Source organism: Chenopodium album, chromosome 7, assembly GCF_948465745.1.
Source record: "Chenopodium album chromosome 7, dcCheAlbu1.1, whole genome shotgun sequence".
Classification (NCBI taxonomy): domain Eukaryota; kingdom Viridiplantae; phylum Streptophyta; class Magnoliopsida; order Caryophyllales; family Amaranthaceae; genus Chenopodium; species Chenopodium album.
In genome coordinates this window covers 57588999-57661087 of record NC_137840.1, presented here as the reverse complement: position 1 = coordinate 57661087, position 72089 = coordinate 57588999, and the positions used below count along the sequence as shown (strand labels likewise).

General features: G+C 36.6%; 1 protein-coding gene and 1 pseudogene across 1 annotated transcript; one reads left to right on the top strand and one right to left on the bottom strand.

Annotated features, from left to right (window-relative positions):
- Positions 1-10418: 10418 nt before the first annotated feature.
- LOC145640357 (protein FAR1-RELATED SEQUENCE 5-like) lies at positions 10419-12558 on the bottom strand. The gene is made up of 3 exons (XM_081691650.1): positions 12270-12558; positions 11745-12192; positions 10419-11463 (listed from the first exon to the last, which is right to left on the bottom strand). The coding sequence occupies exons 1-3, from the start codon at positions 12556-12558 to the stop codon at positions 10419-10421; spliced, it is 1782 nt and encodes a 593-aa protein (XP_081547776.1).
- Positions 12559-33503: 20945 nt separating this feature from the next.
- Positions 33504-34007, top strand: LOC145639091 (putative oxidoreductase At4g09670 pseudogene; annotated as a pseudogene).
- Positions 34008-72089: the final 38082 nt, after the last annotated feature.

The following is a 72089-nucleotide window of genomic DNA, read 5'->3' as shown; positions in this document are numbered from 1 at the left end:
CGCATAGACACATGGATAAGGAGAACCTATGCTAGACTTTTTAGGGGGAACGGTTTGAAACAAAAGAAGAAAACATGAAATCTTGGTGAGAATCTTGAATCGTGCTTTGTCTTCATGGTTGTTTATGAGTTACTTCTTGCCGCCTGCTGAGGAAAAAAGTTTCTTGTTGTTGATGCTTTGATTGGAAGGAAAGAAGGAAGGAGTGACGTTCCCCCTTCCCCTTATTCTTCCAACTATTGCCTAGTGATTTTAGACTCAAATATTGTGTAAAGAAGAACTCACTTAATGCATTCACTCAATACTCGGATTGAAAAGGAAGAGTGTATGAAACGATTTTGAAAACTGATGAGAAATACTCAACTCATTCCTATTACGACGGAAAACGATGCATGCATGGTCCTAGTATACGATCATAAACAATATAGTGCATTACTCGAAGACAAAGTGTGTGCAATGACTCAACATGTGTGATTAGGTGAGTATATTAAGACTCGTGGTATGATCGCATGGCTAGACATGAGGACGTTGTGAAAAACAAAGGACCTAATGACCAAATAGCACGGAAGACTAAAAGACAAACTAACTTGATTAATTTTGTCCATTTTTAATGTTTATGCTATTTAATAGGTGAAAACGGTCCATTGGCAATCGTTAGTCATAAATAAGATCAACCACAATCAAAGACAAAGAACACATGTTAAGGTTAGCACAAAAATCGATCACAAGAAACTAGGAAGAGGACTAGAATTCTAGAAGAGTTAAGACTCATGGGTATAAAAAAATCTATAATCCTATGTTATACGAGTTGAAACGGATTAAAGGACTTGGCTAAGACTAGCTTGACACGATTTTTTTTAATATAAAATAAAAAAGGTAACGTTAAAAAGACACCTAAACTGGACAGGCTGTAGTATATCGGTTATAACTTTTGATCTGTGACTCTGATTAGGACGAAACCAACTCCAAGTGAAAGATAAAACTCGGGGCTACAGATCCATAGGTTGCACGACACGTAAATCTTTCTAGAACTCCGGATATGACCAAAACAAGTTGACTCTTATGCAGTATACGGGAATAAAAAACCGAGTTGACTCAAATTTAAAAAAAAAATCTATGACTCGACTCTAAAAAAAATAAAAAGGGTTTGATAAGAGAAAAAATAATTAAAAAAAAAAGTCAATAAAAAAATTGCACATATAAGCATATTGTCACGCATGATGCAATGAAGTTCGCAACCTAAAGTCAAGTTCTATGTTCGACTATGGTCAAGCTTTTGGGTGTCAAAGGGTACCATGGTTAAGAGTTTGGACGCGTTAGCAAGGCAGCCTCCCTTGAGGGTGTATGCCAACGGGCGGCTCCGCGAGTTCGTGATGAAATCGAACTCGACTCCATGGTTTTGGTGGATTTAAAAACTCGGATGAACCCTTATTGCCATGAGCGTTTTCGGGTTGATAGAACATAAATCCCCCGGGCTAGCCACATACGTAGAACACGTACTATTGTGGCAAAATAGGTAAGCTAAAATGCATATGCATATGTGACAATGCCAATTAAATCACAGGAATATTTTTCAAGAATCTTTCAAGTCTCATCCACTCATCTTAATTAAATACTGATCACTCAAATCGATAAATAATCAAGAATCCTCCCCAGCAGAGTCGCCAAATTGTAGGCGTCGTTCGAAGTGCGCCTAGGTTAGAGCATGTTGTGAATATGCTTGGCACTCTCAGGAAGTGGGAATTGACATAATACGATTAGGGACAAACAAAGTAGGGAGCCGCCAACAAGTTTGTAAGGAACTTGTAAACCGTTCACGGATCATAAAAAGGCAACCACGAATAAGGGACAACAAAGGCAACAATGATTGACCCGTGAAGGTTACACCCCATTCATAATCCATGAGATTACTAACTCCATATGGTTCGGAACCACGAAAGGAGGATCGGGGATGATGGTACGAAGTGAGTCATGGAGTCACATTCACCCGTATTGGCCTCTACTCGATTCATATAGTGAAAAATGATTCCTGCGATCTCAAAGGCATACAAACAAAATATTCAATTTGCTCCAAACTATTATTAGGCTAAATTGGTTGAATATTAATGCAACATATAATTCTAAAATATTTGCGATCACTTGAATTAAGCAACAAGATTAAAAGGAACCTAAATCGGTTGTCCAAATTATCTTATTAGTCGTGATTTTCAATTACATATTCCCTTTAAACATGCAATATGGTGATCATAAAAATAATAGAATAAACATTAATATTGGAAACAATTTAACAATAATATCATTAGTCAAATCGAATAATAAATAAACCTAATAATGATACTAGCAATATAAAAATAATAAGTAATTAAATTAATTAATTACTCACATTCCGCGCGTTCCTTTTAATTGCTACATCATGAATAAATTGTTAGTAATTTCAATAAAAATATAAATCAAATGGAAATTAAATTGAATAAATATTGATTTGATTTGGTCCAAACCCTCAGTCAATTATACCTTTCACGCCTTGGTTTAAGTATAGAACTTTGGGTATTGTATGGACTCCTTGGAGTGCTTAAGGAAGAAATGATAGAATAGGGAGGCTAGTGTTTAGGATAAAGAGGGAGAAAAGAATTATTTGATGATCAAACTTGTTGATCCTTGAAAAAGGGAAGATATGAGCTTTATTTATAGAGTTAAAAGAGGGGTCGAAGAATCAAGAAAAGATCGAGTTCGAATCGGATTAAAACTCTTGCGATAGACAACAGTTTTTGCGGTTTTTGTTTTTATCATATCTTTTGATCCAGAAATCGGAATAAGATGAATAAGATATCGTTGGAAAGATATTGAAGTGTAATTTCTAACCCAGTTAGAATCAGATTAAAATATTTTGTAGAAAAAAAGATATGGCTGAAATAGTGAGACGGTGTCAGTTTTGGATAGAGTTTGACATTTTATTCATATCTTTTCCGTTATAGCTCGGAATTGATATTATAATATATCATTGGAAAGATAATTTCAACGAAAAGGGTACACAAAGACATAGTCTATGTGTACCCCACATAGACAAATGTTTTTATTGGCTGATGAGCTTGGCCAACTTGGTCCCACCCCAATAGTTTTGAAAATTTCATTCTGAAAAATTTTGAAAAGAAAACTTTGAAATTCAAATTCCAAATTTGAAAATAATTTTACTTTTGGGATGAATATTTGCGAGTAGAGACTTAGGATGGCCGACGACGGTGGCTTAAGGGTGAGGATGGAAGACGGTGGGTTTAAGGCGAGGGTCAACGACGGTGGCTTGCTTTAAGGCGATGGTCAACGACGGTGGGTTTAAGCTGAATAAGGTGGCTTCAAGGAGAACGACGATGTGTTTAAGGCGAGGGTGGACGATGGTGACTTAAAGACGACGGTGGACGACGGTGGCTATAAGGTCAGTAAGGTGGTTGAGAGTAAAAGAAAGGACGATGGGTCGATGTAATGAAAAATTGATGTGGTTTAAAGTATGAATTGATATTCGGAGAAATCATACACTGATGTGGTGCATAAGATGGTGTAGAACAACGGAGGGTGAAATAAAAGGTGTCGGTGAGCAAGCGAAAGAGACAACGACGACCAACTGTATTGTTGTAGTATTGAAATTGTTTAGAAAAATTATGTAATGCATCATTTGTGTTATTTTAGTATAAAAATATATTGTTTTAGGAGTATATGTAATATATTTGTATAAAAAAGAAGAATGTTTTATTTTAAAAATTCATATCAAATTCTTAGTTGTAGTTATGGATATAAATGACAAAAAATGTTATGATGTATGTTGGTCAATTTTGTTAATTTAATTGTTAGACTAGTTGTATAATATGTGATTTTGAACTTGAGAATGAAAAGAGTTTGTGAATGTAGATTACAATTAGTGAATTTAGAAAAGTTAATTATTGTAGATTTGTTAGATGATGAATTGTGTTTTAGTATAGAATTGAAAACATTTGAGAAGAAATGGTGGGTATGTGATCGTTGTTGAATTGGTGATATGAGTTGATGGTAGACATATTAATGGAGGAAGTGTTACCATTATGGTTGTTTCAAAATAGGTGTAATTATTGTTGGGTAACTAAATTATTATGAAAAATTGAATAGTGTAATGTAAATTAGAATTTGGACGTGTATATTTGGTGAAAAGTTATATAGTACCTACAAGAGTACAAGGTGTGGAATGAATTGAATTGATTTGTGGGTTATTAGGCCTAATTAAAAGGTTAGTTATTATATTTGTGGGTTAGTGTCTGTTCTCATCAGATTAATTAGAGTTTAGTTCATAAGAGTTCAGTTTATGTCTAATGATATTGCTAATGATATAAAGCCACATTTCATACTTTTAAGCTTTTATGACAATAATGATAATAATAATAATAATAATAATAATAATAATAATAATAATAATAATAATAATAATAATAATAATAATAATAATAATAATAATAATGACTATTAAACTTTTATTCCATATTTCACTTAATGACAATTATACCATATTTCATTATTTGACGAGGTAGGAGTTAAAAACTTGAAATATGATCGAGTTAGTTTTTAACTTAGACCAGGCCAATTGTTTGGTTTTTTTTTATTTGTTACTAATTTATTTTTTTATTTCGAGAATTTTTTAAAAAGAGTTTTGTGTTCATGTGTCATTTTAATATTTGATTTTTTTTAATTATGTAGTATATGTTTTTAAATGTTTTGGGGTTCCAACTCTTTCAAATGGATGTTCCAATACAATTTTTTTTTTTTTTGTATATATATATTTTTTTTGTTGGTAGTTTATATATAAAAGGGAAAAGTCATTGGATAGTTGGAAAAAGAAAATCGGGCTTAAAGTAATGGGTCGAAATTCGGTTTGTAATTTGTCTTTTTGTTTTTATAACCCCAAACCGAATCCAATATGTAATCCATATATTTAATTTATTCCAATTCAATCCAATCTAAATTTTTTTTTAAAAAAAATCAAAACCAAAATACTAATAGGGTTTGGTTTTAGATTTAGTTCGATTTATATCCGAATTAGTTTCACCCCTAAGTGAAAGTAAGTTATAAATTCTGAAAATTAATGAGAAATATGTTGGTAGGCCCATTAATGAACTTTATATAAAAAGGTTGAATGGTAAGTGGCTAGTGTATTAAAAGGATAGAAATTGTTGGATAAATGTTAATGGGCTACTAATTAGGCCCATTTTTGTTTTATATTAATGGTTGTTTATTTGATTTAAGTCGTTCCTTAAATTTTTCTTAAGTGGGAGTAATTTTAGTATTATAAACTTTATATTTGTAGGAAAAAAGCAGAGTATAGTTTGTGTCCCATATTATTAATGTCCAAAATAGGTTAATAGTGTATTTTTGAATTTAGAAATGAGATTTGTAGGAAGCAAAGAGTGATAAATTTAATTATAAGCATAAAAATACTACATAATGATAGGAAATGTCATTACAAAAGATTTAGTTAGATAATTCATAATCTACCTATAAACTATAACATATAAAAGAGTACCATATAATAACACACAAAAGGATGTTGGTAGATCAATACATAGACTTATCAAAAGTATTTACCTTACCATTTTTTATTGTGAGAAAAAGGGAAAAGGGTAAGATAAATGCTAAGAAGATATAACTATTTTAAAACTTAGAACAAGATTATTGTTGTAGATGAGGTTTCCTAATGGTCAGCAGTGAGATCAATAAACACAATTTTCCTCTGCCTTTTGAGTGAGAGTAGGTTCTCATCTTCATCAGGTTGTTCAATTTTGACAATCCTGTCATCCACCTCAGGAAGTGAGATTAGCCTTTGACCATTTCCAATGTCTTTTAAGTCTGAAAAAAGCCAATTTCGTAAGTTGTAATGGTCTAGTTCCTCGTTGAACATCTTCTCTAGGCTTGGTGCAAAACCAGCCTTGGTGACCAATTTCCCAGTTTGAAAAGGGCCAAGATGAGTCATTACTTGACGCATGAACAACCTAAATGTAAGTTTCTCCCTGTACAATTGGGCCTCTTTGAACTCTTCGTCCGTAACTTTTCGTCTTGCCACTGAAGCTCGCGTCACCGGAGCTTTTGCCTGAAGTGACTTCTTGTTAAGCACCTTGTACTTTGCACACGATAATGACTGTAGCATTCTAACCAAGTCTTTAACTGCAAAATTTAACCGAACAAAGATTTCTGAATAACTCATGTGTTTAATAGTACCACATCACCTACCTAAATTAGTATACATTAGGTATAACCTATTAAATTCATAGGATACATGGAGAGAGAGGGGAAAAAAACAATTAAACACAACATTCACTCTTACTTTACAGGTTCCAACAATGTATCGATTGTTTTCTGACCAAACTTCCCATGACTTTTGCAACTTTCCAGTCAATAAACCCACGAGAGCTTTGTGTGTTTACTTTTCGTTTCATAGAATTGCTTAAAATCTTCCACACACCTTATTTACAAATAGAAGCAAATATAAGTTTATTATTAGCTACTCAGAAAATTAACAAGCTAGCCTCAATTACTCGTATCATATTGTGATGCACCAATTACCATCTCATCAGGTAATACACAAGTGTAAATATGTAGTAATGTTTGTCCTATTTTGTAACATATCCCTCTTACTTCTACGTTGAAAATTTTTTGGTCAGCTAATATTAAATAATATTAATATACATATATCAGTGACAAGGACAAAGTGGTCTTCCAGGCAAGGGAAATCAGTTTAACATGTGGCACTATGTGTTCTTCATTTTCCCACAATGGCTTCATTCCGCTCCAGGTCCTTCATTATTTTCCCAACCTAAATTTATTTATAAAATGAATTACAATCACCACCAACTCTCTATAATACAAATTACTCACTAAATAACATGTTTTGATCCACAGGTAATGTCTGCTCTAGCATATGTTCTGAATAACGAGAACATGGACGGAACTGAAACAGAGACATATATCATATCCCCAACTTTCTTGGTAAGTGTGGATTCTACTAATAGCAAACCTAATATTTTTGCCAATTTCTTTGTAAGAGAAACTAATATAAATTAACCGGATTGTCTATTATGTACATCGACGATAGACGGAGGCTTTGAGCAAAGCAATTGCCAATCAAGATGATGACTGTGTTTTCTCAATGGCATATCTCCAAATGCAACACGATGTCTTGAAAGGAATCAACCTAAAGACTGTCAAAAAGGTTGTATCGTGGATTTTCAATTCTTTTTTTCACCTCTAACAACCTTCTAAAATAACTACTCATTTAGAAATTTTGTTCAGTTATATTTGCCAGTTTTATATGAAGATAGATGGGTAGTGTACATGCTTATTCGGGAGACCAAAGTGATGTATATCCTTGACAGTAGAGAATCTAAGTGCGACAAATGGCACCGTCACATAGTCCCTTACTTGGTATAACATTATCCACATGTACTATAATATCATTGTAAACAAAGGTACCACTAACATTCCATTTTCAGCTTTCATGCAATGAAAGAATTCTCACCGAATCAGAAGTGGAGGATGCTTGGAGGGCTCAAAAGTGGGAAAGGAAATACATAAAGGGCGTTCCACCAGCGAAGTTACGGGTGGACAGTGGCATGATTTGTATGTTGTATTTACTTGGTGCTATAAGTTTCGATAACTATGAAAACTACATTGTGGTGAACACTTCAAATCCAATTTCATACTATGTATATATATTTATAACAATGTTTGAAGTATTATTTGCATGGCCTTTCAACAATTATCAGTGGTAATTATGGTTAATTAACCTTAGAAATGTTGGTAATTGAATATATATATATTGACTTAGGGAATCACTTTTTGCTTTATTATTCTTTGCAGTCTTACAGGATCAACAATGCGGAATCTTGGTATCGCAAATTCATGCTAGGGACCATACTCAACAATCGCTACAATGAAGTGCAACACTCTTTACTTGAACTTTTGTGGCAAAGATCTTAGAGTACATCAATCTTGATCGGACGTTGTATATATAATGATAAGGAATTCTGTCTCCTAGGTTGGACTATCTATAATTAGTAACGTTGTAGTTTGTATTTGGTGTTACATTACGAAAATTACTACCCTTTCGGATTTTGGAACTTCCCTAACTTAACTTTTGATTTTGCAAAATGCAAACTAAGCTATGCTTTTCTTACTGCCTTGTGGTATGAAATATTTTGATTGTTGGTGTAATTTTTATTTCTCCATTACAGTAATAGACTAATAGTACAGTTTAGAATTCAAGTTTTTTTTTAAAAAAATACCTTAATAGTAAATTTCATACTAAAATTATTAAGTTTATACTTTTTTATTTTTTATTTTTGAAGATGATACTTTTTTACCCTATGAAAAATTAGGGCCCTTATTATCCATTAAAGTAAAAAAATTGAATTTGGAATAAACGGATTGAAATAAAAATAAAAGTCAACTTATAGTAAAGAAAAAAACAATATTTTTTAAGGAAAAATTGTAAAAAATAATACAAACTTTAAGCGATCCACCAAATACAAATCAATCTTTTAATTATTTCAGAATAATACAAACTTTAAAGGGTATCAACTTTAAACAAGATACTTTACCTACAACTTATATGGTCGGTTCACTTTTTTATTTTTTATTTTTTTTTCTTTTAAAAAAACGTTTAACAATATAACATACTTTCAATCAAAACTTTAAGCACAGTTAATTTCTCATATAAATCTTAATTAAATATAAAAAAAAACTAACTACATAATTAATTAATATTATTATTATTATTATTATTATTATTATTATTAAATATTATTTTAATATAATTATTTCAAAAAAAAAAACACCATCACCTATCCCAACACCACCAACAGCCACCCCTTCCCCACCACAGCTGCCGCCACCAAACCATCTTCATCTTCCTCGCGCCGACTAGCCGACTAACCCCGCCCCTTCCTTTTCCCTTCCCCGATTCCCCACACAACCCCTTTCCCCCTTCCCCTCACCCAAAATACCCAACCTAAATAAATAACCTAAACCCTAACGAATTTGAGTGGTATATCGGGTTTAGCTCGGGGGTTTCGATTTTGGGTCATGTCGGCTTACAGTGGGGAATTAGAGAAAAAGGACATTGCATTGCTAAACCAGGTTCAAAAATTCTATACGACGCAAGACATTGGGGCACGAGCTGCTGCTCATATATTTACTAGGATTGGATTTGCTATAGCTAGAGGAGTGGGGGCCCAGATTGTATCTCGGCTACCCACTAACTTTTATAGGTTGTATGACTTTGTTTTTTTTTTTGAGATATAATAATAATAGTAATAATAATAATAATAATAATAATAATAATAATAATAATAATAATAATAATAAGAATAATAATAATAATAATAAAATAACCAAAATTATACACTTGCACTACTTTTACACATTAACAAAATAGGTCAATATACTTTTTTCCTACACTGGGATAAATTCATCCAAAACTAATGCATACTCCTATTTTCTTGCAATTTTTTAAACCAAATAATAGCACATACTTGATAGAAAGCAAACAACAAAAGTATGTCGTACTCCAACCTTCTACATCTTACACTAACAACTAAAATGACACTTTTTAAACTACAATACTAATATTCATACTAATAATATTATAATCAACTACTATTATGTTCATCATACATATTATACTCTTCTATTGTCTTGAAAATAGTCTTCTAATCCATCCTATTCATCCATTCATGAGCCATTTATTCACCCATGTCTAATTGTTGATGACGCCAAGACTCCAAAGATAAGTTGAGACCAATTAAGTAGGACACCTCTGTTGTTGATCTTTTGTAATTCGATGTTCCTGGTACATTATCACCTTTCGCCAATTTTCACATTGTGCTCTCTCGTACCCTCATGGAAGCCATTGACCCAAATGTGTCACTTATAATTTTCTGCACCATTTAAAATTACATACCATATTACACTCCTTTTATGACAAGAAAATGCAAAATACATGACTGAAATTCACTGACCTCATTTTTGTCGATTTCCTCAGGGGTAAGTTTTTGCTTCTTCTTTTGTTGCGCACCCTTTTCAGATGGATTGGATTTCCTTCCTTTGTTTGCCCTCCCCGTATAACGCTTGTCTATAGGATCTTTTGTACAATCCTCACCCGGTAGTTCCGTAGTCCTAATAAGGTGCCTTTGGTTTTTATCCTTAGGCCTCAATCTACGTCTCCCAAAAACCTTTCTTTCGTTCAAATCCCAACTACCATTATTATCGATGTTCGTCCTTTCAATACCTATAGCATCCTCTAACATATTTTGGATATTGAGTGTTGCTTCCTTATACATGTTGAAAGTGTCTTCATTGTGCATTGCAAGACTAGCTAGATAATTATTCCTTCGAGATAATTCACGGAATTTCTAAACACGAACTGACTCATCTGGATCATGGTATGACACTCGAACATCCTCATACTCTCGTACAACATCCTTCCTCCATCGACTCATGATGTACTTCTCTGGAATGAATTCAATATCCTCAACCTCAAGAACATGGATTATGTGCCTGCATAGAATTCCCCTAAACTCAAATAACTTACACGAGCAACAAAAGTCTCCCTTCACTACATCTATACTTAAGTTGAATGACTTATATCTTTTCCTCCAGATTGGGGTAGGAAATTTCTGATCGGCTTTGTAAAACGACACTGATCCTAAGAAACCTGTCTTGTTAACATTCACATGTTTTAGACCATTACACTCCTCTTTAAACTCACTAAATTTTGCATAACTATAGGCTTTGTGAAAGACGTACTCAACTATGATACTTTTGTCCACATCAAGGGGCTTATTCACACACTCGAAGTTCAAAATCTTTTCCTCTTCAACTTTCTCTTTCATTTTTGCCTCGTACTGTTTCACAAATTGAGTCAACCCTACATTCAAACTCACGGATGTTTTAAAAACTCTATTCATTCCTTCAATTCGTTGTGTGGACGACATTCCAGCCCAAATTGTGCCCCTCCAATGTCCAGGAGCCCAACGATCTCTTATTTCATACGCTTCATTCATCCAAGCATTTTGTTGCAACCCAAACTTTAGAATGATAAGTTGCCAGGCCTCATCAAACTCGTCGGGATCAAGAAAGTCATGCACAGCTGCTCGTATGGCCACATCAATCTCCTTCCATTTAGCATGACTTCCAAGGCTTTTTGCAGCATTCTGTAGTAAATGCCATAAACAAAGCCTATGGGGAACCTTAGGAAATACTTTTTCCACCGCCTTTCCAATTGCTCTACATTGATCTGTCAGTATTCCAGTAGGTGGCTTGCCCATGCATTCTAGCCATTGCCTAAAAACCCACACAAATGTTTTGGAATCTTCGTGTGAAATAAGGGCAGAAGAAAAAACTATTGATTTTCCATGGTGATTAACCCCAACAAACGGAGCAAATGGCATACGATACCTACAATAAATAATTACATATAAACAAGGTTACCATATTCTTTCAATAAGATGCAACAACATTAAACAATCAAATCATTATAATTTACACCACTTAACAGTCCTTATTTGAATCCATATTTATGTTATATAACCTTTACATATTATAATTTCAACTAAAACAATTCAAACAAATACCAAAAAAATTTTCAAAGTAACAAAAGTAATTTTTTAGTAACAAAAGTTATTTTTCAGTAACAAAAGTAATTTTTCAGTATCAAACTTTATATTTTAAAATCATACCAATTTGTTGAAAATGTAGTATAAAAGGTAATTATATCACCAAAATATTTCCAAGAAGCTCTACTCCTAGCATCTGACCAGAATGCATTCATTAATCTCCCCTCTCCATCTCTTTGTATGGCACTATAGAATGTACTATCGAATTTCTTTTGCACACGAAAATATTCCTCCAATGCAACTGCATCCCCTTGAAACCTAGATCGACGTCTTTCAAGGTTGACAATGTTCCTAATGTCCCTCATGTTGTAAGATATATTCTCATGTCCACCGCTTTCAACTAGCAAGGCATTAAAAGATTTGTTAATACTTATCCCTGCCTTGTCTAAATTCATGACTCGTTCACAAGTAGGTTCATCTACACTTCTATAATTCACCATTAAACGGCTACATGATGGATCAATTGGATGATTGTGATCCAATTTACAACCACGTACTTGCATCTTCCCATCTATTAAACGAGCATCAACAAACACTTTGCACCCTATGACGTTTGACCCTTTGCTTTGTTTATACCCCCCATTTTACATTTAAATCTTAATCGTTGCATCATATGGTACATTGTCTCATACTTCCCTACCCCTGTTCGAGTAACACCTTTGTCCTTGTACTCATCCATTAGTTTGCTAGTTTCAGTGAAGAACATGAAACCCTTTTTGAAAGCATACTCGTGGCAAAACTGAGCATACTCTTCTCCAGATACAAAGGTCATTCCAACTTCTGGGTCATTTGCTATTCCCCGATCCTCTTCTTCACAGTCCTCAAACACCTCGTTTAGATCAATGTTTCTTTCTGAATTGCCCTCCACATTTTCCATTACACTACAACCCAACCCTGCACAGCACAATTAAACTCATAAATAATTCCCCACCACAATTAAATAATATACATGTAATAATACATAATCATACCACTATAATTATATTCATACTAACAAATATATTTCACACAAAGATTGTTTAAAATCAATTTTATAAACTCACAATAAAGGTACATTATACATTATTAACTACAAATCAATAACTTCCATATTTTTTCATAATTTAAACCATGGATTGGAATTAAATAGCAAAACTATAATCATATCTATCTTCTTCAACTCAATTGTATTTCCTTATAAACAACTTTTTCATCAAATATAACATATTACCTTATTACTCACTATAACTATGTCAAATCAAGAGAAAAACTTTCAATTAAAAATACTTACTGTCAATGCCCCCAATAAAGTTTTGAGCTTCTTACTTCAGCTTCGATTCAACAAATGACTTGAACTTCATTCGCCAATACTGTAGAAATTGTTTCTAAAACTATATTAACATACCTTGGTGGACTAAGTAATCGTACGCTGAGAAAGGAGAATACCCACTTCAGGTCGAATAATTGAAATTTTTGAGTAATACTTTTTAGCAAAATGGCGCCATCTAAAACTATATTAACATACCTTGCTCGACTAAGTAATCGTACGCTGAGAAAGGAGAATACCCTCTTCTGGTCGAATAATCAAAATTTTTGAGTATTATTTTTTAGCAAAATGGCGCCATAATTTCATCCTTACCGCTGCTCTCTTCTTAGGCGGGAATCTCACTCATTTTTACCGCTCAACTATCCCGCTCAACTCTCTTTCTTTCTTTTTTTACAAAATTGACGTGTCATCATTTCATTGGCTGTCTATGTGGGTCTACACATAGACTTTTTCTATGTGTATCACCTCCCTAATTTCAAGGGCTATCCAACCATATAAAATTTGGATAAAAACTATGAGGCAAGAAAATAATATATGTCTATCTTTGAACGTCTTTCAATTCGGATAGAAATAGGATATTCAAAAAGAAAAGTTTTATTCAATTTCAAACTCTTTAATCTTATCTTTTCAAAACGGATAATTAAGATCTTTTAGAAACTTATAGAAGTTTCTAATTAATCCTAATTGGTTTCAGAAATTTGGACCCTCCACATGATCATTGGGTCGTAGGTAAGGTGGGCTTAGGTTAGGTTTGGGCTCAGTTTAATATTTTGGCCATAACTTATTCGTTATAACTCGGATTTGGGCTTATAATATATCGTTGGAAATCTCTTTTAAAGACCCATCCAAATATTAAATCATTGGACCCAGATTATGGACTTAAATAAAATGGATTAAACGTTTTATAAAAAGGACACGAAATGAATGATTTTAAAGGACATGAAATGAATTATTTTGGGTTTAAAGGCACGAAAAGAGAAAAATAAGTTATGGTTTGGGAAAATGGGCTAGGAGTTGGGTTGGTTTATGAAATGTATTGGGATTGAATATGGATTTAAGCACTTCAAGATTAAATACTCAACCCGACCAATAATAATGACGGTGAAAGGTTGTTCATCATCGGATTTGGATTTGGGGAGACATTTTTAGGTGTCTACAATGCTGCTAAGGAATTAATGTAATATATGGGTATGTTGATTAAAGTCATTTAAAAGTACAAATTACATCGGTGTAAGCCTATGAGTGGGGTATTAAAGTATTGGTAATGGGTGTTGTGATTGAAGGATTGGCAAACTTGGTGATGCGATAAAGGATATTAGAGGATTAGCAAACTGGGTGGTGCGATTAGGGCGATTGGAAGATTGGCAAATTGGGTGGTGCAATCAAGGTGATTGGAGAATGGGAAAACTGGTAGGAGCGATTAAGGTGATTGGAGGATTGGCAAAATGGGTGGTGTGATTAAGGCAATTGGAGGTTTGAGTGGAGGATTGGCAAATTGGGTGATGTGATCAAAGCGATGGAAGGATTGACAAACTGGGTGAGGTGCGATCAAGGTGATTTTGGAGGATTAGTAAAAGGAAAGTTGCTTACATCAGTTTAATGTGTTAATATCAACCCTTACTCAAATTAAAACAAACATAGACAAGTGTGGTTAGACTCCTAATTTAAGGATAAGTATTTTTTTTATAATTTAAATACTTATTGAGATTAGTATATAAAATAAAATTTGAAAGTTACAAGCAAGAGAGGGAGGTCAAAAGAAATATGGAGATAGAGAGAAGCTGGGAGAGATAAAGGGATCAATTTCTTCTTTCTTTTCTCCTAGACCCTCTCCCCCTCCCCTTAATTAAGCACAATGTATTTGTTAAAAGTGCTTATATATAATTCATGTTGACTACGAGATAATCAATAAGTTTATTTCAAATAAATCCATCTCCTCCCAATCTCTCCTTTTAGTTCTTATTTCAAATAAATCAATTAGTTCAGCTCAGCTCAGTTCATCTAAATTCAGTAAATGTGAACAAACCCTTATTCTCCTCCCAATATCTCCTTTTAGCACTTATTTCAAATAAATCCATCTCCTTCTCCCTCTTGCCTTGAATCTTTTTTTTTTTTTTAAAAAAAAAACCCTTGAATCATAGATTGACATAGTTTTGAAATTCATATTTTATACAAAACTATACTATTTCATACTGCAAGATATCGTCAAAAACTGCTTTTGATACTTATTGCAAGCTAATAAATCAGTTGATGACTGTAGGGAATATTTCAAGCATTACCCCAAACTTGAACCCCACTGTGATCATATGTACATTTAAGCATGGTGACGTCCAAAGGGAAGGAAGCTAGAGCAAAAGAGTCGTCAACAAGTTTAAGGAACTTGTAAACCGTTCACAGGGTGAAGGTTACACCCCTTAACGATCCACGGGATCATTAACTCCAATAGGTCTGGAACCAAGACTGGAAGTTCGGGGATGAAGGTACAAATCCAATCTAAAAGAGAAAGAACCTGCCCTAATATATAATAGGCCTCTACTTTATTCTACTCTTACTCATGTGCGCTTTCTGACTAACATGCAATCCTTAGGTTAACTCTAAACTTGTTTAATCTATGTTGGTTGAATATTAATGCACAAATAATTCTATTATTGGTGATCACTTGAATTATAATCATATTAGCCTTAAACCAAATTATTAATTATCTTATTTAGCGTGATTACAAGTATAAATTCTCTTTAAACATGCATAAAAGGTGCGATCAAGCAATAACAATAATAATCATCAAGCAACATAATAATAATAATCATAATAACAAAAGTCCAAATAATTATAATCAAAATCATAATAAAAATAATCATGTTAAAGCATAATAATAGCAAGATTCTAGGCATGATACTAACAAGATTAATAACAAACCCTACCATGTCACTAAACATTTAAAATCAAAGCTTTTAGCCCTAACATGATACTAACATGCTATTAGAAAAGAAAATAGGAAGCATCATAGAAATCATAATTGATATTAGAAATTTTAGTCATTACCCTAAACATGATACAGGAAGCAATAAAACATCCTAACATGATACTAGAAATCAAAATAATAATCTAAACATGATTTCTGTGTCAAAAATATCAATAAAACAATTAAAGCACTTACTTGGATGTCTCGTACCTCTTTCTAATAACAAAATACACATGTTAGTAACTTCAAGGAAAATAATAAATCAAAACAATTAAGTTAAATAATTGAAATAGAGATTTGGGACCAAACCCTCAGAAATATCAAACCTTTCACGTCTAGGGCGAAGGCAACTTCGAACTTGGCTAGGTGTGACTAGTGCTAATGTATGAGGAATTGTGTTTGTAAAAGGCTAGGCTAGAAAGAGGGAGAGAGAGAATAAGCTTTAGCTTAGAGAGAGAGAAGAATTAGAGAATTCTGGTTATTGAAAAACAGAGGTTCAGGGACCCTATTGTAGGCGTCGTTCGAAGTGCGCCTACATAAAAGCATATGGTGAATATGCTTGGCACTCATAGGAAGTGAGAATTGACATAATAAGATTAGGGACAAGGAAAGTAGGGAGTCGCCAACAAGTTTTTAAGGAACTTGTAAACTGTTCACGGATCATAAAAGGCAACCACGAATAAAGGGAAAACGAAGGCAAAAACGATTGACCCGTGAAGGTTACACCCCATTCATAATCCATGAGATTACTAACTCTATATGGTTCAGAACCATGAAAGGAGGATCGGAGATGATGGTACGAAGTGAGTCATGGAGTCACATTCGCCCGTATTGGCCTCTACTCGATTCTTATAGAGAAAAGTGATTCCTGTGATCTCAAAGGCATACAAACAAAATATTCAATTTTCTCCAAACTATTATTAGGCTAAATTGGTTAAATATTAATGCAACACATAATTCTAAAATATTTATGATCACTTGAATTAAATAACAAGATTAAAAAGGAACCTAAACCGGTTGTCCAAATTATTTTATTAGGCGTGATTTTCCATTACATATTCCCTTTAAACATGCAATATGGTGATCAATAAAAATAATAAAATAAACATTAATATTGGAAGCAATTTAACAATAATGTTAGTCAAATCAAATATAAAATAACCCTAATCATGATGCTAGCAATATTAAAATAAAATAAGAGTAATTAAATGATTAATTACTCACTTTCCACGTTTCCTTGAATTGCTACATCATGAATAAACTGTTAGTAACTTCAATTAAACTATAAATCAAATGGAAACTAAATTAATTAAATAAATGTAGATTTGATTTGGTCCAAATCCTCAGTTAATTATACCTTTCACGCCTTGGTTTAAGTATAGAACTTCAAGTATTGTATGGACTCCTTGGAGTGCTTAGGGGAAGTATTATGAGAGAATAGGGTGGCTAGAATTTAGGCTAAATAGGGAGAAGAGAATTATTTGTGATCAAGATTATTATTGATTAGAAAAGGGGTGATATGACCTCTATTTATAGAGAAAAAAAGAAGAGTCGAAGAATTAAGATAAGATCCGAATTAAATCGGAATAAAACTCGATAGACTGCAGTTTTTGCGGTTTTTGTTTTTATCATATATTTTGATCCAAAAATTATAATTAGAAAAATAAGATATCGTTAGAAAGATCTTGATGTCTACTTTCTAACCCAATTAGAATCAGATTAAAATATTTTGTAGAATAAAAGATATGGCCGAAATAGTGAGACGGTGTCAGTTTTGGATAGAGTTTGATATTTTATTCATATCTTTTCCGTTATAGCTCGGAATTGATATTATAATATATCATTGGAAAGATAATTTCAAGGGCTATCCAACCATATAAGATTCAGATAAAAAATATGAGGCACTAAAATAATATATTTCTATCTTTGAACGTCTTTCAATTCGAATAGAATTAGGACTTTCAAAAAGAAAAGTTTTATTCAATTTCAAACTCTTTAATTTTATCTTTTTAAAAAGGATAATTAGGATCTTTTAGAAACTTATAGAAGTTTCTAAATAATCCTAATTGGTATAAGAATTGGATTAAATCATTTGGGCTCTCCACATGATCATTGGGTCGTAGGTAAGGTGGGCTTAGGTTCAGTTTGAGCTCAGTTTAATATTTTGGCCATAATGTATTCGTTATAACTCGGATTTGGGCTTATAATATATCGTTGGAAAGCGCTTTTAAATCCCCATCCAACTATTTAATTATTGGACCCATATTATGGAGAAAAATAAACTGGATTAAACGTTTTTATAAAAATGACACGAAATGAATGATTTTAAAGGACACGAAAGGAATTATTTTGGGTTTAAAGGCACGAAAAGAGGAAAATAAGTTATGGTTTGGGGAAATGGGCTAGAATTTAGGTTGGTTTATGAAATGGAAATATGGATTTAAGCACTCCAAGATTAAATACTCAACCCGACCAATAATGGCGATGAAAGGTTGTTCATCATCGGGTTTGGTTTTGGGGAGACATTTTTAGGTGTCTACACCTATTTATAAGAAAATAGTCCGGAATTGATAAAAGTGAATCAGATTTCGAAAATGAATAAAACACGCTTCTGTCGCCAACGACAGGGCTTGTCGCCAGGCGATAGGCTTTGTCTCTAGGCGACAAACCTATCGTTTGGCGATACAGAAGGTTTTCCACGCGGAATCTACCTTTTGATAAAATCAAGTCGTAAAGTTCGTACGAAAGGTAAAAACGTAATTTCATTTAAAACACTTCTTTTATTCCAAATAAAACTCATAAAACATAATTATCAATCCTAATAGGACCTATTAGGATTCAAAAGAACCTTCTAGAAGATTTTAGAAGACTATAATCAATCCTAATTGCATTAGGAATGATAATTCATAATAGGCCCTCCTCTAGATCATTGGGCCGCATATAAGAACCAAACCAGGCCCAATTAAGTATTTTGGCCTTAACTTCCTCATTATTCATCAGAATTGTGCTTATAATATATCGTTGGAAAGCTCTTTTCGAGCCCAATCCAACTACACCATTATTGGACCCTTTTCATGGACCAAACTAAACTGAATTGGCTATTTTCATAAAATAGAGTTGGTTTTCAAAAACAGAAAGAAAGATTTTTTAATAAAAACTAACCACAACACTAGACTTTCCACACTTTCACTTCATTCGATTGTGATTCGACGCGAAAGGTATTCATCACTGGGTTTGGTTTTGGGGAGACACAAATGGGTGTCTACAATGACGATGCTAAGTAAATAATTATCTTTAAGGCTATTCGTTAATTATAACATGAGTAGTTAGTTGAACTTTAAAACTGATTGATGGCCTATTTATGTATTTTTTTTTCTTCAAAATTTCTATATTTTTTTAAAAAAATATCTTCTAATCCTAAAAATCTTATCTAAAAGTTTAACGAATGAGAAAGAGGATTAATTTTTAATAACTTACATAATAATTTTTAAAAAAATAAAAATTAATTGAAAAATTAAAGAACAATTGAAAATTTATTTAAGTTATTTAGTTTACTAATGGCTCATGTTATTTACAAAATTTCCTCAATTTTTCAAATTGTAATCTACAAAATTTCCTCAATTTTTCAAATTGTAATCTACCATTGAAACCTCGTTGTTGCTCAATTAAGTCGGTAGAAGAATACAACTGTGTAGAAAAACCTGAAATATTACAAAGACGCAATTAATCTTTAAGTAGCCACAATATAAATTAGGAAACTCTAATCATTCACCTTAAAGATGGCTTAAGACATATTTCAACAACCACTAAGTTGTTACTGAACAATTAAGATATGATGTTAGCTTTTACTACAACTGGATATACAAAATTAATTGTCCTTATTCATTTCCATAAAGAAGTAAGACATTGCTTTTTCCAAATTCTAAAATGAAAGCAAGTTTCGGAAAGAAGCATCTACACACATTAACAATATTCAAAATTATAAATAATAAAAAAAATTAAAAAAACTATCGACTAAAGTAAGAAAAAGCTCTAGATTCTAGAACTTGTGAACCAGTTAATAATTATAAGAGCACTAAAGTTAGTAAGGTATCACCCCTTTTTCTCTCTTTTTTTCAAAAAAAAAAAATTTATTTTATACCCCAAAGCCTGGTTATATCATCACCACAAACAAAAGTTAGCCTTTTGACTCTTACATAGAAGACTTGAATCCACCTATACACATTTTCAAGCAGACAAGCACTTGATCTCAAGACAACCCTGTACATTTGTCTATCTTACGACATTGCGTGTGCTGTTAGAGCAACAATTGGATTGTGAACCCTTGTTCCTGATTCAAATATTCGAATCTCTTTTGTTGATTCAAACATCTTCATGCAGACTGAATATTCTTATTAACTATTTTGAATACTTTGGATAATCAGTATAATTCAATGAACTGTATTACTTGATAGTCCATTATATTTAAGTCAAATGGAGGGAAGTTCCGGCTTAGAGTTGAAACTATAGTTGTTGCTCCTTTGGTAAGCTAGAGTGATGTTGTGCAACATCCTTCATCATTTAGAGAGGATTTGAGAGTATTTACTGCCTGTAATTCAAATCCGACACCCATCAACCTAGCTTCCACGTACTTTTCCCAGCATTATGGTAGCCACTCTGAGATCTATCTTCTGCAAGGAGGATCTTAATTCCTTCTAAGGATTTATTCTGTTCACTCAAATTCTTTACAAAATGCACATCCTTCCTTTCTTCAGAAATCAAAACTACTACTAATCTTTTGTTGTCGTCAAAATCTCTCGGACTAAGAATGACCCATACAACCTTAGAATTATCATCCCTCTCTCTCTCTCCCTCTCTCTCAGATTAAGTATGACCCTCTTGCTTCTTCTCTCCATCCCCCTCCTCTGCCTCTCTCTTTACCTCTATCTTTTTAAGTTTTAGATTAATATTGTTCTCAAATTAGGGTTCAATAAGAGGGAAAAATGCGGGAAAACTGAAAATCGAGGAAAAAGAGGGAAAGAGAAAAATAGAAGAAAAAAAAAGGGCCATTAAAGTTATGCACCTGATTTTTTTTGGCCGGGAAATTTTGGTCAACGCCGGAGTTTGGTCAACGTATTCTCTTCACAACCCAATCTCCATATAAGGACTTTTAGCGCCATCTTTTTCATAAAAGGGTCTTCCTCACAAGGTCGACCACTTAAAAGGACATTCCCCGCAAATTTTTCTAGCTAATTTCAATCATTAATGGTCTAGTATGATTTGGTGACACATCAATTGCCAAACGACAAAATTGGTGACACATGGCAAAATAACATGTCTTGCCATGAGTTATAATAATATATATTGATTTATGTTTTATAAGTCAAATAATATTTCTTGATATTAAAAGTAAAACCCGGTGCATCGCCCGGGATACACACGGGTTAGTTTATTATTATACAGAGTATCAATTAACAAAGTGCATACGTGTCTATCAGTATGTAACGTGGCTATTAACAAGACATCACTCTAAAAGTTGATACACCTTCATACGACAGTCAATTGTTATAGATTGAAGAGTACCAAATAAGAACATTTTGTGCCAAATATAAATATTAAAATACTAATTAGAAATTAGGAAGGCTTTTTTTTTTTTTTTTTTTTGGTACTAAAATATTTGATTTTGGTATAAATATGCACTCAAGGCTTGTTCTCTTCAACTTTTTTCATATACTTATTACATATCAAAACTATTAATTATCATTTATTTATGGAAAATTCTCAATGGGAACCCCCAACTTATGTAGTACTGAAATGGTAATTAACCTCTTTCTTTTTATTATACTAAATGACCTCAATTAAAAATTTATTCTCACTTATAACCTTATTTCACTCAATGGTTAATTTAAACTAACTATGGTTAGGTTTTTTTTGTATTTTTTTTAAAAAAAAAACAAAATCACCAACCAACCACCCACACCAGGCCACCACCTCCATATATCTGCCAGCCATTGTCACCACTCCCCTCTTCACTACTGACACCAGCCCATCTTCCCTCCGATGGTGACGATATCCCAGTCCCACGACGCTCCCTTTCTCTCCTCCCACCGCGACTCCCCTCCCTTTCTTCTCCGCCTAGATCGAAACCAGACCACACTGGTTAGGGTTTTGACTGAGGTGCGGCAGCTCGGGTTAGGGTTTCAAACCACCGCCACCTTTGTCTAAAACCTAAACAGATGGTTTGGGTTGTGGATATGGGTTCTGTCTAGGCGGAGGTGAAAGAGAGGGTGGTGCTACAAGTGATCCTAGTGTGGGTCGTGGGTCGAAGGAGAGAGAGAGAAAAGGTGGGAAAGAGGGTCGCGGTCGGGTGATGGGCTGGTGGCGGCGAATAGGTGAGGCTAAGGTGAAGGCGTAGGTAGTGGCGGTGGCTGGGAGAGGGTGATGGTGATGGTGGCTGGTGAAGGTTGTCGGAGATGGTTGGTGTAGGGAACATTTCAAGCATTAATCCCTAGCTTGAACCCCACTGTGATCATACACTAAAGTACGATGGCGTCCAAAAGGGAAGAAAATAGAGCAAAAGAGTCGCCAACAAGTTTTTTAGGAACTTGTAAACCGTTCACGAGGTGAAGGTTACACCCCTTAACGATCCAAGAGATCGTCAACTCCATAAGGTCTTGAACCAAATAGGGTTTGGGGATGAAGGTACAAATCCAACCTACAAGAGATTGAACCTGCCCTAATAATAGGCCTCTACTTTATTTTGATCGTATTCATGTGCGCTTTCTGACTAACATGCAATCAATAGGATTAACCCTAAACCTGTTTATTTATGTTGGTTGGATATTAATGCACAAATAAATCTATTATTGGCGATCACTTGAATTATACTCATATTAACCCTAAACAAGATTATTAATTATCTTATTAAGCGTGATTACAAGTACCAATTCCCTTTAAACATGCATAAAAGGCGTGATCAAGCAATAAAAATAAATATATATCAAGCAACATAATAATAATCAATCATAACAATAATAATCGTAATAATAATAATCATCATAATAATAACCATAATCATAATTAATAATCATAAATCATGTTAAAGCATAATAATAATAATAGCAAGATCCTAGGCATGATACTAACAAGATTAATAACAAACCCTAGCATGTCACTAAGCATTAAAATCAAAGCTTTAACCCTAACATGATACTAACAATCGTAAATATTAGGAAGAACATAAAAGGCATCGTAACAATCATATTTAATATTAAAGTTACCCTAGACATGATACTAAGAATATCATAATAACAACCTTAACATGATTTCTACATCATAACATCAATAAAAACCATTAAAATACTTACTTTGATGCCTCGTACCTCTTTCTAATAACAAAATACACACGTTAGTAACTTCAAGGAAAATAATAAACAACAATTAAATCAAATAATTGAAATAGAGATTTGGGACCAAACCCTCAGAAATTAAACCTTTCACGTCTAGGGCGAAGGCAACATTGAATATGGCTAGGTGTATCTAGATCTAATGAATGCGGAATTTTTTATATTTGAGAGAAGCTAGTTTAGAAAAAGATAGAGAGAGAGAGTAAGAATTGATAGATTCTAGATGAGAACTGGTTATCGAAAACGGAGTTTTTACGATGTTATTTATAAAGAAAATCAGCCAAAAAGATAAAATATAAAAACAGAGTTCTGGCGCACAAAAAACCGAGTTAGCGCCAACGCTGGCTATTGGCGCCAGGCGCCAACAGTAGCGCTACGCGCTACAGCTGGCGTTTGGCGCTGATCTGGAAATTTACGCGTTTTCTTAAAATCAGATAAAAATTGTCGTACAGGAGGATAAAATCGTATCTTCCTCAAAAATGTTCTTTGATTTTAATTAAAACTCTGAAAAGTCAACAAAAGTCAATTTATCAATGCTAATTGAATTAGGAATGAAAATAACCTTTTAGAAGAATCTAGAAGACTAAAACCATTCCTAATTGCATTAGGAATGATAAGTCTATATTAGGCCCTCCCCTAGATCATTGGGCCGTATATAAGTCTCAAACCGGGCCCAGTTCAGTAAATTGGCCATAACTTCCTTAGTATTCATTGGAATTGGGCTTATAATATATCGTTGGAAAGTTCTTTTCAAGACCCATCCAACTACACTATTATTGGACCCATATCATGGATTGGCTGTTTTCTTAAAATAAGTTTTTAAAAACAGAGAGAAGAGAAAAGAAATTAAAACTATCCGCAACACTAGACTTTCCACACTTTCACTTCATTCGATTATGATTCGACGTGAAAGGTACTCATCACCGGGTTTGGTTTTGGGGAGACACAAATGGGTGTCTACAAAAGCCCCCACTTTGACTGAGTTTGCAGAAACGCAAGTTTCGAAAACAAAAGTCAAAGTATCGATAGGGACGGAGAATGATTCAGAACGTTCTGCGATCCTAAACCACTCTTGTAACGCCGATACCTGCAAACTAGCATTAGTTAAACAGATAAAAGAGTTAAGAAACGCGTATCTTGCACCGTCGAGCACACGTCTCTGAAAGTAACTGATTTGCTGCTGCTTTGTCGTTGTTTTGATGGCCTCCTGCCAAGAGAATGCCATCCCGCTTGAAAATTGCTACGCTTGTAACTTCTTCCAATATTGAAGATTGCTTCACTTGAAACGACCTCCTCCGCTTTGACAATATTCCACGTCCAAGGGAACACTATCGAAGATTGCTTCGCTTGGAACAATCCTCTTCTGCTATGATAATACTCCACGTCCAAGGGAATACTATCGAAGACGACTTCGCCTGAAATCACCTTCAGTTCCTTTTTGACAACTTTCCACAATCTATGGAACGCCATCTTGCTGTTTCGATGTTCACTCGTCTCTGAACAAAGAGCTTCTTTTTTATATTCTTTTGATATGTTCACGCGCCTCTGAACAAAGAGCTTCTTCCTTTTTTTTGGATATGTCCACGCGCCTCTGAACAAAGAGCTTCTTCTTTTTAATATGTCCACGCGCCTCTGGAGCAAAAGAGCTTTGATGACATGCCCGTGCGTCTCTAGAGAAAGAGCTTGATGGAAATGTTCACGCGTCTCTGAACAATAGAGCTTGAAAATAGGATGCCCACGCGTCTCTAGAGAAAAAGAGCTTTTGAATATATGTCCACGCGTCTCTGAACAAAGAGCTTGAATAATATGCCCACACGTCTCTAGAGCAAAAGAGCTTGATGGGAAATGTTCATGCGTCTCTGAACAATAGAGCTTTGATGATATGTCCACGCGTCTCTGAACAATAGAGCTTGAATGATATGTCCACGCGTCTCTGAACAATAGAGCTTGAATGATATGTCCATGCGTCTCTGAACAAAAGAGCTTCGAAGGAAATGTCCACGCGTCTCTGAACAAAAGAGCTTCGATACTTGAACGTTTGTTGCGATAATATTCCGAAGAAGACCAACGCTTGCCGATCTCTAAAGCTTGCCTGAACTTTGCTTCCGCTAAAACCAGTACGTCGGTGTCTCCGTGATGAGCCAATTCTTAGGCGCTTTAAACAAAGAACCCGAAATTGCTGTATGAAGTCGAAATCACCTTTCTGAGAGGTTTCGAGCTCTGTCGCTGCTGAAATATCTCTGGCGCCAAGAATTGACTCTGCCGCCAGACGCTGAGATCTAGTGCCAAGCGCAGAAATATGTTTCCATACGCTAGATGTTGTCTTCTGGCGCTGGAGTAGGGTCTTCCCTATTCTGCTGCGCCTGTATTTATTTTTTACTATAGAAGTTTGCCAATTTCTTTAATTATCTTAGGGTTGAACTAAGGTTTAATGTCGCTTGACTCATTGATTTGACACGACTCAAGGTATAAACTTGACTCTCTGGGACTGACTCGAGGTTGACTCGACTCGAAGTGAAATGACATGTGTGACTCATGACGTGTGTGTGCATAGTGTTATGATTGTGCGACTCGAAAATGCAAAAAAGCAAAAATTTCCGTCATTTTTGTGGAGGGTACCGACTTTCTCCTGAAAAAGAAAGACGCGAAATAGAATTGAAGTTTTGAGGGTGCATGTTGAATGAGCTTAGTCAAATGTTGTTTGATACTATCTCTCAAGGTGTAAGGATTAATCCACCCTAGGCTATCTCAATGGTTGACTCAATGATGAAAGCATTTGGGTAACTTAGGCACGGAGGCTAAGCACTTCATACTTCGTGATGCAATGACAATTATGATTGATGAATGATGTTGATATGACAAGGCATGCTTCAGCGTTGTGCTAAAATTCCATGACAAAGGGTTCCTAAGGAAAGTATATTTGGTCATGTATGTGTGCGGTGTGTAATAGTGACACTAAAGTTAGGCCGCAAGAGCTAAGTGTGTGGGAAGATATATTGTTTTTTTAAAAAGAGTCAAATGGTGGTGACTCTTAGGCTAGGTAAGCTAATGATGTAGGGATCAAGCCCCCAAGTCTAGCTCTAAATGAAAAGGGATGAGCACAGAGATCCCTTGATATGATCAATTGTGAATGTAAATATGAATGCATTTTTATTACGGTCGCGCCTCGATGTGAGGTTGCCTACGTATCCGTTAGGAATCAGGCCGAACGTAGCTCTAGCCGAACCTCGCACAAGTATGTATACCTCAAAAAGGTCTTTTTAAGGGTTGTAACGTGGTTAGTCTAAAGGTTTGAAGAAGGAGGGGATAAAGGCTCAAGACCCTAGATAAGCCCCCAAGGTGTGCAACTTTGCTTTTGAATATTTGTATTTTCATTCTTGAGGTTTATTTCATTATTATAAGTGTGGACAATACCGATCATGCGGTCTATCACTCACTTGGCATTCATGTTTCTCAGGCACGGTACCGAGCACTCGACAGAAATGCAATCTGAGACGTGTTCTTATCAAAGATATTTTCATATCAAAGACATTGGAACACTTGCCCTTTTGTACACTTTTATTTTTATTTTTTATTGCTATTTCAATCTTTTGAAATCACTCAAGCCTTTTTGAAATTTCATAAGTTACACACCATCCCATCCCAAGGTTAGGTAGATGTAGGTTGAAAAAAGAAAGGTCTATCGTTAGACGAGGCTCAAAGTGGTTTATGAAGAAAGGATGTATAATTGAAGGGTGAAAGGTAATATGATGTGGCTACAAGAGGTGCCTCAAATAATTAGTATACCTTGTGCTTAGCTCGACATGGATTTTGTTTTCCTTTTTTTTTAAATGCAATGTAATGAAATGATCATATGTAAGGAAAAAAATGCTCATTTTATTAAAAGGGAAAAGAAAGAATCTACAAAATTAATCTAAGGGAAAAGAAAGGGTGCCTATGCTAGACTTATTGGGGAAAGGATAAATAAAGAAAAAGAAAAACTGATGTCATGAAATTTCGTCGTTGAAGCTCGCCTCTTGTCTTGTGTCATTCGCTTCATCATCACCCAGTCTCCTCGCTAGCTAGAGGCAATGGGATCTTGTTTGCTTCTATGAGATCTTGAATGAGATTTTGAAACCTGTAGCATTCATTAGTGGTATGACCGTTTCCTCGATGGTACTTGCAATAGGAGTTTGGATTCCATCTCGAAGATCGATTTTCTGGTGTTGGATCCTCGGTAAGGCCAATAGGTTTGATTAACCCTCGGTCATAGAGACAATCAAAAGCAGTATCATTGGTCATTCCAATGGGTGTGAACTCTCTCCTGGGTTTCTTTTTAGATCCTTGATTGTCCATGGCTAATACACCATTATGGTCAAAGGTACTAACATTATTACTAGAGTGGGCGTTTTCGGAAGAATAAGGATTGCCGTTCTTCTTTCCTTTCCAGCCACTGTGGTTACTATTGTTAGTAGTTTTTTGTTTTGCGAGGTCATCTTCGATTTCAATTCCAATGTCATAAACGGCCTTGAAAGTATTCAGATTTTGTTGATATTTTAAATGCTTCGAATACTTCTCTTGGATATTCTTGATAAACATCCTCACAGATTCTTTTTCAGCGGGCGCCTCAATCATCTTAGCGGAAATTTCCCTCCATTTATTGAAGAAAGAAGTGAACCCTTCGTTTTCTTTTTGTTTTAACATCTCGAGTTGTCTATGGTCCGTCTCGTCTTGGATGTTGCACTTATATCTATCTATGAAAGCGTTTGCTATGGATTCCCAAGAAGAGGTTTTCTCTTTGTCAAGGGAAAAGAACCATTGCTGGCAAACGGTCTCGAGAGATAGTGGGAACAGAGAGGGGAAAACCTTCTTATCGATACCTTTAATGCTCATTATAGTTTCAAAAGCTCTTAGATGAAAGTAAGGGTTATCTGTTGCCTTAAATTTAGGGATGTCAGTGGCGTTGAACTTATGCGGAAGAAGTTCCTTGTCCAGCGAGACTCCTTGTGAACTAATGTCCTGTAATTTATAGTCACTAGATAGCTTGCTCAAACTTTCTTGCATGAGGGTCATTTGTTGTTGCTTCACAGGGTCGTCAATTTTGAGGGTTAAAGCCTTTAACACCTCAGTCACGTCATTCAATTGATTCCTAAGTTCATTGACCTCTTCTTCACTTGCCATTATCTTTTTAGCTTTCCTCTTTTGACGGATTGGTTTATCAAAAAGTGAGACTTGAATAAAGAGGTTGTCCTTGATTAATCGCCCTTCTCTCCTCGACCAAGTACTGTGGAAAAGGAATTTGGGGATATTCATTGTTAATTATTTGACTCAAACTTTATTCAACATGCAATGGATGGAGGAAGTGAAGAAAGATTGGAATAGAATGTGAAGAAAAATGATGTAGATGGAGGGATATGAAGAATTAGGAATAGGATGTACCCCCAACTTAAATGACGGAAAGACCGACTCATGCATGGACCTAAGACATGGTCATGGTGATATATATACTCAAGTGCGTGCTAAGACTAGTGAGTGTAGGTGATATGTTAAGACTCGTGTCATGACCATATGGCTAGACTATGTGACTAGACTCAATTAATGACTTAACAAGGTGTTATTGACAGCGAAATTTAACCGAATTAATTAGAAAACTGGTTAATTAGACACTAGATGATGACTCGAGCAATAATCCGAACTGTCGGCAAAACGACAGGACCGGCGTTGCACTGTGTGGTGTAGCGCCAGACGATAGAGTTGTCGCCAGGCGCCACACTCCACAGAGTGGCGCTACAGTTCAAACTTTGGTGCTAATGCTGGAGCTTCAATCTGGGACTGTTTTCGGTGTTATTAATCAACAGGGGTATGCCTAAAGTCGTAATAGGTCAATTCTGATTAAAATATTAGACTTTATTGATTCAAATTAATTGATTAATTAATTAGGCAAAGTTCTTTAAGCCATTAATTTATTAAATCTCAACACAAGTCAAACAAACGGTTAAGAGAAACATAAAATATATGCACAATAATTAATGCACAATTAGTCAAGTAGGCACGACATGATGCAATGAGTTTGCAACCTAACCATGGCTTTATTTCTCTAAAGTTTGGGATATGGTTTAGTCAATAGAGGGTCCATGGTTAATTGTCCGGATGCACTGCGCGGAAGCCTAACCGTGAAGGGTTGGCGCAAGTGGATGACCGCGAGTTTTAGAAAAAACTCGCTTCCATGGTTTGGTGAATTCAACATTCTCGGATGTACCCTTTGTTTCTCAGAGCGTTCAATCAGGTAGATGGAGCATGAATTCCTAGAGGGTTATGTCCATATGTAGTACACATGTGGGTTTTAGAAAAGTGAGAAAAAATTCAATCAGGAAGTAAGATCGAGCAAACAATACGAAAAATTGGTCGAAATTAGAACGCATATTTCTGGCTCGGTATTGGAGGAATTTGGCGCCAGCAAACAGAGCTTGGCGCCAGGTTCTAACTGTAGCGCCTGGCGACAAGCCTGTCGTCTTGCGCTACAGTTAGATGTCTGGGGCCAATGCTCTGGTCGCCGACGCTAATTCCTACATGCCTCAGCAGCTTTCTGTGCTCGATAAAATTTTCCAGTTTCGCGCAGTGTTATTTCGGTCCTAGTTGTGAAAGATATTTCTCAAATTTCCTACGTGTAAAATCCTATGTTTTTAACTCATTACGGATGGTCTTTCCAATGAGATCTTTTTTATGCATATGACAATAATGTTAATCAAAATTACGCACATGAAATACTTAGAACTTTTCGAGTCTCATCCACTCATTCTAAATCATTGCCGAAACAAATTAAGGAATTAAAATAGAAATCCTCCCCAGTGGAGTCGCAAAAAACTGTAGGGAATATTCAAGCATTAATCCCTAGCTTGAACCCCACTTTGATCATACACTAAAGTACGGTGGCGTCCAAAAGGGAAGAAAATAGAGCAAAAGAGTCGCCAACAAGTTTTTTAGGAACTTGTAAACCGTTCACGAGGTGAAGGTTACACCCCTTAACGATCCAAGAGATCGTCAACTCCATAAGGTCTTGAACCAAATAGGGTTTGGGGATGAAGGTACAAATCCAACCTACAAGAGATTGAACCTGCCCTAATAATAGGCCTCTACTTTATTCTGATCGTATTCATGTGCGCTTTCTGACTAACATGCAATCAATAGGATTAACCCTAAACCTGTTTATCTATGTTGGTTGAATATTAATGCACAAATAAATCTATTACTGGCGATCACTTGAATTATACTCATATTAACCCTAAACAAGATTATTAATTATCTTATTAAGCGTGATTACAAGTACCAATTCCCTTTAAACATGCATAAAAGGCGTGATCAAGCAATAAAAATAAATATATATCAAGCAACATAATAATAATCAATCATAACAATAATAATCGTAATAATAATAATCATCATAATAATAACCATAATCATAATTAATAATCATAAATCATGTTAAAGCATAATAATAATAATAGCAAGATCCTAGGCATGATACTAACAAGATTAATAACAAACCCTAGCATGTCACTAAGCATTAAAAATCAAAGCTTTAACCCTAGCATGATACTAACAATCGTAAATATTAGGAAGAACATAAAAGGCATCGTAACAATCATATTTAATATTAAAGTTACCCTAGACATGATACTAGGAATATCATAATAACAACTTAAAGATGATTTCTACATCATAACATCAATAAAAACTAAAGATGGGCATGGGCCGTGCCGGCACGCGGGCGGCACGGGCCCAGCACGATTCCGGCACGGCACGGCACGGCGGCCCACCTGTGGGCCGTGGGCCGTGCCGTGAACAAAAATCTGGGAATCGGCACGAGCACGGCACGAGGCACGGTGGCCGGCCCGTGGGTCGGCACGCCGGCACGACACGTGGCACGATCTGGCACGGTAGTGGTAATTTAATTTTTATTATATGTATTGTTGTTTTTTGCTAAATTAATAAAATTATTTATATAAACTTAAACATAATTAGATAAATAATTTTTATAACCTTAATTAAAATAAAGTTTGTTCAAAACAAAATATATTAACATTAACATAAACATAAATTAAGAACATTATTTATATAAAATTAAGTTGTACTAAAAAAATATTTATATATCGTTTTTTTTTACGTTCATTTAAAAAAAAAAAAGTGGCACAGTTTGGCCCGCGGCCCGGCACGGCCCGCCAGGCACGTGGGCCGTGCCGTGCCGTGGGCTGGGGTGTGCCAAATTTAGGCACGGCACGGCACGCCCCACCGCGAAGCCGGCACGGCACGGCACGACACGCCCACCACCGCGGCACGGCCAGGCACGGCCCGCGGCGGCACGGCACGACCCGTTGCCCATGTTTAATAAAAACCATTAAAATACTTACTTTGATGCCTTGTACCTCTTTCTAATAACAAAATACACACGTTAGTAACTTCAAGGAAAATGATAAACAACAATTAAATCAAATAATTGAAATAGAGATTTGGGACCAAACCCTCAGAAATTAAACCTTTCACGTCTAGGGCGAAGGCAACTTCGAATATGGCTAGGTGTATCTAGATCTACTGAATGCGGAATTTTTTATATTTGAGAGAAGCTAGTTTAGAAAAAGAGAGAGAGAGAGAGAGAGAGAGTAAGAATTGATAGATTCTAGATGAGAACTGTTTATCGAAAACGGAGTTTTTATGACGTTATTTATAAAGAAAATCAGTCAAAAAGATAAAATATCAAAACAGAGTTCTGGCGCATAAAAAACCGAGTTAGCGCCAACGCTGGCTATTGGCGCCAGGCGCCAACAGTAGCACCAGGCGCCAATGCTAGCGCCAGGCGCCAAGCGTAGCGCCAGGCGCTACAGCTGGCGTTTGGCGCTGATCTGGAAATTCACGCGTTTTCTTAAAATCAGATTAAAATTGTCGTACAGGAGGATAAAATCGTATCTTCCTCAAAAATGTTCTTTGATTTTGATTAAAACTCTGAAAAGTCAACAAAAGTCAATTTATCAATGCTAATTGAATTAGGAATGAAAAGAACCTTCTAGAAGAATCTAGAAAACTAAAATCATTCCTAATTGCATTAGGAATGATAAATCTATATTAGGCCCTCCCCTAGATCATTGGGCCGTATATAAGGCTCAAACCGGGCCCATTTCAGTAAATTGGCCATAACTTCCTCAATATTCATCGGAATTGGGCTTATAATATATCGTTGGAAAGCTCTTTTCAAGCCCCATCCAACTACACTATTATTGGACCTATATCATGAACCAACCAAAATGGATTGGCTGTTTTCTTAAAATAAGTTTTCAAAAATATAGAGAAGAGAAAAGAAATTAAAACTATCTGCAACACTAGACTTTCCACACTTTCACTTCATTCGATTATGATTCGACGTGAAAGGTACTCATCAACGGGTTTGGTTTGGGTTGTTTAATTTTTTTTTTTTTAATCAAATAAAATTCATTAATGTCGTTAACAGGATAAATTTTTTAATAAGGGTCATTTTGTATAATTGAAAAAAGTGAGGGTTACCATTTTAGTGTTACACAAGTTGAAGGTTACCGTTATTGAGAATTTCCCTTTATTTGTTGATAAATGTCGCTAGCTATAAATATCATTTATATAAACATAGATTGGATAATAATACCCGAATTTTCCAAGGGTTTTTTTTTTTTTTTTTTTTTTAATATTCATTTTTTTCGAACTCTTTTTGTTATGCGGATGGACTAAGACTTTGATGTTGTTGTACTCAAATCCTACCTAAACTCTTAGGGTCTAAAATTTTAAGACCCCTACTCGACCCTATTAATCTAATAGGGTTAGGATAGGTCCAAGACTCACCAAAGTCTAATTTTTGACCGAAGTCTAATTTGTGGTTTAGTAAATATCTCAAATTAAAAACGAGTGAGATTTTATATTAAAAAGACGACTAAGATTAAAATATTACTCGATATAAAATCATTGTAGAATCTTTGGTCCTACTCTATTTATAGTTATAGCATAAAATTGGCAGATTCACACACTTCCAAACATAGAAATGACCCCACTATTTTAAATTGTTTTCCTTCCTAACCACTACATGATAAGAAAACGTGCATAAATAAGCTAACCCGCTAAGATTGCTCTCACTCATAGAAAAGCTCTACTCTTCATTCTACATACATTCATCAATGGCTGAATCTCATCAACCCACCACCATCCGCTTCGGCATCCTAGGCTGTGCCGAAATAGCCCGAAAAGTCTCTCGTGCCATAACACTCTCTCCTAACTCCACCCTTTACGCCATTGGCAGCCGCTCTATAGAAAAAGCTCGAGCTTACGCGGCTGCCAATGACTTCCTCCCTTCCACTAAGATCTACGGAAGCTACGAAGAAGTTCTCGGGGACCCCGATGTTGACGCGGTGTACGTGCCTTTGCCGACTAGCTTGCACCTTCAATGGGTGGTTCGTGCCGCGGAGAAGAAGAAGCATGTGCTTGTTGAGAAACCTCCTGCTTTGAATGTTAAAGAGTTGGATGTTATTTTGAGTGCTTGTGAGTCAAATGGGGTTCAATTTATGGATGGTACAATGTGGGTGCATCACCCTAGGACTAAGGTTATGGCGGAGTTTTTAGCTGATTCTCAGCGTTTTGGCCAGCTTAAGACTGTAAGCTTTCTTCTAATACCTTGGATCTAGTTGTAAAATAATTGGTACATTTGACTTTTTGAAATTCTACTTTTGTTGTATTATTTGAATATAAATGGAAAACTATTAGCAAGCTAAATGCTTTCCCTGATTTTTTTAGATCCCCACTTGTGGCTCCATAAATTTGCAAAATCGAGTGTAACAATATTTTTTTGTTTGAAAAAAAGCAGTATATAATTTTTATTTATTTATTTAGATATTTTGTTTAAAACTTTATATAATAGTTTCAAGCTATAAACGTAGCATGTAGTAGAGGTGTTAATTCGAAGTGTTCGGGTCATGTTTGGTAAGGTCGGCTTGGCTCGGCTCGAATCTTTTTCAAATATAAGTCATGCTAATTTGTGTATATGTGAGTCAAAATTTGGATTGAATGTTTGAATTATATTGGGTCAATCAGGTCAAGTATTGACAACTCGAAGTACAAAGTAGTGGGAAGTTAAATTTAACTGAAATTATTTTGAAATAAAGAACGTAATTTTTTTCGATGTGTTACTACCTTCATTAATTTTTAGTTGAGACTTGCAACAACACAATGTTTTGTTTACAAATAATACTCATTTGCTACAAGTAAAAACTAATCGAGGTGGTACTTTATTGCAAGTGCGTGGAGTAAATTAAAGTGCACAATTTTTTGTATGCGATCTGTTGTACTGTGTGGCAGGGGTTATTCGAATTACTCAATCATGAATTACTCGAGTTGTCGGGGTTACTCTAATTTCTCAGTCAAGGGTTACTCGAGTTGCCAAGGTTACTCAAGTTATTCAGTCAAGGTTACTCGGTTTGCCGGGGTTACTACAGTTACTCACTTAGGAGTTACTTGAGTTACTCATTTGAGTAATTTCTAGTCTCACAAAATCTGTTTTTCTTTGATCTCATTTGCATAATAAATCCATGTGAACAATCATCATTATTTGATCTCTTTTCCCTACAATTTGTTTCCTGCAGTAATGTGCTTGACAGGCTTCTAGATAAGGCTGGCAATCCCTAACCGCCTAACCCGACCCGAAGTTATTGAGAGAAACCCAAACCCGAACAATCCGAATTCAGCCAGTCGAGGTAGTTTATTGATTGGCAAACATATATTGCCCTTGAAATGTGGAAGTGTAATGCTTAATTTGCTGTTCTTTTGTTGTTTGCTTATGTTTTTCTTTTAGACATTTGAAGTGCTATAATGCATTCATGTTTGTTTTAGACAATGTTTGTTTGCATTCAACGAAATGTGTGTATTTTTATTGGATATAAGTTGTTGCATTTGATAATTTGAGCCTTTAAAAAGTCTTCATTTGATAATTTGAGCCTTTAAAAAGTCTTCAGATCTACGTTAATTTTATTGAAAGACGATCAATTTGAGGGTAACTTTAACCATTTTTATAATAATTTTACTCATTGAATTTTTAATTTGTGACGAATTTAATTTATATTAATGTGTACTTTAAGATAAATCATGTAATAAAAGCTAAAATGATTAATACCTTCGTTTTTTATTAGTTGACACGTATTTTTTTTAGTAAGTGCTTTTTTAGTAGACACGTTTGTTTTTTTGGGTAAGTTTTATATCTTGCTTTTAAATGTACTATACTTGCTTTATCATTCTCTCTCACTCTCTCTCCTCTCCTTAATATGTGTGTCTAAATTGAATATGTCAACTAAATACAAACGGAAGAAGTATATTATAAGTGTTTTTCTAAAAGTAAATTTTTGTTAGAATTTAAAAAAAAAGGTAAATTTATACTCCATTTAGGGGAGTACAAAAACTGGCCCGGACCTGAAAACCGATCTGAACCGGACCTGTTGGGACCGCACCTGATCCGGACCAGTAGATTCAGGTCCGGTCCCGATCCTTGAAATTCAAGGATTCCGGGTTTCAGGTCCGGTCCAAGTAAAACCCGGAATTTTCAGGTTCGGACTTGATACCGTGAAAGCTACCTTTTTTTATTTATTTAATAAGTCTAAACAAGTCCATAACATGTCTAAATAAGTTTAAACTGGTCTAAATAGGTCCAAACACGTCTAAACAGGTCAGCAATTTTAGATTATTTAAAAAAACGAAAAAAATCAATAATTAGGTCTTTTCAGATCCAAACCGGGATCGGACCTGATTTTTCAGGTCTGGACCAGAACCGAACCTGTTGATTCAGGTCTGGTCTCCGGTTCTTAAAAATCAAGGATTCAGGTCCCGGTCCAATTAGGTCCGGTCCGGTTTTGGACTGGTATACAGCCCTAACTCCATTTGTCCCTTTATTTTTGGCTCATTGTCATTTTTTGGGGTCAAACTTTTTAAATATTGACCGTAAATACCATTAAGCTATAAAAGATATATGCGTTCTAAGACACGTTTTGGAGACTATGAAAAGTCAAATGGGAAAAAAAATAAAGACAGAGGGAGGTATTATATTAAGGATAACTTTATATTTTTTAGGGTAACTTTAACAAGTCTAACAATAATTTAATGTGAGTTTGCCTTAAATATAAATTTGTGTTTGTATGTTTACAATTATTCCGAAAATTTATAATCGTTGCAAACTTGCAAATAATTAATACTCCCTCGGTCCCAGGGTACTTGGAACGTTGCGGTGGACACGTAGGTTAAGAGAAATCTATAAGTAGGTTAATTTAAAATATTTGTTTATTGTGTAAAGGATTCTCTTTTGTATTTTTATATAGTAAGAAAACAAGTGGGAATGTGAGATTTAATTGGGATTTGGAGTTGGTGGTCTCAAATTGAAAAATATTTTTTTTAGTAACAGTCTCATTTCATATTTAATAACGTGTCAATTAGGAGTTGGGACGGACGAAATGGGAAATGTGTCAATGTAGACACCCATTTGTGTCTCCCCAAAACCAAACCCGGTGATGAGTACCTTTCACGTTGAATCATAATCGAATGAAGTGAAAGTGTGGAAAGTCTAGTGTTGCGGATAGTTTTAATTTCTTTTCTTTTCTTTTCTCTCTGTTTTTGAAAACCTATTTTAAGAAAACAGCCAATCCAGTTTGGTTGGTCCATGATATGGGTCCAATAGTAGTGTAGTTGGATGGGGCTTGAAAAGAGCTTTCCAACGATATATTATAAGCCCAATTCCGATGAATATTGAGGAAATTCAGGCCAAATTACTAAACTGGGCCCGGTTTGAGCCTTATATGCGGCCCAATGATCTAGAGGAGGGCCTAATATGGATTTATCATTCATAATGCAATTAGGAATGGTTTTAGTCTTCTATATTCTTCTAGAAGGTTCTTTTCATTCCTAATTCAATTAGCATTGATAAATTGACTTTTGTTGACTTTTTTGAATTTTAATCAGAATAAAAGAGTGTTTTTGAGGAAAATACGATTTTATCCTCCTGTACAGTTAAATTCTATTTGATTTTAGAAAATGCGTCAAAAACTTGATTAGCGCCTAGCGCTAAGCTTGGCGCCTGGCGCTAGCATTAGCGTCTGGCGCTAATGTCAGCGTCTAGCGCTAATGTCATCGTCTGGCGCTAACTCTGTTTTTTCACGTCAGAACTCTGGTTTATTTTTCTATCTTTTTGGCTGATTTTCTCTATAAATAGCCTCCTCAAAACTCCGTTTTCAATCATCAATAATCATCTACAATCATCAATTCACTTATTCTCTCTAATTCTCTTCTCTTTCTAAGCTTAAGCTTATTCTCTATCTCTCTCTTTCTAAACCACCCTTTTACATACAAAATTCTGCATTCACAAGACCTAGATACACCTAGCATAATTCGAAGTTGCCTTCGCCCTAGACGTGAAAGTTTTTAATTTCTGAGGGTTTGGTCCCAAATCTCTATTTCAATTATTTAATTTAATTGTTGTTTTATTATTTTCCTTGAAGTTACTAACGTGTGTATTTTGTTATTAGAAAGAGATACGAGGCATCCAAGTAAGTGCTTTAATTGTTTACATTGTTATTATGATGTAGAATCATGCTTAGATTGTTGTTATGATTCCTAGTATCATGTTAGGATGCTTTTCTTAATTTGATGTTTAGGGTGACAACAATAAATTCCTAGTATCATGTTTAGGGTAAAGAATATTATGATTTCTATGATGCCTTTTATTGTCTTTTCTAATAGCATGTTAGTATCATGTTAGGGCTAAAGCTTTAATTTTTATTGTTTAGTGACATGCTAGGGTTTGTTATTAATCTTGTTAGTATCATGCCTAGGATCTTGCTATTATTATGCTTTAACATAATTATTATAGTTATAATTTATTATTATTATGTTGCTTGATATATTATTATTTATTGCTTGCTCACGCCTTTTATGCATGTTTAAAGGGAATTGGTACTTGTAATCACGCTTAATAAGATAATTAATAATCTTGTTTAGGGTTGATTTGATTATAATTCAAGTGATCGCCAATAATAATTTTGTTTGTGCATTAATATTCAACCAACATAGATAAACAGGTTTAGGGTTAACCTAATGATTGCATGTTAGTCAGAAAGCGCACATGAATACGATCAGAATAAAGTAGAGGCCTATTATTAGGGCAGGCTCAATCTCTTTTAGGTTGGAATTGTATCTTCATCCCCGAACTACCAGTCATGGTTCCAGACCTATTGGAGTTAACGATCTCCTGGATCGTTAAGGGGTGTAACCTTCACCCTGTGAACGGTTTACAAGTTCCTAAAACTTGTTGGCGACTCTTTTGCTCTATCTTCTTTCCCTTTAGACGCTACCGTACTTTATTGTATGATCACAGTGGGGTTCAAGTTTGGGATAATGCTTGAAATATTCCCCACAGTTTTTGGCGACTCCACTGGGGAGTATTTATATTTTAATTCCTGAAATTTATTTCGGCAATGATTTAGAATGAGTGGATGAGACTCCAAAAGTTCTAAGTATTTTATTTACGTAATTTTGATTAACATTATTGTCATATGCATAAAAAAAGATCTCATTGCAAAGACCATCCGTAATGAGTTAAAACATAGGATTTTTACACGTAGGAAATTTGAGGAATATCTTTCACAACTAGGATCGAAATAATGCTGCGCGAAACTGGAAAATTTTATCGAGCACAGAAAGCTGCTGAGGCATGTAGGAACTAGCGTCAGCGAACAAAGACTAGCGTTAACATTTTGACGTTAGCGTCAGGCGACAACTTATGTCTCCAGGCCCTAAAACCAAAAGGTGGCGCTGGACTCTGTTTGCTGCACCAAGTTCTTCCAATACCGAGCAAGAAATATGCGTTCTAATTTCGACCAGTTTTTAGCACTGTTTGCTCGATCCTACTTCCTGATTGAATTTTCTCACTTTTCTGAAACCCATATGTGTTCTACATATGGGAATAACCCTCTGGGAATTCATGCTCCATCTACCCGATTGAACTCTCTGAGCAACAAAGGGTACATCCGAGAATGTTGAATTCACCAAACCATGGAAGCGAGTTTTTTCTAAACTCGCGGTGTCCCATCCACTCGCGCCAACCCTTCACGGTTAGGCTTCCGCGCGGTGCATCCGGACAATTAACCATGAACCCTCTATTGAATAACCCATATCCCGAATTTTAGAGAACTAGAGCCATGGTTAGGTTGCAAACTCATTGCATCATGTTGTGCCTACTTGACTAATTGTGCATTATTGGTTGTGCATACTCTATGTGTTTATCCTAACCGTTTGTTTGACTTGTGCTAAGATTAAATAAATTAATTCATGACTAAAAGAACTTTGCCTATTTGATTAATTAATTAATTAGAGTAATTAAATTTTAATATTTAATCAGAGTTGACTTAGTACGACTTTAGGCATATCCCTGTAGAGTAATAATACTGAAAACAGTTTCAGATCGACGCTCCAGCAATGGCGCCAAAATTTGAACTGTAGCGCCATTCTGTAGAGTGTAGCGCCTGGCGACAATCCTGTTGTTTAGCGCTACACTTTAAAGAGAGACGCCAGTCTTGTCTTTTTTACGACAGTTCGATTTATTGCTCGAGTCATCACCTTATGTCTATTAATTGAACAGTTTTCCAGTTGATTCGGTAAATTTTTACTGGTAAATATTACTTGTCAAGTCATTATTTGAGTCTAAGAACTAAGTTCCATGGTCTTACACAAGAGTCAGAGCATGTCACTTACACTCACCAGACAAAGCACACACTAATACACACTTTTGACCATGTCTAAGGGAGTCTTGTATGCGCGTTTTTTCCATCATTTTTTTTAGGGGGGTAAGTCGGATATTAATCCTCCAAATAAATCAACTTGTTTAAAACCTATACTTAATTGCCAAAAATATATACCTTATTTTTGCCTTAGTTTTGCCAAAAATATTCACCTACTTTTTAAAAAAAAATTTCTTTTCCTCTTTTAAACCGTAAAGTCAAGGTCAATTTGATTCAAATAATTAAAACAAAAAAATGGTTTGATTTACAGCGCGTGGTCAAGAAAAGAAGAGCGTTTAATAAAGACAACCTTTTTTATCCAAGTCCAACTTTTCGACAAACCCATCGCTCGTAAGAGGAAAGCTAGGACAATAATGACAACTCAAGAAGAAGTCAATGAGCTCAGGAACCAACTGATTACTGTGACTGAGGCGTTAAAGGTTCTAACCCTCAAGATTGATGATCATGTGAAACAACAACAAATGGACCTCTTGCAAGAGAGTCTGAGCAAACTGTCTAGCGACTACAAGTTTCAAGGGATTAGCTCACAAGGGGTCTCGGTGGATATGGATCTTCTTCTGCAGAAGTTCAATGCCAACGACATCCCAAAATTCAAAGCAACTGACAACCCTTACTTTCATTTAAGAGCCTTCGAAACAATAATGAGTATTAAGGGTATCAACAAGAAAGTGTTTCCCTCTCTGTTCTCATTATCTCTCGAAACCGTTTGCCAACAATGGTTCTTTTCTCTTGAGAAAGAAAGAACCTCCACTTGGGAGTCCATAGTAAATGCTTTCATTGATAGATATAAATGCAATATTCAAGTTGAGACTGACTATAGGGAACTTGAAATCCTCAAGCAAAAAGAGAATGAAGGTTTCACCTCTTTCTTTAATAAATGGAGAGAAACCTCAGCTAAGATGATTGAGGTGCCAAAAGAAAAAGAGTCCGTAAGGTTATTCATCAAAAACCTTCTAGAGAAGTACTCCAAGCATCTCAAATACCAGAATAATCTCCATACCTTCAAGGCCATCTACGACATTGGAATTAATATTGAAGACGACCTGGCTAAATTGATAGCTGCTAGCAATAACTCCAACAGTGGCTGGAAAGGCAAGAAGAACGACAATCCTTCTTCTTCCAAAACCACCCACTCAAACAATGTTAGCACTTTTAACTTAAGTGAAGTCCTTGCTATGAATAATCAAGGACAAAAGAAACCATTTAGGAGGAACTTTACTCCTATTGGCATGAGTTATGACACCGCATTTGATCGATTAAATGCAAAAGGTCTTATAACTCCTATTGGACCGTTTGGGGACCCACCAGTTGAGAAGAGGACGGCTAATTGGAACCCCAATGCACATTGCAAGTATCACCAAGGCAGGGGCCATCTTACCGAGAACTGTTGGAAGCTTAAGGAAGCTATCCAAGACTTAATCGACAATAACAAACTACCATTGCTCCCTGCCAGTAAGAAGCCAAGTATTGATAATGCACCTTTCGCTCACTCCTTGGCCATCTCCGATGAGGAAAACGAGGTTGGTCCCTCATCTCTCATCAAACCTGTCGAAGAAATCCATGCTATCGAAGAAGAGGAGGAGATCTTTTTCGACGCCATGGATAACCTTCTAGAATTAGAAAGTAAAGAGGACATACAATTGCTTACTCTGTCCATGATGGAAGGATCAAACTTGCTACGTGAAGCCCTCGAAGTTGTTAAGGAACTTCAGAAGAAGTATGACGAGGTTCCACCCTTGAAAAATAAACCTATGAAAGAGTTCACACCGAAGGGAACGACCTACGATGCGAAACATTTTCCTCTGCAACTAATCGATAAACCCAAGAAGAGTAATAGACTCTATACTCCAATTGGGATTCCATATGCACAAATGTTCAAAATGCTCTCCGAGAGTTGCAAGGTAAAACCTCTCGAACCGAGACAATTTGAATCGTTAAAAAGGACAGATAGATTTTATTGTCAATATCATCAATCAGGGGGGCACACTATTGAAAACTGTTTTGAATTCAAGGGTTTAATTCAGAAAATGATTGATGATAATAGGCTAGTCCAAGTTACACAAGATGAAGACGTAAATATTAATGGAGTTTGGGACAGTGACGAAGAAGACATTTACTTGAAAAACAGGACCTCCACCTTCGGTGTCATATGCCCTAGATGACTTTTGGGTTGAAGAAGATTCATCAATAGACGTCCTCACAAGATCCGGGAGAATGCAACCTCCTGTTTTGACACAACCTATGCCAACCACACAGCAAGTTCCCATACCTATCATAGAAGACAATGACATTGTCAAATAGTTCAAGAAAACCAAGGTTGAAATAAACGTATGGAAGCTTCTGGAAACATCTCGAGAGCATAGGTTGGCTGTAATGAATGCCTTGAATAAGATAAGGATAGAATCTGACACCACTCCTGAGGGGTTGGCTAACTTCCTTATGAGTGATCTCCCTAGTCCTATCAACTTGATCACCTTTTCCGACAAGGATTTACCTCCAGAAGGTGACAAGCATTATAAGGCATTAAACCTCATAGTGGTTTGCAAGAGAATGAACGTCCCTATGACTCTTGTAGACAATGGATCAGCCATTAATGTCTGTCCACTTAGAACTGCGAGAATGCTAGGCATAAGGGATGAAGACCTAACCCCATCAACGCAAGGAATAAGAGCCTATGACAACACTCGTCGTCAAGCTCTTGGTAAAATTACTATGAATGTAACGGCGAGAGCGATAGAACACGCTACTATGTTCCAAGATTTGTGGGGCTTTAATGAAGAGGTTTCCTTAATCGAGGAGGATGAAAGGACCCTAGGAAAGAAGAAGGGAATAGCAAAACTGTTGGAATCACCTAGCCTCCCTAAATTAGATACTTTCGGACTTGGTTTCGAACCGACTCGGAAAGATCTCAAGCGAGCCCAGGGAAAAGTCAAAGGCACGTAGGGACGCTCGCATCCAAAAGAAAGCAATCCCAATGGATTAGTATCCTCTTACCCTTAATGGACAATTTATAAAAGAAGGAGAGGACTATCCATGCTATGAATTTCCCGAACCATTTGTCGTAAATGGCATAAGGCAACCGGGGTTCGAAATTTTCTTAGATTGCTACTTCATAGACGAAATCCCAACTCATGTCCATAAGGAGAAAGCACCCCCATGCTTTGACTTTAATGTCATGGGATTACTATTTGGGCGAGAAAAGGATGAGCCAACATACAAAGAGGATAACTCCTCGCTCATCCAAACAGTCCTACAAAGCGAAAGCTTCGATCCCTCAACGCTAATCACTCCAGCGGAAGGTTCACTACAAGGGTGGCGCAAGACCGTCAAGGTGACTACTCCAAGTGGAAGGAAGATCTCCATCATAACAGGGCAAGGACCGATGTTCGAAGAGTCGTCTGAGTCAGAGTTGGAGTCACAGTCTCTCCCTAAAGGAGTCATCTAAGTCCTTAGTTATAGCACCTCCTCCTTCTATCTCTTCCCCTAGGATAGTTAGTGATCAAATCCCTAAGGACATATCCCTCTTTGATGTAATGATCTCAGAATTTAATAAAATGGCTTCTTCTCCTTACTCCTTGTGTTCTTCTTTAACCCAAGATGACGAAATTGCTTAACTAACAATGAAAATGACAAAGAGCTTATTAAAGCAATGAAAACACTTAAAAAGAAGACACCGATAATTGAAGAAACTGAGACGGTTGATATCTCAAATGATTCAACCAATAAAAGAGAAGTTAAAATCGGACTAACACTTAATGAACAAGAAAGAACCGATTTAATTAACTTACTTAAAGAATTTATCGATGTATTCGCTTGGTCATATGAAGATATGCAAGGCATCAATAGAGAAATAGCTCAACACACCATACCACTAATTCCAGGAATAAAACCTGTAAAACAAAAGTTACGTCGAATGAAACCCGACGTAGCTCTTAAAATAAAAGAAGAAGTTCAAAAACAAATAACTGCAGGTTTCATAAAGGTATCCAAATACCCTAAATGGGTCGCCAACGTCGTCCCAGTTCCAAAAAAGGATGGAAGGGTAAGAATGTGTGTCGACTATCGAGATCTAAATAAGGCAAGTCCAAAGGACGACTTCCCTTTACCACACATCGATATTCTGGTGGATAACATAGCAAATCATGCACTTCTCTCGTTCATGGATGGATACGCGGGCTATAATTAGATTCTCATAGCAAAAGAAGACGTGGAGAAGACAACCTTCATAACGCCATGGGGTACTTACTGCTACACGGTAATGTCATTCGAGTTGAAAAACGCGGGTGCTACTTACCAACGAGCAGCGACTGCCTTGCTCCATGACATGATGCATAAAGAAGTTGAATTATATGTGGACGACATGATTGTGAAATCAAAAGATCGCCCAGGCCATCAAGTAGCCTTAAGAAAATTCTTCAAAAGGCTAAGAAAATACAACTTGAAGTTGAATCCATCTAAGTGTGCTTTTGGAGTCACCTCCGGCAAGCTTCTAGGTTATGTCATAAGCTCTAGAGGAATAGAAATAGACCCAACCAAGATCAAGGCAATCATGTCAATGCCACCGCCCAAAACCGAGAAGCAAATTCGAGGATTTATTGGCCGGTTGCAATACATAAGCAGGTTCATATCAAAATTGACAACAATATGTGAACCAATCTTTAAAAAGCTTAAAAAGAATGTACCAGTGATATGGATGACGAGTGTCAAAAAGCCTTTGAAAAGATCAAAGCCTATCTCGCAAATCCTCCCGTATTAGCACCAGCACTTTCGGGAATAACTCTTAGGTTGTACTTAACAGTTACCAAAGAGACAATAGGAGCCATGCTAGCTCAAGAAGTAGAAGGAAATGAAAATGCGATCTACTATCTAAGCAAGAAGATGCTCGAGTATGAAGCACGCTATACACCACTTGAGAAATTGTGCCTCGCTTTGGTGTGGGCCACAACCAAGTTAAGACATTACATGCTTGTGCATACAGTCTTTGTAGTTTCCCGATTAGATCCACTCAAATATTTATTCGAGAAGTCTACACTCAATGGGCGCATATCGAGATGGATAGTCAACTTAGCCCAATTCGATGTAAGGTTCATGTCACAAAAAGCTATCAAAGGATCTATGGTGTCGGATTTTCTAGTAGACTTTCCAATAGAAGACTCGACGCCAATACACGACAATGAATTTCCAGACGAAGACTTGATGGTAACTGAAGATGATACTTGGACCTTGTATTTCGACAGAGCCTCAAATCAAAAGGGATGTGGCGTTGGAGTACTACTAGTATCACCTAAAGAAGAGCATGTCCCAATCTCCATAAAGCTTGATTTCGACGTTACCAACAACGCTGTTGAATACGAAGCATGCGTGGTAGGCCTTGAAAAAACTTTGGCATTAGGAGTAAAAAAGTTACGGATATTCGAAGACTCTTCATTGATTATCAATCAAATCTCTAAAAGGTGGAAAGTAAGGAGCGAAAGTCTATCCCCTTACCAAACTTATCTAGAAACCCTTACTAATCAGTTAGAAAAGGTAGAATACACATATCTACCTAGAGAAGAAAATCAATTTGCTGATGCCTTGGCAAGACTAGCCTCAATGGTTAGGATTCCTACGGAAATCGAGCAAACGCCTCTAACTATAGAAAAAAGGCACAAACCGGCCTATATTCAAGCTATAGAAGATGATGAAGTAATCCAGGATGAAGAACAAGAAGAAGAACCATGGTATACGGATATACTCAATTATGTCACCAAAGGAGAATACCCTCCACATGTTGACAAAAGAGAAAAATGAGCATTAAGACTCTTGGCTTCCCAATACGTATTCATAGACGACAAGCTACACAAAAGGGTACCTAAGGGTCGAGCTCTCTTATGTGTAGGAAAAAAGGATGCCCAAAGAGCAATGAGGATAGTCCACGAAGGAATTTGTGGAACTCACGTAAATGGCAAAATGTTAGTCTAAAAGATAATGCGAGAAGGATACTATTGGACTACAATGAATAGGGATTGCCATCAATACGTAAAAAGATGCCCTAAGTGCCAAATCTACGCTAATTTACAACATGTTCCTCCATCTTTGCTCTACACCTACACTTCGCCATGGCCATTTTCCGCATGAGGAATTGACATCATCGGCAAAATCACTCCCCCAGGAACAGGAGGTCACGAATACATCTTAGTGGCAATTGATTACTTCACAAAGTGGGTCGAAGCACAATCATACGCCAAACTCACTGCAAAACATGTAGCACTCTTTATCGAAAGAAATATTATTTGTCGATATGGAGTCCCACATGAAATGATAAGTGACAACGGAACTCACTTTCAAGCCGAATGTGAAGAATTGCTACAAAAATATGGTACTCAACATCATCATTCTTCTCCTTATAGACCTCAGGCAATTGGAGCAGTCGAAGCAGCTAATAAAAATCTAAAGACTATCATCGAGAAAATGACGGAAAATTACAAGGATTGGCCTGACAAACTTCACTTCGCATTGTGGGGTTATCGCACGTCAATTCGCACGTTAACAGGAAATACGCCATTTTCCTTGGTTTATGGAATGGATGCCGTACAACCTGTAGAGCTAGAGATTCCATCTCTACGCATCACATTAGAGAGAAAACTCGATGAAGTTGAATGGACTAGGGCAAGATATGAAGAGCTAATTCTACTTGATGAAAAACGACTAGAAGCTCTACATCACACTCAATGTTACCAAAATCGTATGGCTAGGCATTTTAATAAGAAGGTAAAGACAAGAAACATCAAAGCAGGAGATTTGGTGTTCAAAGCATTAAGGAAAAATGTTTTAGATCCAAGAGGAAAATTCAGACGTAATTGGTCTGGACCCTACATTGTCAAAACAATCCTGTCAGAAGGTGCGGCAAAATTAACTGACATGGATGGCAATGAGTTCTTGAACATGACAAATCTTGACCAACTTAAAAAATACAACCCATAATTACTTGAGTAGGACACTCAAGAGAGCTACGTTTGGCCTGATTCCTTAAGAAAGGATACGTAGGCAACCCTTTACGGGTGCGACCACTTTATTTTTTTCAAACCTCGCATCCCAGACTTAATAAAAAATTCAACAGAAGATCGACGAAACATCGACGTCACAGAAAAAATTCTGGCGCCAGACAACAACCCCTGTCGCCTGACGCTAGACTGCCACAGCTGGCGTCAGTCGCAAAATCGTGGCGCCAATTTACTGTAAAATATCTGGGAATATTTCGGACTTCCGTACTTGAAAAATTTCTGGAAAATTAAATTTTCGGTTTTCATTGCTTTGATAAATTAAATTTAAAGTAAATAATTTAATTAAAAAGCTAGAATTTCATTAATAAAATAAATTACATTATTGATGGAATTTAAATAAAGCTTAAATAAATTAACTTTGAATTTAAAAACTAAGTCTAATAATTGAAAGTTAAGCAATGCTCTTAATCTTTTTTCTCTTTCTTAGCCCTCTTCCAATTCTTATCTGCGTCTTCTTCCTCATCCATAACCTTAGCTAGTAGGCATCCTTTAGAGGACCTAAATTCACTACTAAAACTTGGTCAAATTGCGACCGGCACAAACGGTCGCAAATAATAGTAAACACGGTCGCAAAACATAATTGCGACCGTCAACGGTCGCAACATGACGGTCGTTATTATCTTGGTCGCAAAAACAAAAATATTACGATCGTTTGACGGTCTCAAATTTTTTACGGCTGTTTTCCCTATTTTCAACGACCGGTAAAAAAACGGTCGCAAATATTAGAAATCGCGACCGCCTTATGAAACGGTCGCAAAAATTGAATTTAGCGACCGTCATAAGCCGTCGCTAAAAATTTTTTAAAAAAAAGAAAAAAAACCCACCCACCCACACCCTTAACCCAGATCCCACCTCTAACCCAGATCCCACCCAAACCACCACCACTGCCCACACTAAACAACCAGTAGCCGCCTCTGCCGCCCTCTACCCACCATTACCTTCGCCCACCTTCAACCACCAATACCCACCACAACTCACCCTTAACACAGAAAAACAGTAAAAAAAAAAAAAAAAAAAAAAGAAAAAAAAATCACCTACAAAAATCATACAATTTCGAAAAACATCCAAATTTATCAAAACAATTAACCCACAAATAAAATGCTCAGAATTTAAACCAAAACACGAAAAAAAATTAAATAAAAAAAAAAAAAGAATCGGCCAAAAATTCAACCCAAAATAATAAACCCAGAACAATTAAACCCACATAATCGAACAAAAAATTCGACAAAAAATCAAACAAAAAACGAAATAAAACCCTAAATCGAACCAAAATTCAACAATTAAACCCACAAATTCGAACCTTAATTCGACAAGTTCGAGCTCAAAATCAAACCAAAAATCTATGAAATTTGAACAAATAAAGAACAAATTCGAACTGAATTAACAAAAACTCAAAATAAAACCAAAATCAAAGGAATTGGAACAGAAACGCAAACAAAAATCGATAACAAAATCTAACAAACATGGAAATTCGAACGGAACACGAAATTCAACCACAAAATTTGAAAATAAACAAAATTTTCAGAAAAATAAACATACCTTTCATAATCTATCTTCCTCGTTAGGTTAATATGGTCAAATTCGACCAAGAAAGCTCCAGATCTGGAATTTTTAAGGTCGAATTTGACCATAAACACCAAACTAGCGTGTTGCTTTTAACGGTTGTGCTTGTGACGGTGGCTGCTCTATTTCGGGTTGGTGAAGAGAAGAGATGCGAGAGAAGGAGAAAAAGATGAGGAGAAGAGGATTCATGAGATGAGGTCCTGTTGAGTCACTTAAGGTTTTGAGTGATGACAAACAGCTGACTAGCTGGTTCTTGTTGGTGTTATATTATATCAACTGACATTTTGAACAGGAACAGCTATCCCAAGTACTTGAGGCAATATGAAGTCCTTTTGAATCAAAGCATTCAAGAAATCTGTATCAGAATGTTCTATCAAGGAAGGCCGTCAAGACTTGAAGATTATGAAGTCTCTTAGATTAGGATAGTTGATCTTTGTAGTCTTTATAATGTTAAGTGTGCATGGATGATTGTACGTGAGCTATTTGTATCCCTTACTTAGAGTATTTAGTGTTGTAGAGATCAGGAAAAGTTGACCTGATCCCTAGGACATTAACAGGTCAGGAAACAGCTGCCTCGTAGCTTGTTTCATGAACCTGGACATTAGTTCAGTAAATATTTTCTGGAATATATATTTCCTATCCTTAGAAAATATTTACTAAACTAATTGATTCAGTTTATGCAAAGTTGGAGATGAATTATTTCGCATATAACTTAGAATATATTATTCTACCCATTTATGGAAAGTAGAATAATATCTTAGAATATCTCTTATTTACAAAATAAAAGATATTCTATTTACCTAAGTTATGATCTGAAAAGATCACGAAAGATTTTATCTCCCAACCTTATAAAAGCATAAACTCGATCAGAATTTCGAGTGAGCTTTTCTGAAAAAAAATTCTCTATCTTTGAAAGCTCGAAATACACTCTAAGGGAAATAGTTAGTTCATCTCTTACAAACTATTTATGCACACAGTAAGAATTGTTTTGTAATTATCTCTTGTAAGCTTTGAGTGGAAGCATTTAGAGGGAAACAAAGGGTTTGTATTGAATCACTAAGAGGTTAGTGATTGGGTAGCATTTACGAGTGTGAGTGCAAGTGCTTGTGAGTTCAAGTGCGAAGTGACACCTAGAGTTAGGTGTGGGGATCACGAGTGTGATCATTTGTAATTGCTTTTGTTTTTCAGAGTTGATTAATAAAAGTAATTAGGGTAGTGGAGGACGTAGGCTCAGAGTTGAGCCGAACCTCGTTAAATCTTTGTGTTGACTATTTATTGTATTTTCTGTTTCCGCTGCAGGACCAGTTCATCACCTGGTCCCCTTACATAAATAGAAGAAAATCCAATAATTCCTAACACTGCCCTGTACTCAATTCAACCCCCCCCTTCTTGAGTACCAGCTGCACTTTCAATTGGTATCAGAGCCTCGACTTCTTGTAAGGGTAACACCTAGAGAAGTAGATCATGAGTACTCAGGAAATGAATGCTATGGGATATGACAACAAGACACCAAAGTTCAATGGGAAGAACTATGCATGGTGGAAGAACAGAATCAAGAACATCATCATTGGCATTGATTATGAATGCTGGTTGGTTGTTAAGAATGGTCCCTTGACCATTGAGAATTTTGATCCAGAAGGGAAGCTAGTCCCAAAGACTGAAGATGAATACATCTCCACTGATTACAAAAAGCTGGAGAAAAATGCTAAGGCTATGTCAATACTGCAACAGGCCATTGCTGAGAATGAGACAAACAGGATCTCAGCATGCACCACTGCCAAGGAGATCTGGGATACCCTCGAACTTGCCTTTGAGGGTACCAGTGAGGTAAAGAGGTCTAAAATTGATTTACTTATGTCAAAATATGAATCTTTTAATATGTTTAAGGATGAAGATATTAATACTTGTTTTGGTAGATTCATGACTATTGTAAATGATTTAAAATCTCTTGGTAAAAGCTTTACTGATGAAGATCTTGTTAGAAAGATTTTGAGAAGTTTGACAGGTGAATGGACTCCCAAGGTTACAGCCATTTATGAAGCAAAGGATCTTTCAATTCTATCAGTTGAACAGCTGATAGGTTCCCTCATGACCCATGAAATGCTGGTTGGATCTAAGTCAGAGAAGGTACCAGCAAAAGGAATTGCACTAAAGGGAACAGTCGAAGATGAGGATGATGAGATAGGAATGATGGCTAGAAGGTTTGAAAGAAGTTTCAGAAACCAGAAGGGAAAATTCATCAAGGGTAAGTTTAATAATGCATCAAATAAAAAATCTAACAACTTCTCTGCAACAGGATGCTTTAAGTGTGGTGAGAAGGGACACCTTGTGAAGAATTGTCCTCAATGGAAGGACAACCAGTCCAAGGAAGCAGACAAGATGGCCTACAAAAAGGCCATGGTTGCTGCTGTCTGGGGAGATACAGACAGTGATGAAGAGGGAGATGATTCAAGTCAGTCAGATGTATGTATGACAGCAATACTGAATCAAAGTTCAGAAGAAGGTACCAGGAACAGCAGAGGAACCAGCTCAGATGTTCACTGCCTCATGGCAAAGAAGCACCCCTTGGATCAACATCAGGTAAACATTGATCAGATCAAAAAGGATATGCTCTTTTATGATAGAGAAAACTTGATGGAATGTGCTAGTAGTGCTTTAGATCAATGTTTAGAACTTGGAATTGCATATCATGATTTTAAGAGAAAGTTTAAAGAAAAGTCTAAAGAATATGATATTGCTAATTCAAGTTGTGATCTGTTGGAAAGTGCCTGTGCTAACTTGAAGCAGGAAGTAGCTGAACTAGAGATTGCTTTAGATCAAAGCAAACTTGAAATTCAGAGAATAAAATCTGATATGGGTTTGTGTGATGACAGTGATGATGAATGTGAGAAACAGTTTACAAGTTGTGTCATTAATGTGCTTGATTATAGTGGTGATGACTTGTATGACTTTGATAGTATAAAATCCAGGGCAAGTGCTCTAAATAGGTCTAAACTGTTAGAAGGATTCAACCTGTTAGTTGATGATGTAGAGGAACTATATAAAGCATATGTCCTAGTTAAGAACAGCAAAAGCACTGGTTCTGAAACTGTTTCTAGTAATATGCATGATGAATGTGAAGCTAAAATTTGTAGCTTGCAGGTTGAGTTAGCCCAGCTTAGAAAGACTAATTCATGTGATTCTGTAGTTTTGCATGATTCAAATATTTCAAAATTGCAAGCTGAGCTTGAAAGAGCTAAGCTTGACTTTGAGATAGTTGTTGACCAGAATTTATCCCTGCATGAGAAAATGAACTTAAAGGACAGAGAGTTCATAGAATTTAAGAAGAGAATGGATAAAGTCCTCCAATCCCAGAACTCATTGAACCAGTTAACTTTAACTGCTAGAAACAGTGGTAGAAGGGGACTTGGTTATACTGGGAAGGGGAACAGGAGGAACTGGTCTCCCAGAGATACTACATGGTTACAGGAGTATAAGAAAGGTAAGTATGTCTTAGCAAAAGACATGCATGTGTGCTATCATTGTGGCAAGAATGGCCATAAGAAATATGAGTGTAAAGACAGGAAAAGTAGATTGGATAAAAATAAGAAAAATGTTAAGCAGATTTGGGTTAGAAAAGACTTGCTTGAATCTGTTGTTGGAAAGGGACCCAAAAAGATTTGGGTTCCTAAAGCTAATGTTTGAATTTCCTGTGCAGGCTGAAGTGAGAGACAATACCTACTGGTATTTGGACAGTGGCTGCTCAAGACACATGTCAGGGGATAGGAAACAGTTTCTCTCACTTACAGCTCATGAAGGGGGAAAGGTGACTTTTGGTGATAACAGCAAAGGTACCATTCTTGGAATTGGTAAGGTTGGTAAGTCACTTTCCCATGCTATTAGTGATGTATATTATGTTGATGGTTTACAACATAATCTCTTGAGTATTTCACAATTATGTGATAAAGGTAATAAAGTTGAGTTCAAAGACAACCTTTGTCACATAGTGAATTTGCAAACAAATGAACTTGTCTGCCAGGGATTCAGACATGAAAACGTTTACATTACTTATTTAAACCAAATCCCTGAGAACAAGTCCATCTGTTTGAATGATGTTTCTGATAGGGACCAGTGGCTTTGGCATAAAAGGATGGGGCATGTCAGTTTTAGACTTCTTAACAAACTCAGGTCTCAAAAATTGGTGATAGGCCTGCCTAACATCAAGTTTGAAGCAGATAGAGTTTGTGAAGAATGTGCTAAAGGGAAACAGGTCAAATCCTTTTTTAAGCCAAAGAAAACTATCAGTACCAGCAGACCTCTAGAACTTATTCATATTGATTTATGTGGACCCATGAGAGTCCAAAGTAGAAATGGTTCTAGATATGTGTGTGTCATCGTTGATGATTATTCCAGATACACATGGACTCTATTTCTGTCTTCTAAAGATGAAACTTTTGATGAGTTTATTGTGTTAGTAAGGCAGGTTCAGAACAAGATCAATCATCAACTGGCTGCCATAAGATCTGATCATGGATCAGAGTTTGATAACTCTAGCTTCATAGAGTTCTGCAGGGAACATGGAGTTTCTCACAATTTCTCTGCCCCAAGAACTCCTCAACAAAATGGAGTAGTTGAGAGGAAGAACAGGACTTTGGAAGAAATGGCAAGAACAATGCTCATTGAGAGTTGTCTCCCCAAGTCTTTTTGGGCAGAAGCTGTAAATACAGCTTGTCACATGTTAAATAGGTTGATGTTAAGGCCTCAAATGAAGAAGACTCCATATGAACTACTTAGAGGAAGGAAACCAAACATAGCATACTTCAGAACCTTTGGTTGTAAGTGTTATGTGCATAATAATGGTAAGAACAGCTTGGATAAATTTGATCCAAGAAGTGATGAAGCTGTTTTCCTTGGTTATTCTTCTCACAGTAAGGCATATAAAGTATTCAATAAGAAAACCTTGTGTGTTGAAGAAAGTGTTCATGTAGTCTTTGATGAATTTAATATGTGTTGTGAGAATGTGCAGGTTGATGACTTAGATGAGATAGGACTTTTGTATTTTACAGGAGAATCAACTGCTGTTTCCTTAGAAGAACCAGGTTCACCTACTGGTTCACCAGATGCTGCTGGTGAAGGACTTGGTCACAATGAAGGAGATCCTCAACAAGTAGATACTCATGAGGATGGAGATGAAGGCCCCCAAGTAAATGGAGAAAGCAACACCTCAGGAGGAACAGAAAACTTTCAGGACAAGTTTTCCACCCAGGTAAGGGAGGTAGGGGGAACATCTCAGCATACTGGTCCATCTGTGCAAAACCAATTCGATGGCACAAATGAACCAGGGATGCATGATGGTTCTGATGGATTAAATGAGAATGCACCTAGGTCTAGCATTTTTAAATATAAATCTTCTCATCCTACTGAACAAATTCTGAGTGATATCAGTAGAGGTATTCAGACTAGGAGAGCTGTTTATGAAAACTTTTGTGCATTTTTCTCTTTTTTATCTAATATAGAACCAACTGACTACAAGATGGCTTTAAAAGATCCTGATTGGGTTTTGGCTATGCAAGATGAATTAAATCAATTTGAAAGAAATAAAGTGTGGCATCTTGAGCCAAGACCTGAGAACAGGTCAGTCATAGGTACCAGGTGGGTCTTCAGAAACAAATTGGATGATCTGGGTACTATAGTCAGAAACAAAGCTAGACTGGTCGTGCAAGGTTATAATCAGCAAGAAGGCATTGATTATGATGAAACCTTTGCCCCAGTAGCTAGACTTGAGGCAATAAGGATCTTGATTGCCTTTGCTGCTCATAAGAACATTAAGCTCTTTCAAATGGATGTTAAGACAGCATTTCTTAATGGTTATTTGAAAGAAGAAGTATATGTTGAGCAGCCCCCTGGCTTTGCTGATAGTCAATTCCCAAATCATGTATATAAGCTGGACAAGGCACTCTATGGTCTTAAACAAGCTCCTAGAGCTTGGTATGAAAGGCTGTCCAACTTTCTGATGGAACATGACTATAGAAGGGGAACGGTTGATAAGACCCTCTTTATCAAAACCAGGAATTTTGATTTGATTGTAGTACAGATATATGTAGATGATATAATATTTGGTGCTACTAATCAAATTTTGTGTAGTGAGTTTGCAGATCTGATGCAAAGTGAATTTGAAATGAGCATGATGGGAGAACTAGGATTCTTCCTAGGATTGCAGATCAAGCAAACAGTTGATGGGATCATGATACATCAACAGAAGTATCTAAAGGAACTAATCAAGAAGTATGGATTGCAAGACAGTAAATCATATGCAACTCCAATACCTACAAATGCAAAGCTAGATAGTGATGATAAAGGAGAGAGTGTGGAAGCTACACTGTTTAGAGGTATGATTGGTTCTCTTCTCTACTTGACAGCTAGTAGGCCAGATATAGTGTTTTCTGTGGGACTGTGTGCACGTTTTCAAAGCAATCCCAAAGAATCTCACCTAAAGGCTGTCAAGAGAATACTTAGATACTTAGTAGGGACAGATGATCTGTACTTGTGGTACCCCAAAGGTGGTTCAATTGAACTATTAGGATACACAGATGCAGATTATGCTGGATTCCTAGTAGACAGAAAGAGCACATCTGGTATGGCACATTTCTTAGGTCCCTGCTTGATTTCATGGGGATCAAAGAAACAAAATTCTGTTGCTTTATCTACAGCAGAATCTGAATACATAGCTGCTGCAGCTTGCTGCTCCCAACTGTTGTGGATAAGGAACCAGTTGAAAGATTTTGGTATTTTCTATGAAAATGTACCTATTTTATGTGATAATACAAGTGCTATTAACATTTCTAAGAATCCTGTGCAGCATTCCAGGACAAAGCATATTGAGATAAGACATCATTTCCTAAGAGATAATGTTGAGAAAGGACTTGTAGAGCAGAGTTTTTGCAACAGTGAAGAACAAATTGCAGATATCTTCACTAAGCCATTGGGTAAAGAGTCTTTCTGCAAGTTTAGAGTCATGTTAGGTCTGACTAGGTCAAACTAAGAGACCTCTCTCAGCTGTTTTCCCCAATGATTGGCTAATTAAGTATTCTTTAAATGTGTGCGTGCATCATACTTTTGCAATCTGTCTATTATCTCAATGTTAATTGCTTATCTCTATGTAAGCAATATTGCAGCTAATCACTTTCAGGATTGAAGGTCATATTGAACAGATAAGCAACTGTTTCAGTAACCCTACCAGTAGAGGAAACAGCAGCAAATACGAACGGATTAATTTTGAAATTAATTTCAAATTAAACCGTGAGAAAATATTTTTATTTGATTTTAAAATCTTTCAAATATGGCAGTTATTTTCCTCTGACGACAATTTGATCTGACAGTTGCAATTATGGCCAGTTGTTCATTTATGGAAGTTATTTCCAAATCAAAATAACTTCCAAATATCTTCTGATTCTCTTATTCTATTTCTGTTTGTCTCTATAATTTCTCTTGCTATATATTTGCTTCCCTTTCCTTGCTCCGTGATTATTCATCATTCATCAAAAATTCTCAACTTCTCTCTCTACACAAGATCAATTCTTCGAAGCTTAGACTAGCAACAATGGTGAGAAAGGCTGGAACTGGAAGGAAAGGAGGTTCCAAAGGAAGTTTGGCTAGTTCCCCCTCTTCAAAATCTCAAGAAACAATCAAGGATGTTCTTATGAACGTCTCTGAGCAGACACCTTCACAAGAAACACCAGAAATCAACCCCTCTGAAACTGAACCCATCAAGGCCGTTCCCTTGAGACAAACTCCTTCAAAAGAGAATGTCTTGAAGGAAAAACCTGTTTCACCATCAAAGACTAAAACTTTAACCCCATCTCCACAAAAATCCAAATCCAAAAAGGCCCCAAAAGAAAAATCCATCGAAACCCTCACTCAAATAACTGAAACCGTTTCTTCAAACCCCAAATCACCATCTGAGGGGGAACCTGATAAAAAGATAGCCAAGAAACTTGAAAAACAGTTAGAGGAAGTGGCTGATGAAGGATTGGATGAGGAGAAGGAGGACAAGAAGATGGAGGAGGATCTAGATGTAGTGGTGACCAAGGTGGTTGCTGGTACCACTACTGGTTCTGTAAGGAAAAGGCAGACTAGGGCTGCTTCAAAGGTCATTAAGGGCTCAGATGAGAAGGAGCCTACACCATCTGAGCCTAAGAGAGGAGAGAAAAGGAAAGCAACATCATCTGTTTCCCGTATCTCCAAGGCTGCTAAAGGTAAACAACCTGTTACCCCCAGTACTGGTGCAACTTCTTTAAGTTCTAGGACTGTGTTATCTGGTTGTGGTGTTGAGAATGAATATTTTGATATTCCTGCTTTGAGTCAAGTTAAGGAACTTCTTGAGTTCCAAGGATGGATGTCTCTGTTTAATGATTTAAATGATGCTTTTGTTGGTCCTGTTCGTAAGTTCTTTGTTAATCTGAAGCAAAACATTGATATGTCTGTGGTATCAACTGTTTCTGGTAGTGTTGTACATGTTTCTGAGTCTGTTTTATCTGAGTTGCTGGGTATACCTAGAGATGGTTTTGATAGATATAGCAGTGATGGGTGGCCCCTAATGGGAGGAGTAACACCTGAGGTGGTTACTCAGTTTTTGTTTGGAAAGAAGGAAGGAGCTGGTTCCCCTAGTGACTTTAGGGAGGCAATTATGTTGGTTCTGCACTCCATGTGTTTGAAGGTCTTTCTGCCCAAGGGTCAAGGCAGAGGTACTGTTAGGATCATGGACATGGTCCTGATCTATCTGATCATGAAAAAGGTTAAGGTTAATCTACCAGCTCTAATGATGGAGCACATGCTGTACTGCCATGCTTCATCCCACAACTCCCTGCCCTATGGTTCCTTTATCTGCAAAATCATCAAGGAGCAGAATCCCAAGTTTTCTTTTTCTGGTGAGGTGGTGAGTCTTCAGTTGTTCTCCAAGAAAATACTCACTCAGAAGAAGATTGACTACTCTGGAAAGAGGCTGACTTTTGTAGGTCAAGAAAGTAGCCCAAGGGATGAAGGGAACCAGGAGGAAATCACTCCTGAGGATGTGGCAATGCTTCTTGCCAAGTTGGAAAGGCAGGATGAGAGGATAACAAAGTTGGCTGCCAGTCTAGTGCAGGCTGAAGAAGAAAGGAAGCTTGATAAGCTTATGAACAACAGGAAATTCCTCACTATTTGCAGGGTGATTGATCACCTGTTGCCCCCAGAGTCTGGGATGAAGTTTGACCCTGCACACTGTAGGATCATTGAGACGGATGATGAGGAATCCTCCAGTGAGAAAGGCTCTGATGCTGAAGAAGGAGAAGGCTCTGAGGAAGAAGAAAATGAATCTGATGAGGAAGAAGAAGAAGAGAAAGAGGAAACAGAAGAAAAGGAGAAGAAGGAAGAAGAAAAGACAGCTGAGGAAGGGTCTGACTTCGAGGAGGAGATCAACCCAGAGGGTGAAGAAGAGGATGAAGATGATGATGAATGATCACTTCAGTCTCCCCCTCCCCTTCCATTAACTTCCATAATATTTGCTGTTCCCCCACACTGCTAGACTGTTTTTAATGCAGTGTGGTTTCTATTATGTTTCTAACCTTCTGGTGTGTAATCCTGAACAGTTTTAAGCTTTTTCAGTTTTATGTGATTGAATAACCTGTTTGTGCTAACCTGCAGCATTGAGATTGATCAGTGGTTGAAACTACTGATTTTTGGCTTCCTTGCGATATTTTGGTGTGCAATTCTATTTTTTGAATGCTTTTTAATGATGCCAAAAGGGGGAAAAGCAGGTTGAAGTTTCTGAAAAGGCCTTGTTAGACAATTAGATTGAGTCCTTTATTTCCTTGAGTCAGATAATCACAAAAACAAGTTAAAATAGAGGGAACAGTTAGATTAACTAACTGTTTCAGTGTCTTTTTACAAAAATCCAAAAACAAGTTGTTTCTTTTAAATAAAGATGGCTATCCTGGTCAGTCATCAGTGTCATAAGTCTTTTACACAAGATATCCCTTGTGTAGAAAGTCTAGTAGAAAGTCTTGTCTTCTTAAGTGTAGATTAGAACTTTCTTTACTTTGCTGTTTCTCACTAACGTGCAGGTGCAGGAAACTTCAAAGTGTTTGTCATCATCAAAAAGGGGGAATTTGTTGAGTCACTTAAGGTTTTGAGTGATGACAAACAGCTGACTAGCTGGTTCTTGTTGGTGTTATATTATATCAACTGACATTTTGAACAGGAACAGCTATCCCAAGTACTTGAGGCAATATGAAGTCCTTTTGAATCAAAGCATTCAAGAAATCTGTATCAGAATGTTCTATCAAGGAAGGCCGTCAAGACTTGAAGATTATGAAGTCTCTTAGATTAGGATAGTTGATCTTTGTAGTCTTTATAATGTTAAGTGTGCATGGATGATTGTACGTGAGCTATTTGTATCCCTTACTTAGAGTATTTAGTGTTGTAGAGATCAGGAAAAGTTGACCTGATCCCTAGGACATTAACAGGTCAGGAAACAGCTGCCTCGTAGCTTGTTTCATGAACCTGGACATTAGTTCAGTAAATATTTTCTGGAATATATATTTCCTATCCTTAGAAAATATTTACTAAACTAATTGATTCAGTTTATGCAAAGTTGGAGATGAATTATTTCGCATATAACTTAGAATATATTATTCTACCCATTTATGGAAAGTAGAATAATATCTTAGAATATCTCTTATTTACAAAATAAAAGATATTCTATTTACCTAAGTTATGATCTGAAAAGATCACGAAAGATTTTATCTCCCAACCTTATAAAAGCATAAACTCGATCAGAATTTCGAGTGAGCTTTTCTGAAAAAAAATTCTCTATCTTTGAAAGCTCGAAATACACTCTAAGGGAAATAGTTAGTTCATCTCTTACAAACTATTTATGCACACAGTAAGAATTGTTTTGTAATTATCTCTTGTAAGCTTTGAGTGGAAGCATTTAGAGGGAAACAAAGGGTTTGTATTGAATCACTAAGAGGTTAGTGATTGGGTAGCATTTACGAGTGTGAGTGCAAGTGCTTGTGAGTTCAAGTGCGAAGTGACACCTAGAGTTAGGTGTGGGGATCACGAGTGTGATCATTTGTAATTGCTTTTGTTTTTCAGAGTTGATTAATAAAAGTAATTAGGGTAGTGGAGGACGTAGGCTCAGAGTTGAGCCGAACCTCGTTAAATCTTTGTGTTGACTATTTATTGTATTTTCTGTTTCCGCTGCAGGACCAGCTCATCACCTGGTCCCCTTACATAAATAGAAGAAAATCCAATAATTCCTAACACTGCCCTGTACTCAATTCAACCCCCCCCCCCCCTTCTTGAGTACCAGCTGCACTTTCAGGTCCGTTCACAAGGAGGTGGAAAGAGGAAAGAGAAGAGAGAGAAAGAAGAAGTGTGTGAGAAAAAGAGAGAGAAGAAGAGGATGCGTGAGGAGAGAGAGGATAGAGGATGCGTGTGACGGCTGTTCTAATACTAGGGTTTGGATTAGGGATGGCAATTTAATTCGAATTCGATTCGAATCCGATCCGATCCGAGGTAAAATGTCCGATCCAAGTCCGAAAAAAGAAAATCCGAGTTCGAATCCGATAAAAAAAACTCCGAATCCGAATAGGAGTCGGATCGGACTTGGACCTTACACTGATTCCGACCCGAGTCCGATCCAACCCGAGTCCGACACACACGGTGTTTACCAGAAAGTGTTTTTAAAAAAATAACCCTAACTATTTAATACTTCCACCGCCGCTTTCTTTCAATTTCACCCAATTTCTTTTTCTCTCTCCTCTTCTTTCCCCCTCCTCGTTGCTCACCTACTCCATTTGTTTGGAGAAAATTTTTTCCCAGCATTTTCTCTTCAATCTCTCTTAATCATTTCTCCTTAATTTTATCAATTAATAAGCAAAAACTCATACAAGTATACAACAACACATGAACTGCTTTTATTTCTAAATATGGCAATCTCCCATTTACACTTGAAAAGTTGAAGATCTAAAGCATGAAGCGAGTGACCATGATGTCCATGAACATTCTCCTTTCCTCATCTCATATTCTTCTTGTCCATTTGTAAATATTTTACATTTTTCAAGTTTGTTTTTTTTTTTGTAATTTTTTTGTGTAGATATGAAATTTAACTTAATTTTGCTTGTACTTGTTCAATTTTTATATATCATTTCTTTGTGTAATTAAGAGTATCAATATTGAGAACTACGAAATTCATTAGTTTCAGTTGCAATTACTTTCAATATTTGGGTTTTTTTTATATATATAAAAACGGAAGAAAAATCTGTTTATTAAACGGACCTGGATTCGAGTCGGAGCTGGTCTAGTCCATCGGATTCGAATTCGGATTTGGTATAAATGGAGTCGGATCCGAAGTCGGACTCGAATTTAAGGTCCGTTTACCAAACGGGTCGGATTCGGAGCTTGCATAATCCGACCCGAGTTCGATTCGTTGCCATTCCTAGTTTAGATGATCTCCTTATATACCCTTTTTTTAAAAAAGATTTAAAAAAAAAAACACTTTGCGACCGGTATGGCGGTCGTAATTTTGCGACCGTTAATCAAATGGTCGTAATTTACGCATTTTGCGACCGGTATGCCGGTCGTAATTTTGCGACCGGTATGCCGGTCGTAATTTTGCGACCGTTTCTCAAACGTTCGTAAATTAACACATATTGCGACCGCTACTAACGGTCGTAACAGAATTAATTTAATTTTGAATAAATTTTCACATGAATTTTATTTTAAAAATATATTTAATTACCTTTGCGACCGTTTTATAGCCTATAAACGGTCGTAATTTTGCGACCGTTTAAAAAACGGTCGCAAATATCAATTTTTGCGACCGTTTTCATGACGGTCGTAGAAAAACGGTTGCAATTCGACTGAATTTTAGTAGTGATTCAATCTTTGAGTAAATAGTTTCTCCCTTAGCTAGGACTCCATGCTTCTTTTCTACCCAAGCCTTCTTCTCTGTGGTGTCAGCTTTCCTTTTTCCTTTAAACTTCGCAGAGCTTTTCTTCTTAGGCATTGTAGGCGTTTTGAACTCGACTCTTTCACCCAAGAGTTCCTTAACAGGAATTACTTTATCACCTAGACGACTCTTCACATCAGTTTTACTCTGATTTTTCTTCACGTCCTTTAAAGCTTTCTTCATAAGCCATTTTCACATCATTGGGCAAGGAAGGAGGAACCTTTTAGGTAATCACTTCCCATAAAGGTCTAGCACTCCAATAAGCATCAAATTTGTCTACTTCCTAAGAGACAGGGAACTCATAGGGACGACGAAGATCACCGGAAGGAATTGTTTGAAGTAGGCCGTACTGTCTTTTTACCCTGCAGGGATGATAAAAAGTCATTCGAGATAAGCTTGGAAGACGGCAGAAAGGCTGCTTGTTGACACCAACCATCTTTTCTATTTTCCACCAAGGGATGACCCACTTGAATTGATGGCAAAATTGTAAGACTCGAAGACCTTATTCCATTCGTGGCGCCCCATCTTAGAGAAGCGTTTCTTCCTTCTCACGAAGCAGTTTGGAGTATACTTCTCAATATTGTCTGGAGGGCTAATTAATTCCAGTCTTTCCATTAGCCACATCTGTAAAAAAAAAAAAAAAAAATTCAATGCAAATAAATTATTATTACTATACGAAAATATATTTTTGATTTCTGTAATTAAAAATATTATTTTTCTACCTGTAATAAAATTGGAGAGCCCCGGAAAGATGCTTTTGGATTCTTCTTTAATTCATCAAGACTAAGCATAGTCTCTCCAACTATTAAGGGCATTGGATTTCTCCCAGATTCTATCTGCTCTAAAACTGTTGATATGATTGCTTGACCCTCATTAGTTCTACCACTAGTGAGAAGATATTGATTAAGCATGCAAAAAAGAAAAGCTCTTCTTCTATAAACATGAAAAGACTCAGAATAAGGTCTATCAAAATAATGGCGAGCAAATTCTTTCAAATTAACTATGCTACCACCTACTATTTTTGTTAGATCTTTGTCTTTTAAATTGAAGAAGCGTTCAAAATCCTTATAATAATACTCGTTTATTCTAGGGATTACTACAAGATCTAATGTAGGGAAGCCTAAAATAGCACCGAATTCTTCCGGCATAGGGCTAATTTCATCATACCCTAATCTAAAGCAATGAGTATCCACATCCCAATATTCTAGAGCGGTATGAATAAAATCTAAATCAAGATCTACCCCTTTGACACCATAAATACCCCCCAGGTGAAACACATCTAACTCTTTTCTCTCCTTGGCATTAGGAGACTGACACCATTCATGAGTGAAGTTGGTAAAACTTTTAGAGACTAGAGACATGATTTTTATTTTTTCAAGAGCTAAGAAAATATTTAATCTGCTGAAATTATGAAGAAAATCGACTGGGCATGGGGCTATTTATACGCAAAATCGGCGCAGTTTTAATCTAGGAAGGATTCGGAGTCAGCGCTCATTAGCGCCAGACGCCAGAGCCTGGCGCCAAACGCTAAGCGTAGCGCCTGGAGCTACACCAAAACGCGTGGCGCCAGGTGGCGCTAACGTGTCTTATAGTACGAGCTTTCCAAAAATCGCATTTTTGGCCTGATTCGAGTCTGACCAATGACTTTACATTTTTTTTATTCCTTTTTGTACCTTTCATTTATTTCTTCCTCTTAATTAATACAACTATTATATTAATTATATTATTTTTCGGATTTTATTTAGACTAACTTCCAAGTTCTTATAAATCCAATATTTTTTTATTTTAATTTTTTCATTTTTCTTTTTGGGGGAGAAAGTCGGATACCCTCCATCAATAATAAAAATGACAGAATTTTTGCGCAAAATTAATTTTCACATTTCTTTGCACACACAAACATGCACATAAAAATAAAAAATGAAAAAACGATAAATGATGAATAAACTCATAGTAGTATGTATATACAAGCATGTCTAGATAATGAGTCTAATTAAAGGCAAAGTTCTATACAAAATCAAAATAAAATAATAAAAAGCACAGGAACAAACTACGGCGCCGGGGGGCGTACCCCCATCATCTCATAAAACTGCATCGTACGAGGAGTAACCTCCCCACCAGCTCCAGCTCGGGTCTCCTTGGGAGGTGGAAAACTCAACACATGACCCGTCCACCCAAGATCAACCTGAGGCTGATGCTGCGGAGGCTGCTGCGATGACGAGCCAACCCCGTACATCCAACCACCTCTAAGAGCCGAGGTAGCCTCTCCCTGGCCTACCGGCGCAGCATGTGCACCCTCAGATGAAGAGCCTGACCCCTCTACCGCCTCGGTGCGGGCAGCCTCAGAACGACCACCTCGACCGCCAGAACCAGTGACGGCGACGTCTCGAGCTAGACCTCGCCGGCTCCCTCCGCACCTCAGGTCTCGTACGGGTACGAGAAGAAATGGGCTGACCCTGCAAAAGAAACTAAGATCAGAAATATGCAAAATAGAAGCGGTAATGCAAAAATATAAGAAGGGAAGCTACCTCCTGAACGGCGTCGTCTCGACGACATGTAGCCACGTTTCACATCCAAACGAGCTGGCTCTGGAAGGCATCTATGCATCGTGCCATCGCCGTGACCACCTCGCACGAGAACTGTCAAGAAAATAAAGTCAGTAAACATGCATAACATACATGGACAAAAGTTGCAAGTAAATAAGCTTACCCGAGTCTGGTGACGAGGAATCGACCGCTCCACAAAGAGCTCGCCCTCAGGATTCGGAGGAATCATCTCCTCAATCGGGCCGTATGTCCCCTGGTAGTGGATGGACATACGAGGTGGCGTGAACTCAGTAGGTCCACCCTGACAAAGCAATTCAAAATTAGTAAAGCATTACTTGGGGGCTACTTAACGAAAGGTAATAGCTAAAAATCATACCGCAACCTCCTCAGCCAATACAGGGACCGGAGCTAACAACGACAGTAGCTCCTCCTCATAGCACCGCCCAGGGATCGTGTAAGATTGCCAAGGGGTACCAGCTTCCTCTGACATGCTCACCAACCTCGCGGCATTGAACATATGACGCGGTGGAGGAGCAGGAACGACAAAAGTGTTCGAGGAATGCTGAATAGCAACCCTCTCTCCAAGATACGCGATTGCTCCATATGTCCCCAAGAAATAGCGATACTCAGTAGAATACCGCGCAGCTAGCCCAAGGACATCCAAGTCGACCCACGGCCGGTACAACACGTCAGGCTCCTGCAAAGAACGCCTATCAGCCAAGAATCTATCAAAGGTATCACAAAATGTTCAAACATGTAAAGAACCATACCGAGATGATCCAATCTCGAACATAAGCAGTGGACATCCCAACACGGCGTCTTCCCCAGGAAGCACTCACTGGAAACCTGCGCGGCGACGGTCTCGCCGGCGCAGCTGAGGGAAAGTACTCGTAGAACAAGATCTACAAAAGGCAAAATTTATCAACAAGTGCTAACTAAAGCTTAGAGCTAAACTTTACAGGAGATAAAGTATACCTCTACGACCCTCCAAAAGCCAGATAGAGCAACGTTCCCCGTGAAGGACCGATGTCGACATGAGTCCCGTAACGCTCGGATGAAGTCAGCATAGGCCAAGCTGGCCTAGTCGTAAGTCCCGATCCGGTGTAGATCACGGACTGCAGGCAAGTAGTAAAGCGGTGCTCTACCCTTGTCAGGGGAGAACATCCCTGACAGCAAGATGAGTACAAAGATGTGCACCCGCTGCTCTCGGGTAGTCGCATCATCATCAAAAGTCGCTGCTAGAGTCGAGCGGCGAATCCCCCTCGCGCTGAACTAAGTCGACTCCACCTCAGCTCGAGCCCAAACAGCAATCGACCCAACAGCTCCTTGACCTCGGGAGAAAAGACGTTGATCTCGTTGTCGAACGGCAGCGCAACGGAGCTAAACTCCAGTCCCGTAATGAGACTGAAGTGAGTCGGGGTGACCATCATCTCACCCTAAGGGAAGTGGAAAGTGTTGGTGGTGTCCCAAAAGAACTCCACCAGAGCACGAACCACATGGTGACCCCCGCTAGAGGCAATCATGGCCTCTGAGGTCTCGAAGAGTGCAGTCAGTCCGCAAGACTCCTGCAGAAGTCTCGCCACGTCGTCACTGTCGATGTACATCTTGTACAGGTCGCCCAAGGTGTCGCAACCGGAACCATGGCAGCGCGTCCTTCCAACTGTGATGCCCCGTCTCACCCTCTCAGAAATGTGGTGGACGGGAGGAAGTACAAAATCCGCTCATCCCACTCAGGAAGTCGGCCGAGTGAAGTGGACGGATCGGCGTCGTCCTCTACGGGCTCGTGCTCCCGTCGAATGTCTCGGGACCGTGAACCCGAACCTCGCTGTCTAACCATGCTACATTGTGCAAAATTATCATAAATTAAGGTTCTATAGTATCTAAGGTTCGCCTAGCCGCATGATATCATGTTCGCAAAAAAAAGAGTACGTAGTACTAAAACAGAGCATGAATTCAAATCGAGCATATGCGGCATTTTTCAAGCAATCAAACAATTTCTTGCAATACTATGGTAATTATTGTGACAGATTGGACAAGAATTGCTAGCAAAAACATCAAGAACAAGCCACATTGTCTTCCCGACCTTAAGAGGTCCAACAATGGTGATTTGTTCGTTTCTTCACCAAATTAAGTCAAACAAGTCTCAAATTACTCCCAAGGCAATATATAAACATAATCAAGCAATTTAATGGAAAAAAATTCGATAAACAAAGAGAATTAAGCAATTTCAATTTCGAACATTCAAGAAATTCGTGAACAAATACATGCGAAATTCATTAAAACTGGGGTGAGTTTGAAGAAAACTTACATAGATCGAGAAAATGGATGGAATAAGCTTTGATTTGCAACAAATTTGAGCGAATTCGGTTGAGAAACGAGCAAGAACGAGCCAAATGAAGTTCTGAGCAAATTTTCGAGCAAAACGCGAGCAGCAGCAGCGGAAATGAAGAAGAGAAGGGTATTTATGGAAAACCCGACTCTAGCGCCAAGCGACAGACCTTGGCGTCAGTCGATAAGGCTTAGTTCATGGTGCTAGTACCAGCGTCTGGCGCTACAGCCAAATATGCGGCGCTAGTAATATTTTAGCGACGTCAGATTGTCCAGCCACTTGGTGAGGTTGTTCCAACCTCTTGCAATATTTTGGGTTCCTTGGTACGCCAGTTAGCCCCTCTAAGAAAATTGACATGATTTTAGTAATCGGCTTGATTACAATTACATAAAGTGATCGACCTGATGAATTATCGTCTCACTTAGCTTAAAGCGCCTAAACATTGGCTCATCGCAAGGCACCGACATACTGGTTCATTCAGCAAAAGGCACCGACATACTGGTTCATATAGAAAGGCACCGACATACTGGTTCGTTCAGCAAAAGGCACCGACATACAGGTTTAAAAGCAGCAAAAGTGCCGACATACAGGCATAACAGAAGCAAAGTTCAAGCGAGCTTTTCGAAATCGACAAGCATGGGTCTTCGGTAAATTTCCTTAGAATATTATCGCAACAAATGAGGATAGCTTCAAGCGAGGATATCTTCGGCATCATTCCCTAGATTGCAGAGAGTTATCACAAACAATTGAAGGTGATTTCAAGAGAAGTTGTCTTCGATCGTGTTCCCTGGCTTGCGGAAGATGGTCACAAAATGCTAGAAGGTCGTTTCAAGTGAAGCAATCTTCGATGGGGTTCTCTTGCTTGCAGAAGTCTATCATAGCGGAATTGGAGGCAATTACAAGCGTAGCAGTCTTCAGGAGGCATTCTCTAGCTTGTAGGAGGTCGTCAAAAATACAGAAATACAGCAAAACGGCAGCAAATCGGTTACTTTCAAAGACGTGTGCTCGACGGTGCAAGATACGCGTTTCTTAACTCTTTTATCTGTTTAACTAACGCTAGTTTGCAGGTATCGGCGTTACAAGAATGATTTAGGATCGCATAACGTTCTGAATCATTCTCCGTCCCTATCGATACTTTGACTTTTGTTTTAGAAACTGGCGTTTCTCCAAACTCAGTCAAAGTGAGGGCTTCTGTAGACACCCATTTGTGTCTCCCCAAAATCAAACCCGGTGATGATTACCTTTCACGTTGAATCATAATCGAATGAAGTGAAAGTGTGGAAAGTCTAGTGTTGCGGATAGTTTTAATTTCTTTTCTTTTCTCTCTGTTTTTGAAAACCTATTTTAAGAAAACAGTCAATTCAGTTTGGTTGGTCCATGATATGGGTCCAATAGTAGTGTAGTTGGATGGAGCTTGAAAAGAGCTTTCCAACGATATATTATAAACACAATTCCAATGAATATTGAGGAAATTATGGCCAAATTACTAAACTGGGCCCAGTTTGAGCCTTATATGCGGCCCAATGATCTAGAGGAGGGCCTAATATGGATTTATCATTCCTAATGCAATTAGGAATGGTTTTAGTTTTCTAAATTATTCTAGAAGGTTCTTTTCATTTCTTATTCAATTAGCATTGATAAATTGACTTTTGTTGACTTTTTGGAATTTTAATCAGAATAAAAGAGTGTTTTTGAGGAAAATACGATTTTATCCTCCTGTACGGTTAAATTCTATCTGATTTTAGAAAACGCGTCAAAAACTTGATTAGCGCCTAACGCCAGCATTAGCGCCTGGCGCTAAGCTTGGCGCCTAGCGCTAGCATTAGCGTCTGGCGGTAATGTCAGCGTCTGGCGCTAACTCTGTTTTTTCACGTCAGAACTCTGGTTTATTTTTCTATCTTTTTGGCTAATTTTCTCTATAAATAGCCTCCTCAAAACTCCGTTTTCAATCATCAATAATCATCAATTCTCATCTACAATCATCAATCCTCTTATTCTCTCTAATTCTCTTCTCTCTCTAAGCTAAAGCTTATTCTCTTTCTCTCTCTCTTTCTGAACCACCCTTTTACATACAAAATTCCGCATTCACATGACCTAGATACACCTAGCATAATTCGAAGTTGCCTTCGCCCTAGACGTGAAAGGTTTTAATTTCTAAGGGTTTGGTCCCAAATCTCTATTTCAATTATTTAATTTAATTGTTGTTTTATTATTTTCCTTGAAGTTACTAACGTGTGTATTTTATTATTAGAAAGAGATACGAGTCATCCAAGTAAGTGCTTTAATTGTTTACATTGTTATTATGATGTAGAAATCATGCTTAGATTGTTATTATGATTCCTAGTATCATGTTAGGATGCTTATCTTAATTTGATGTTTAGGGTGACAACAATAAATTCCTAGTATCATGTTTAGGGTAAAGAATATTATGATTTCTCTGATGCCTTTTATTGTCTTTTCTAATAGCATGTTAGTATCATGTTAGGGCTAACGCTTTAATTTTTATTGTTTAGTGACATGCTAGGGTTTGTTATTAATCTTGTTAGTATCATGCCTAGGATCTTGCTTTTAATATGCTTTAACATAATTATTATAGTTATATTTATTATTATTATGTTGCTTGATATATTATTATTTATTGCTCGATCACGCCTTTTATGCATGTTTAAAGGGAATTGGTACTTGTAATCACGCTTAATAAGATAATTAATAATCTTGTTTATAGTTAATTTGATTATAATTCAAGTGATTGCCAATAATAATTTTGTTTGTGTATTAATATTCAACCAACATAGATAAATAGGTTTAGGGTTAACCTAATGATTGCATGTTAGTCAGAAAGCGCACATAAATTGTAATACCCCGATATTTTGAAAATAAATATTTTAATAATTTATTCAATTATTTGAATTAGGAGCCATAATTAATTTTTGGTGCCAAAAATAAGTATTTAATTATTTATTTTAGTACCTTAAATCAATAATAATTAATTATTTTTGTTAGTTCATATTTTATGATATACAACTATTTTAGTTTGACATTATGTTATATATTTTTTTTACTTCAAATCATTATCTTAAACTATGATTTCCAAAAAATAAATAAATAAATAAATAAATAAAGAAATTTGGCCGTGAGTTATGAAACTCAAACCAAGTGCTTACTTATCTTTATCCTATTAAACTTAAATTTCTTAATATATCTTTCTTAACCATATTAGCATCTATCTTACTTTTCATTGGATTTTTCCATTTCTTAATATATCTCTAATCCTTTTCATTGGATTTTTCCACATGAATTAACCTAGACTAAATTTCACTCATATTCATTTAACAAACTTACATTTATCATGTTCCCATGTTAATCTCAATCCTCCTTTAACTCTATCTTACTACCCCTTAAACACTATAAATAGACCCTTAATTCTTCCCACTTATTCACACCAAATCAGAAATTCTCTTCTCTACTCTCTATCTCATCACGCCTTCTTCTTACTCTATCTAGATTAAATAAACTCTACAACCCATAACCAAGTTGTTGCCACCGAACAACTACCTCTTCCGCCACCAACGACCACCCAACTATACTAATAGCACTATTTTGATAAAGGTTAATATTTAGGTAGTTCATGCACAATAGAATGGTGTTTTTGGTTTTGTGTTATTTTGTTAACCTTATATTAATTAAGATTATTTTATTTGTGTAGGAGGAGTCTCTCGATCGTGGTCAAGTTTAGTAGTCGTATCTTTTTGTTCTCGTGATCAAGGTACGTATAGGTGGCTAGGTCCTTGATATAATTTTTTTGAATGCGTGTTTTGTATAATGTTTGTTTTAATGATTGTTTGAATAAATGTTGTGTATGAATATTTAAGTTAACAATTTTCATGACAAGTTAAAGTATATAATTTTATGATTTGAAGGTTTGATCTCTAAAAGTGTTGATCGATTTAACAAAAGTTGTTTGATTTATAAATCACTTGGTTCAATTAATTTGCAGCTCATTATGAGCCTGAGTATTTGATATTTTAATTGTCCCTCTACCCGGGACTGGTTAAGTAAGACCATGAACTTTGTATGATCTGATCTTTCCTCGAGTATGGTATAACTTGCTTGGGGGGTGTGCACACTTAGGTGAGGAAAATTGGTTTGGAATTATACTTTTAGAATTGGAAAGTTTTTAATATAATGATGATCATTACTACCCTTGGAAGGTTTAATTTTAGAAAGTCTAATTTTGAATGTGACTTGTGACAAGTCAAATGGTTATTTCAAAAGCATGTTTGACTACTAAAAGTATTTACATGCCTTGCGCTTATATGTACTTAGCGCTTTTGCTAATCTGTTTTCCTTTTTGTTTTGATTCGCCCTTTTTACCATTTTTAGTAAGCAGTCTTGATTTCAGGTGTGGTGTTGTTCGTGCGCATACTAGAGTCGGGACTGGGATCACATAGTTAGGAGTTAATTTTATTTATGTGTGGAGTTTTTATTAGATTATTTTGAAACAGTTATTATGGTTACTCATATTATTATTAATAAAAGTTAGTTATTTTTTTTTCCGCTGCAATTTGAGTAATTAAGTAAGCCTTACGTTTTCACGTGGCGATAATACGCCCAAATCTACTTCTACGGTATTTGTATACGTATAAATATAGTAATTACGTAGAGGAAGATTTGGGGGTGTTACATAAATACGATCAGAATAAAGTAGAGGCCTATTATTAGGGCAGGTTCAATCTCTTTTAGGTTGGATTTTTACCTTCATCCCCGAACTACCAGTCATGGTTCCAGACCTATTGGAGTTAACGATCTCCTGGATCGTTAAGGGGTGTAACCTTCACCCTGTGAATGGTTTACAAGTTCCTAAAACTTGTTGGCGACTCTTTTGCTCTATCTTCTTTCCCTTTGGACACCACCGTACTTTAGTGTATGATCACAGTGGGATTCAAGTTTGGGATAATGCTTGAAATATTCCCCACAGTCAAGTATTTTAGGTTAGAGTGAGAAATTGAAAAAAAAAATTACTCCCTCTATTTCATTTTGTTATTTAGATTTAGAATATCTTCTAATTATTAAAATTTAAAGGGAATTTTCTAAATTTCTCTATACATATAAGAACAAATATAGTCATATGAGATCTAGTTTTATTTGTCTCAATAAATACTTTATTAATATCTAATTTTTTTTAATTTTTGCTAGTGTGTGATTAAACAAAAAATCTTGCATGGACCTGGTCCACAATAATATTATTGTGTACCTAAGGTTTAATACACACGTAACTGGCGGTATATTTAATATATTGACCCCTAATTTTATTATAATAACCTTATTTTTAACATAGTAACCTTTTTTAAAACTCGTGTGACCCCTTAATGTTATTATAAACTTAAAGTACAACATTATGTTGAATAGTGACCTAATTTTAACATAGTGATCTTTATTATTCATATGAACCAATATATTAAAATTTTCATTAAAAAAAATAGCCTTTTA

Coding starts and splice junctions, on each gene's coding strand:
- LOC145640357 (XM_081691650.1), bottom strand. CDS start 12,558: ATGGAAAATGTGGAGGGCAATTCAGAAAGAAACATTGATCTAAACGAG. Junction 12,193..12,269: donor GCAACGATTAAGATTTAAAT/GTAAAATGGGGG, acceptor CTCGTTTAATAG/ATGGGAAGATGCAAGTACGT. Junction 11,464..11,744: donor ACTACATTTTCAACAAATTG/GTATGATTTTAA, acceptor TATTTATTGTAG/GTATCGTATGCCATTTGCTC.